Here is a 72,089-nt window from a genome sequence, read left to right as displayed (position 1 = left end):
CATAACATACTGAGATAGACCCAATGGGATATTAGTTTCGTTCCATAAGTTTAACATTAAATGGGTCCTTACATATGTAACAATCAATATTGCTCTTCTTTAGAGGATAATAGGATAAATGAGATTATTTATTTATGCTTCATTAATTAGAAGCTTTATGTAAGTTTAAGTCTATACTCGTTTAGATATTACTCATATTGCAACACACTAGATATGTCTAGATTAATGTGTAGCATCTAATGGAGTATTACAATATCTTTAAAAGAAACGAGAGACTACAATTTAAAGAAGAAGTGAGAATTAAAACCGGTTTATTACTCTAACTTTGAGATATTCAAAGATTATAAAAATGCAGTTTCGGGTATATCTTTATGTCAGCAGACAAAACCTATTTCATGGAGGAGTCATAATGCACTGATATTAACAACCTAAGTTATAACGACATAACATGGTCACTAAATGTTGTTGGAAATTTAATCAGTGGACTCATAAGTTTATTAACTCCATATAATGTTTTGAAGAATTAGTGTGATAAAGTCAGCTACCATAACTCCTTGAACAGTAACAGTTCAAGAGGTGCTGCATTAAGTTTCGATACGCAATTAATTATTCGTTTATGAACGAATTGAGGAAACTAAGTTTTGTATCGAATACATTCATGATATGCTTAAGGATCCTATAACTGAAGGGCTATTACCCATAAGTCTTATTAAGAGAGCTCATAGACGGGTATTAATTAATAGTCGTGCGCAATTGCATATCGTACTATGAATGACTAAGTATTAGTTAATTTTCCTCAAGTTTGATTTTGTATGTCTGTTAGAATATGTTCAACCGGTATAATGGCATATAGACAAATAAAAGTTACAAATCAAACAAAGGGCTTACGCGTATTTTGATCATGATGATTAGGTTTTAAATTAAGGCTATAGTATGATTAATGGGGGTCCTGAGTCGCATAATGATTCAACGGCTGTATTTTTCTGCTATAGTACTTGTTTAAGGCTAAAATGAGTGTTAACTCCTGATCAGGCTTATCTAATACTCATAGTAAATGATTACTCGGCTAAGTGGGAGAATGTAAGATTAAATATATTACGTATTAATATTTAATCTATAGCCATCATAATCATTTACATTATAGAGATCAAAATATATTAGAACCTATTATTTAATTAGTTGGTAATTGTTGATGGACCATATTACCCTTAGTAACTAATTAGGTTTCCTCCTGGGTGCTTATATAAGGAGAGTTATGTGGAGGTTTAGGGGTTACTCAGTTACACAATTCACACACCCCATTAGCCATAACATCATCACAAAACCTCCTCTCCTAACCGATACCCTTTTCGGTTTCTAAGTTCCCATCATCAGTTAGCACCCTAAGGAGGAACCAGATCAAGATGACAAGCATGTCGAACTCCATTACTGGATTCTCCTCTGCACTATCTGCTGTGACAGGTATGATTTATATTGTTTTCCTTCATGCGCAAACAGAACTGAACCAACACATAAATCCCACAAGCATATAAAATATATGGTTTTTTATTTACTATTATTATTGTAGTCTATATCATATGTCAATTTATCATTTTTTTTAAATTTAATTAACTAAATATATGGTTTTTGTTAGTATTATCATTGTAGTGTGTATATATATGTCAATTTATCAGTTTTAGATTTTAATTAACTTAAACTCTTATTTTCTCACACACTACTCTAAGTTAACAAATTATCATTTAATATACTCTACATACATTTTTACCTCTTTTCTATTGACCCAATCATTTGAGATAAGTTTCTTTCGTTTTCATCTTTATAAGTGAAGCAACCAAGAAATTCTTGAATAAAATTTGGTATGGTAACTAGAGTACTAGACTGCAAAATCCGGTTCAACCTAGTACGCGGTTTGCTAGTTCAACCGCAAAGTCAAAAACAAATCAACATGTTCACAAACTGAACCGGTGAAGAATTAGGGGCAGACCTACCCTTTGGCCAAGGTGGGCAGCCGCACCCTTTGAAAAAAAAGATTAGTGTATATTTTAGACAAAAAACCCGACCGTACCATTTGAAAATATGGTTGAACACCTCATCCGCACCCCCAACAAATAATTCTTAGGTCCGCTGAAGAATCCGAGTTTGTATGCTAACAATCTCATTAACAGGTCCGATACAGGTTTAACAACATTGGATACTAGTATTTTTTTTTTTTAAATAGATTACAGAAAAGTAAAATACATTATATATAAAATTTTGCCACTAAAAGACATGTGAACTGACAACTCACTCAATTCACCACTAGCACCCTGCCTAGTTCCCCGACATGGTTTGTTTTGGTTTTAGTTTTCATCATTTGTGTTATTTTCTCATTCTTAGAAATATAACTTTTTTAGGTGGCATATATGTCGTTTTTCAAAAAAAAAAAGGTGAGAATAACTTTTTGAGATAGGTTATACAATAAATAAATAAATTAAAAAGCAACACTCTCAACAATAAAAAGTTATCAAAAAATTATAATTTGTAATTAATATAGCAATTAGAAATAATAATATACTTTATTGCATATTTATGGAAAGATATAGACGTATGATGACGGTTGATAAACTTGAAAGTTATACATTTTTATCTTATTTATCCTTTCACTTTAAGTGGTTTTTTTTTAATATAAAACCCCATGATTTGGTACTTATTTAATTATTTAATGAATTTGCAATGTTTGGTGAGAAATTGTAGGGTTGTAGGAAGGAATTCGGGAAAAGGAGAAATGAAGAATTTGTTGGCAGGAACTCCTTGAGCCCTAGGCCCTTTTTATTCCACCACCTTACTTTTAGCCTTCCTAAGGAGGTTGTTTGGATTGGGAATTTTTGGGAAGTTTGGAACTTTGGGTTTAGATTTTTGTAAAGATTCAATTTTTATTGTTTAATGATGTAGTTTATGTCTTGATCTTAGTTGGTTTGCATTTTTTGATCATATGTGTGGATAATCTTCATGAGTTTTGTGTGTTGGACTTAAAAACGCACGTTTAGGCTATTTGCCATTATCTTTGTGATGTTGGATTGGTTCCTGCTACCTTCTCCATCAGCCTATCACCTCTTCGTCGCTCTCTTCCCGCTACCTTCTCCTCACCGTCGCTCATCTTCTCGTTGTGGGTAATGGGCGATAAAATACGTGCAACAATTCTGTCGCAACCCCCGTCCCCTAACAGTCCCGGGAACGAGCGGCCGCGGCCAGTTTTGGTGGTATATGGTGTTTGTCAATTTTGGCAGCGGAATTTACATCAGGACCGTAGTTAGGAAATATTTTATCAGAGTAAAATACCACGCTTTTAATATATTAAACACATGGGAAAATCTCAAGTTTCAAGTACACACATTTTCATAGGGATAAACCCTATTTTATTTAATAAAAACATCTATTTCTTTTAGGTAACTTTATTGCCACTTTTCCAAGCCTTCAGTGCTGTCCAGCTGGCTTCTATTTGGCTTTCCCATTTTGTTACCTGAAACGCGTTTAAAAACATTTTGTCAGTGGAAAATACTGGTGAGTGAATCCCAGTTTAATCAAGTTTAAGTAAAAAAACCATTGTACAGTATTGAGGGCGGTCGCGCAATGACATTTGTTTCCAAGTCATACTAATTACCACCCACGGTACTGTCAACCCGACTTGTGGAAATGTTACTCCTCGCAAGGCAGTAACAAATTTTGTATACAAAACCCCAGCATACCGACGATAATTGTATCCTTACAAATACTCAATAACTGTTTAATATATAATTAATCGTGTGAGGTTTTGTAAAAACAATTTACAAAAAGGAGATTACTCACATTGCTGTCTTAGATGATCCTTTAGGGTTTCCTGGTGATAATCTATAAATTACACAAATGCACATGCGTTAGTATAATAACTCATTTTAACATTAGAAATACACTCCTCGAGACGACATTCCAATGACTACGTCGGGCAGAACCACGACAGCTGTTACGGAACCCTAGATCAGTCGGGAAGAGTATCTAAGACGTATCCAAGGGTTATGAATCCTTTCTCTAACAATTCGTCTAATTGTTTCTTCAATTCCTGCATTTCTGCGGGTGCCAAACGATAAGGTGCTTTGGCAATCGGTGCTGTCCCTGGTAGTAGATGGATTCTGAATTCGACTTCCCTGTCTGGCGGTAGTCCTATTAATTCTTCTGAAAACTGAGACACTACTGGAATGTCTTTTAGTTCTTTTCCTTTAGTGTTAGTGATTATAGAAATCAAATACACTATAGACCCTTTTCTTATACAACTTGCTGTTTTCATCACAGAGATGAATTTTGTAGACTTAGATGGTTTATCTCCTTTAATTGTGATCTTTTCACCCCTTGGTGAATTTACTTGAATTGACTTTTGATCACATAAAATACTGGCTTTATTGGCTATTAACCAATCCATTCCTAATACAACATCAAATCCTGCCAGATTCATTGGGTAAAGGTTTGCAATGAGTTTTTGATTTAAAAGTTCTATTCTTGCTCCCTGCAAGATTTCAGAAATTCTAATGGTTTCCCCATTGGCTGTCTCTACCAGACATTATTGTGGGAGTTTAGTTAATGATTGATTAAGAAGTTTGCAAAACGAAGTATTAATAAAACTTTGGTTCGCACCAGATTCAAATAATACTTTAGCAAAAACATCATTAACTAAAAACGTACCGGCTATTACGTCTGGAATCATCTTAGCTTCATCGGCCATCAGAACAAATGCTCTAGCATTTTTAGCGTTCTTGTTGTTCGTAGCTGGAGCCAATTTCGGACAGTTTGGCTTGATGTGACCTCTTTCTCCACAGTTGAAGCACATCCCATTATTAGGTTTCCTCCTGCAATCTTCTTCCTTGTGTCCTGGTAACTTACAGAAATTGCAGTAAGTTGAGCATTTTCTCGAATGCTTCTTCTTGCAAGCCTTGTAGTAGGGTGCAGAGGTAGAACCTACATTCCTACGGTTGGAATTTCCATAGCGGAATTCCTGGGTAAGTCTTTGAGCTAGGTTTCTCCTCTGGTCTTCTTCTCGTGTACGCACTAATTCATCAGTCAATGTGTTTGCTAGTTCTACAGCTTCTTCTATAGTTTGAGGTCTAGCTGTCTTGACTACATGCCTTCTCCCCGATTAATCCCCAGATGTAACGGGAGATTAATACTGGTTCAGGTGATGCAAGGGTTGGCACTATTCTAGCATATTCAAAGAATGTAGTAGTATAACCCTTACTATCTACTCCAGTCATCCTAAGGTCGAGAAACTTATCTGCTATCTGTTCTTTTTCATTGGGAGGGCAGAATTTCCTTTCTACCATGTTTTTAAATTCCTCCCATTCCATATTATAAACCGTATAACTTTCCCTAGACTGGAGGATAGTGTTCCACCATTCTAAGGCTGAGTTCTTAAACAGATTGGAAGCAAACATTATTTTATCCTCTTTCGCACACTTGCTTATTTTTAAGACTGCATTAGTCTTTTCTATCCAGCGTAGAGCTGCAATGGGTCCTTAATTGCCCGAGAATTCTATTGCTTTGCAGGACCAGAATTCCTTGTAAGAACAACCATAAGGCATGGTTATTCTTCTTTTGGGAATGGGCACTTGAAGTACTGGTCCATTTTTCACGCTATGCTCAGGTTCAGTTGGTCACTTACTACTATGTTTACTTTTATTATCTGCTTCCTTAACAGTTTGAATAATAAACGGCATTGCATCTATAATTCCTTATGCCACTATGTATTGGATGACACTGTTATCCACTTGGTTTCCATTGTTATTGTTGTTCGGATTCTCATTATTCAGATTATCGTTATTCGGGTTGTTATCATTCTTGTTTTCCTGATTCACTTCGTTGTCCATCTGATTTTAAACATTTACCACATATTAATATCACAAAATAATAATTAATATAGCCCAATCACATGACACGCATTTTGGTCAAAAGCGTCGATCATTGCGACTTACTCTATTTTTATATAATATGCATCTAGTACAGGCCAGAACTGAAAATTAAAAATTACAATACAACTGGAAATTAAAATTACACTACTAATAGTAGGCATCCGTAGTTTTTTTCATACACACATATTTATATTATTATTATTATTATTATCATTATTATTATTATTATTATTATTACTACCTCCTCCACAACCACCTTCACGGATATGGATTCATCCAGAAATCCATATTGCGCTCGTCGTACTTCCAGATGAGACGCTCTCCTACCTGTCTCATTCTCTCACTGCTTTCTAAGATTTCCTCACCAAATTTCCTGAGTTCTTGTACATTTTCTGCACTCATTGGGGGTGCAAGTTCTAGGTCTGGGTTTGGAATTTGAGGCATGGGTTCAGGGTATGGGGGTGTGGGTGCCTGGTATGGGTAAGGATTCTCTAAAATCTCCCTAATGAACACATCGTTATCATAGTAGGGATCTAGAGGGTCCAAACCTGGGTATGCTCCTAGATTTAGCATGGGCATGTCTTCTGGTATGGGGTAACATTGCACATAGTCCCTATTATCATCCCACCATGGGTCATAATCTGGGTCTAAGGGATTGGGTGTTGGTACCCTAGGTATCTCCTCCGGGTTGAAATCATGCATTTCTACTTGATTTTTAGGGTTATTTTCTATTTCCACGAGCTGTAATGGTTTGGGTGCTAACAGTTGTTCCAAGTTAGGGTCAGCTGCTGTGGTTGCTAAGATATGGATGTTGGCTATACCCCTATTGAGCATGTCTTGGGTATGGGCATCCGTTTCTCTTTTGGTTATTGCTAGTGCTCTCTGGTCTTTTAACTTTTTCATACGTTTCCTACGCTCATGTGCTCCCCTACTGAACCATCCTCTCTTTTTCTGAGGGAATGACTCTTCAGATTGAGCCTTAAACACGAATATTCCTTCTTCATTATCAGCAGAGTACCCTGAGAGGGCAGGCTGAGAAGAGGCACCTTCGCTTCTAGGCGAACCAGACAACTGACGATACGCGTCGGATGGTCCTTGGTCGCTCATACTGTAAACTAACAAATAGTCAAATAACACATAACAATAAAATACAATTATGCACGTATTTCCATAATTTATTTCCTAACAGATTGAAATTTAGTGTCAGCAGAACACTTCTGTGGCTGAATCAGTGGCTTAGCTCTAATACCACCTTCTGTCGCAACCCCCGTCCCCAAACAGTCCCGGGAACGGGTGGCCGCGGCCAGTTTTGGTGGTATCTGGTGTTTGTCAATTTTGCAAGCGGAATTTATATCAGTACCGTAGTTAGGAAATATTTTATCAGAGTAAAATACCACGCTTTAATATATTAAACACATGGGAAAATCCCAAGTTTCAAGTACACACATTTTCATAGGGATAAACCCTATTTTATTTAATAAAAACATCTATTTCTTTTATGTAACTTTATTGCCACTTTTCAAAGCCTTCAGTGCTGTCCAGCTGGCTTCTATTTGGCTTTCATATTTTGTTACCTGAAACGAGTTTAAAAACTTTTTGTCAGTGGAAAATACTAGTGAGTGAATCCTAGTTTAATCAAGTTTAAGTAAAAACCATTGTACAGTATTGAGGGCGGTCGCGCAAGTACATTTGTTTCTAAGTCATACTAATTACCACCCACGGTACTGTCAACCCGACTTGTGGAAATGTTACTCCTCGCAAGGCAGTAACAACTTTTGTATACAAAACCCCAACATACCGACGATAATTGTATCCTTACAAATACTCAATAACTGTTTAATATATAATTAATCGTGTGAGGTTTTGTAAAAACAATTTACAAAAAGGAGATTACTCACATTGCTGTCTTAGATTATATCCTTTAGGGTTTCCTGGTGATAATCTATAAATTACACAAATGCACACGCGTTAGTATAATAACCCATTTTAACATTAGTAATACCCTCCCCGAGACGGCATTCCAACGACTACGTCGGGCAGAACCACGACAGCCGTTACGGAACCCTAGATCAATCGAGCAGAGTATCTAATATGTATCCAGAGGTTATGATACTTACAACGGAGCAGAACTTCGTTAATTAGGGGGCTATTATACCCGAGATTATGATTGCTATTCAGAAATTAGAGAGAAGGCTCGAGAGATGAACGAATTCGACTGAAGGCCCGATGCGTGCAATTTATAGGGCTGCATTTGGGGTCTCTCGCACCCCGCGTAAGCTGAGGAAGGGGCTTACGCGGACCGCGACATAGGGTAGTAGGGCTTAGGGTTGTTTGGTCACGGGTGTAGGTTCGCCAGGTGTTGTGCCACGTGGCGGCCTGGGGTCGCGCCAGCCGTTACTCGCTCGCGGCCCGCGTAGGCTGTAGCAAAATGCTACGCGCCCCGCGACAGCCTCATTTTCTTGTTTTTAATCAATTTTAATAAAAAATAAGGTGTTCGGGGTCCGTTTTCGCGTATGGGGTGTATTTTAAGATATATTGGGATATTTTAAAATATATTAGGGTGTCGGAAAAATTTTCAGGAGGGTTGTTATAAATTCAATAAGAATGGCTGAATTTAAGGCGGCACGTAATCCTGTCAACAAAAAGTGGTAGAACTTATACCAAAGATTTCATTGCAATTTATGCAAGAATCACAAAATGAAGGATTAAAACTTACAGTGAAGTCTTGGTGGACTCGGCTCTCCCTATGCTAAATTAATGATCTACGACTACCGTCAAGTCCGTTATGAATAAGAACGGAAACAAAACCCTTAGGGTCTGTTTGGTATGGGGTAATGGAATGTATGAAGGAATGGAATGAACGAGGTAATGGAATGGACGAGGGAATGCAATGGATCATTACCATTCCATGTCTTGTTTGGTTACCATGTGTGAATGGAATGAATTATTATTGTGTATTGTTCGGTAGGCAAGAAAAACGGAGTAATAAAATCAGCGGTGAGTGGTGGTGGTGGTCGGTGGTAGTGATTGTGGGTAGTTATAGGTGGCGGTGGTAGGTGTCGGTGGCGGCGATGGGTGGTGGTGGTGGCGGCGAGTGGCGATGCGGTGGTGACGACGAGTTGTGGTGGCGGCAAGGTGGCCGTTGGTGGTGGGTGGCAGCAGAGGTGGCGGTTACTGGCGGCGGCTGCGGTTGGTGGTGGCGGTGGTGGTGGTGGCGTCAACGATGGTGGTGGGCGGCGGCGCCGAGTGGCGTTGGCGGTTGGTCGCAGTTGTGGGTGATAACGGTGGCGAGTGTGTGATAACTGTCAAATTCGCATGCATCCGTACGTTTAATTAATATTGATTTATGCTTAATGACTGTGCTTAATTACAACTGTGGATTTAACTGCTTTCTGATTTCTGTTACATACATATGCATCACATTTTATACTGTCACTCCATTTATTTGACACAAACATTAGTGACAACCTTGATGCACAAAGCACAGTTAGCACACTGAGCGAATAACCCAGAAAACATGCTGACAATGCCAGCACCTAGACAGACAATGTTTTGAGGCCAGTATGAGCCAGAGACAGGATATTACACTAGTAGGGAGTGTGGGGAAGTGAGGACCATAAAACTGCGTCGCTAGGTGATAGTTATAATACCGGGACGTGCCTAAAACACACTTTAAATGCAGAATTCTGCACTTAATAACAAAAAATCAGCATTTAATTATGCTAGTAATGTGCAAAAACTTGACAAAAGGGTTCTTGATACTTTCCAAAGTGTTGGGAATTAAAAGTATCACTAAAACCTATATAAAAGACACATTACGGACTAATTAAGCACTTTAAAGGAACGGTATCGAACCGAACAACCGGACACTACCCGAAACACCAAAATAATGCTAGAAGCATTGTTTTTATTTTTCTGAACTAGTTATGGACCCCGAACACCATAACACACTACATAACATCTAGTAACTAATTAACCTAACTATATACTTGAAATCTAACTATGTAAACTAACTAATACTTACAAACTAACCAAGACCCCCTTACCTATACAATCCGCCCACATGGCCTATTTTGGAGATCTTCTTAAATTGTTTATTTGATCTTGTCTTGTACTCTAGGGAACATCTTATCCATTGGACCATATGTTGTTGGAAGATAATATAAGAAACCACAAGTGCCATCATCTTCCTTTCATTCACATTTCACAAACTCACCATACTCTCCTCTCCTTCCCCTACCTTCGGCCGACTTCACACACACACACACACCATCCATTTTTGTTTCAAGTTCAAGCATTCCAAGGGCCTTACAAGTTGTAACAAGGTGATTAACGAAGCTCGGTGTGCTAGGAAGCTCAAAGACCTCTCTCGTTTTCTTTTATCCACCACTTTTATACTCTTGAACTCCCCTACCCTTGTGCTAGTGGTAAGTCTCTTAGATCTTCATTCTCTTCATGTTTTTTATGGTTAATAGTTAAAATAATGATGAAATCTCAAGAAACACTAAAAACATAAACAAAGTCTTGGACATAAACTAACTAGTGATGAAGTAGTGTTAAGTTGATGAAGAAATCATGTTCTTGTGTTGTTATGATTATTGTTGTTGTTTGCTAGTAAAAATGGTATGGATCATCACATGGACTTGCTAGATCATGCTTAAAAACATCAACTAGCAAGATGTGAAAGTTAGAAATGTTGTGGATGATGGAATCATCCACACATAAACTATGAACTTGAATAAATACATGTTTTCTTGAAAAATAAAGATTAAAATGAGTTATAATCTTGTCGATCTAAAGATCCATGAGTGGTTTTTTCGAAAGAACCAAGTGAGAAGTATGAGTTTTGTTAAAACTTGGATATTACACAAACTTCACATATTTTTAGTGGATAAACAAGTGTAGAAACACTTGTGTAATAAGAAAACTTCACAAAGAAATATTTTTAGAAATCATGACTAGAAGTTGTAAATATTCAAACTCTATAAAAATAAATATTTTAAGGAACCAGTCACATTTTAGAAGATAACAAGACTTACTAAGTATGCTAGTAAGTTACTACATGTTTTTATAAATTTTTCAAGTTCATAAGTTTATGGTTTATGCTTGTTTTTGACAAGATTGGTAATTTGAGATTGTATATTGTTGGTTGATAATTGATTGATTGGTTTTACAAAAGAAAATGATATGCTAGTAAACATGGACGCCTCCATTTACAAAGGAAACTCTGGCGAAATTTTTCTAAAATTTCAACACTTAGAAAATATTTTTCTAACAAGTGTTACAAATATATTTTAACTTGGTTTTCAAAACAAACTTCGCCATGATTTTATTTACAAAAATACCAAGTGCCGGAGGTTGATTTTCGTAAATAAAATTTGATAAATATATATTTAGGAATATATATTTTATACTAAAACGCTTGTGGGATTGTTTGTTTATATTGTGAACTAGTTATATTATTTTTAGGATAAAATAATATAACTTACAAATTACCATGGAAGTTACAACTCCAAAATAATACCAAAAAAATCACAAGGAGTAAATATTTAAGTTACACACATAATATTGTGAAACCGAACACAAAAACGTGACTTATGAAATATTTCGGGATATACTATTACACTATATTTTTAGTAAATCTTATTTTGGAAATGAAAGATGTGAAAATATGATTTCGTAAATATTACCAAGTAAATCATATTTTTTTGACAACGAGCATATATATTATTTTTGGGAGTTAAAAATATATTTTCCTAGTATATTTAGAAGATATATAATTTTTGAGGAAAATATATATTTTATGGGACAATACATGATTGAAAAAAATAAGTTTATATATATTTAAGTGAGACTTGAAATATATGGTTTTGGAAATATATATTGGGAATATATTTACACATTTTTATTTGGAACAATACACCGAAATACGACGCCATTACTTGGCAAGATATACAAATATAAACACGAAAATACATGTATAAGATACCCCCACCCTTGTGAAGGAAATACGAAGTCAAAATACTTGAGAAGTAGGAATACGAAATATTGATTAACGATTATTCCAAACATTAACTATAATTTAAAGTTAAGATAATTATTTTAACTAATAATTAAAACTTGGAATAATGTTGAGAACACAAGAAACGTAACTCAAAAACTTTCATACTAAGCAAATGCACGGCCCGTTCGTCTAATAGACGTTAGTACACTGTAGGTAGTCGTGTTGGCTGAGGAGACTTGGGTTACACATACTGAAGACGCAATACTGTGAGTTCATGTCCCCCTTTTCTTTTAACTGTTTTCAGTTTGATACTTCGGGGGTGAAATACATGTTACGACTATTACAGACATTTTATACATGGTATGATTAGCTTAAGGAGGGTTTTACTACTAGATCATGTGAATGAGTAGGGCGATTAAGGCCATCAATCCTCGTTATAGGACCGAGGGACATGAGTGATCGATCTATTTGGGTGTAGCGAGCCCCACCCATGAGTCCGCAGGATGGACCATGTGGTGACTATGTCTTCCAGCCGAAGCCCGGTAACAAATCTGCTAGGTTTGAGTCTTCCTGCATCACTTCACACATATCAATGGGCTTGCAAACCATTGGTGCTCTCTTTTTCCTTATTGCTACATACCAGGGACTTACATACATACTTACAACTTTTTCAAAGGTTTATACATACACACAAACAAACACATGAACTCGCTCAACTTTTGTTGATGTTTTTCAAACTACATGTATTTCAGGAAATTTTAATGGATCTGGCGGGCGTTGGAAGTTTTTATGCTGCGTTAAGAATAAAGATGTCATCCATGGTCTTTGAGTTTGGACGATGTGTCTTATTCCTGGACGAGACATGTCTTTCAAACCTTAGTATTATTCAATATCTTTTGACGAGTCCTTAATGAACTCAAAAACAATTTGTACGATTTGTAAAACTTGAATTCAGTGTCTACGTTTTAAAACAATGTTGTTATGTTTTGAACTTATTTAATGGATGACAAACCTATGGTTTTATCATATAGTTGATGTTATGATTGAATGTAATGATATTAAGAAAGTCACACCATAATCACGCTTCTGCAAAAGTCAGGGTGTGACAGCTTGGTATCAGAGCTTCGATCGTAGTGAACTAGGATTCTTTCTCGAGTCTAGACTACGATCATTAGGGCTCTCACGAAAATGTTTTCACGACTTGTTTTTCATTGCATACATAAAACGTCCAGATCCAGGGAACAAACATTTTTACAAACAAAAGGCACAAATACACATTTCAAAATTCGTATTTATAATTCAGTCTTAGAGACTGAGGGAGGTTCAGTCTTAGAGGCTGAGGGAGGATTAGCCTTAGAGGCTGGGGATAATCAGTCTTAGAGACTGGGAGTTGGTCTTAGAGACCAGGGAATTAGTCTTAGAGATTGGGAGTTGGTCTTAGAGACCAGGGAATTAGTCTTAGAGACTGGGAAGGTTTGGTCTTAGAGGCCAGGGAGTTAGTCTTAGAGACTAGGGAGTTCAGTCGTAGAGACTGGGGAGGTTTTGTCTGAGAGACGGGATGTGTTAGTCTTAGAGACTTGGGAGGTTTGGTCTGAGAGACGGGATGTGTTAGTTTGAGAGACTGGGTGGTTTAGTCTGAGAGACTGGGAGATTTGTCTGAGAGACTAGGAAAGATAATGTGAATACATGACTATGTGATAAATTACTCTTATTTGCATACGCTGATTTCTAATGATTATTATGGATATACATGCTATGACTACTATGTACCGGCACACACGTCACCTTCCTCAGGGAATGAATTGTCAGATAATGATGACCCTACGACCACCGCCACAGATGATGAGACTATACCTGCACTGGAGATATCTACGACAAACACTGAGAGTGACCCTGACATGCTGACCAAGGACGAGGATGATTTCCAACCGTCCGCGCTGGCAGACTTTGGTGATGAATTATCCTTGCTGATGGTTTCCTTGACGAGAGTCTTCATGTCATTCTTGATTCAGTCCACGACCGCCTTACCATTTGGACACTTCGGTGGAGAGCACCTCTTGACTCCAAACCTCGACAATGCACCTCCTGTGGACATTCCTTCCGAAGGTTGGCTACTCAACGAATAATTGATGATGACATTGGCATATTATTGATGGCCCTTCTGATAACACCTATGATGATGGAAAGTTTGACGAGCACGTTGTTACTAAGTTCACTTTTTGAGACCCCTGTTAACAAGCTATCCTCTGATTCTAGCATACATTCGATTTCAGACTCCTTTGAGCCTGTGACATCCGCAGCCTTACAGACAGCCAGATTACAGCTTTCTACTACTGATGCAGACGACGACGCCACTCGAGGCACCACACCGTCACACGACCCAGAACCTACTTCTGAGACAGCCCTGTTTCTTTTGGGGTCAGCCTGATGTTGTACCTGCTGAACCTGTACCCTTACTTGATCATGGCCCTGTTTCTTTTGACTTACCAGACAATGCATCCCTTATACCCGACCGAGTACCTGCACCTGTTGATCTTCCTATTAGCTGAGACGTTTGTACCTGCACCTTTGCCCGCTGATGTTGCTCTTGTGAAGACCGACGTCCATTGCGCCAACGTGCCTATCGCTTTCTTTCAAGACATACCCACACCCCGGGAAGGTACTCCAGGTCAGCACCCGCGTAACGGCCCCTTTTGCTACAGCAGCATTTTCTACGACCTCACAGGCCGCACCGTCTGATGCATTCATCTCTACATCGCTGGACGAACCGTTTTGATGGTTCCTATAACACACTATACTGATTTTAGACCCTTACCATCCCTCACTTTATGGAGGCCACACACGGGATGAGTACACCTGTCACATAAGCTGCAGTTTGAGGATATAAGTCGCAGAATGTTGGAGCTTGAGCTGACACCACATCCTCCACCCTGTCTGTTGCCAGTATACTTTCATCAAGATTCCTTTTGCGCTCCCACTTGCTGCTATTACACCTTTCCCAGGTTTTGATGCTCGTCTCTTTACTGCCGAGCAGCAGATCAGTTACCTACTTCGACGATGTACGAGCTCGAGGAGGAATTCAAGCAGGTTAACAGTTTACTTTTCTTTCCTTCTCCACCTCAGTCACCAGTATAGTTGGTTTCTAGATTATACGGAATGCATTACATATGGGTAGGATATTAATGATAAGCCGAGATTGTAGAGACTTCTGAAGACCACATCTGACTACATAAATTTTTATACACTAAAATATTTAATGGACGAGGGTAGGGTGACCCTGTGTCCCTTTGATGTGATACGTTTTGAAAGGCAATACTATTGTGGTCAAGGAATAATAAGAACCCAATCATCATTAAACACGCGACAATACATTGTGACCAATGACCAACGAAAGCTTGGTCGCCATGTCTTCGTTAAACACAATGTTGATCTATATGTGTGTGCTATGAATATAATGCTACGTGCTTACTTGCTATGCTCTCGTTAAACATAATTACCAAATTACTTGGTTATACTATGATTATACTATTGCTTGATTGGTTGGTATGATAACCTACTATGTGTATGTGCATATGATCTCTAAACAACTATATGCACTCCCCGAACGAATAAGACCTGACCTAACCAATCTTCTTCTCAGAAGATGTCGATACCAGGGAACCTCAATACCAACAACCCTCTGCCGAAAACAGCAGAGTCAGAACTGCAAGGGCGCATCTCGCAAGCCATCGCACAACTCGAGGCCCTTCGTTCCAAACACGGCGGAGATACCTCAGGAAATAACCCACCCAGCGGCTGCACTTACAAGCAGTTCTTGAACAACAAACCTCTAGAATTTGACGGCACTGGGGGGTGCCTTAGCTTTTGTGCGTTGGGTGGAGAAGACGAATTCTGTCTTACGTTGAGCAAATGTGCCCTAGAACATCAGGTCACGTACGTAGCTGGACTATTTGTAGATGGGGCTCTGTCTTGGTGGAACCTTCAGGTTTAAACAATGGGCGAGACTACTGCATATGCTTTGACGTGGGACGAACTGAAGGAACTAATACACAAGAGATATTGCTCTAGGGCGGAAGTCCAGAAGTTGGAAACTGAATTGTGGAACCTGAAATGGAAGGTCCAAAGATAGTTGAATATGTGCAGAGACTTGGCGAATTATCACAAGTTGCATCACGTTTGGTGGAACCAGAATCTAGGAAGATCGAACGTTTCATCGGGGGACGGGCACCTCAGATTCTAAGCCTGGTAACAACATCTAAGCCTCCAACAATCATCGAAGCAATCGACATGAGTGTGGCGCTCACCGAAGAAGCGATTAGACAAGGAAAATTTTCCACTCCGGAAGAGGAAAATGAGACTCCTGTAGTGTCATCTGGGGATAACAAGAGAAAGCTCGCAAATTTCAAGAAGGTTACTCGGGTGAGTAACGAGAAGAAGGCCAAAATAGGAAAAGACTACATGGGTATCCTACCCAAATGCGACAATTGTCTACGTTATCACGTCGGGCGATGTAAATATGGAAAATGTGATAACTGTGGTAAGAGAGGGCATCCCAAGGAAACTTATAGGCACGGTATTGAACGTGGAAATAAAGACCAAGATGATAGCAAGAATCACAGAGGAAACAACGACAATGACAAAGGCAGGACGAGTGACAAACAAAAGCATGCTCGAAGTTGTCTTAACTGTGGGAGCAAGAAGCATTTCAGAAAATACTGTCCTAAGAAGAATCAGGCACAAGGATAAAAGCTCAGTAGCAGAGCTAGGGGAGCTCGCCAGGGATCCAAGCGTGGATATCGGTACGTCCCATATTACTCAACGTTATGCATCCGTGCTGCTAGATACTGTTGCAAATTTTAGCTTCGCATCTCTAAAGTTAGAGAGTATACTTGGTTTAGTAACAAGTAAGTTAGATAATCCGCACATGAAATTACTAGCTAATGGGAAAGCTAGTGGAAGCCAACGAAGTAACTGGAAACGGCATGATAGAACCCGAAGAGCGTGAGTTTACGCTTGAGCTACTGCCAGTTGAATTGGGGAGCTTCGACAAGGTAATTGGATGGATGGGTTGTCAAGTGATCAAGCGGAGATTGATATCCGCGTCCCGATGCCGAGCGAATAGACAATCTCGACTCGTGAAGCAGAGTACGCCCTTACAAATTACAAACTGCTTGAAGGCACGAAAGTTGTTTGCGAATAGGATGTGTTGTTTTCTTGACTCATGTCGTGGACAAGGGAGTCGAAGAACCAAAACACGAAGATATTCCTATGATAAGGGAATATCCTAAAGTCTTCCTCGAAGATTTGCCAGAAATACCTCCTCAACGACAAGTCGAATTTCGCATCGATTCGATTCCAAGCGCCGCGTCTGTAGTAAATGCACTCTAGAGACTTACACCTTCGGAAATGCAAGAATTGACAGTGTAGTTTCAGTAGTGGATAGAGAAGGAAGATAACAGACCAAAATTTCCGTTTTGGGTAACCCCAGTTCTGCTTGTCAAGAGAAAGGACGATGACTTTCAAATGAACATCAAACTACCAGGAGCCGTACGAGCTAGCCAACAAGAGTCAGCGACTCTTGCTAAGGATTGGCGAACTACTTATTTGACTAACTGCGAGGATCCAACCAGTATTTCCTGACTGATCGATGATCGAGTAGCTGTAAATTCAGGAAGAAAGCATACCGGGGGGAAATTGTGAGACCATAACTTGTTTTAAACGTACACAAGAATGGTGTTTCCTACACTATGCACAGAACGATTCTACACCGAATACGAAACTCTGAGAATCTAGGAAACATGTACTTAGGACCATCGGGAACCAGGTCCAAATTCACAAAGGTCGTTACTTAGAAACCACATCCGTTAACTTAAGCAGACACCATTAACCTGACATATATGCCAGTTCCGTTGACCAAACCGAAAGTACTTAAATTTCTTTTACTTCTAGCGAGTAGACGTTTGCATCTCTACTCCCCTTAATGGTAGTTGCAATCATGTTAATTTTCTTCGCAAAGAGCAAACACATATTTGCTTCGATATCTGGTCATTTCTTCATTTTAGCAGATACTCATTATTCCTTTTCTTGGAAACTTATTTGTCACGCATGCACCATTTGCTACACGTGCGACTTCACTTCGTTTCAAACGCTTCATTTAAGTTCAAATATTAGGACGCTAAATCTAATTACCGATTTGTGAATTCGAATGACCTACATTATTGTGACTGTTGGCTCTTTTGCTATCAAGCCAACACACCCTCTTGAAACTTCCTTCATTTCAAGTTACATTCATGGTTTATCTTTGCAACCATGCCGGGATTCTTTTATTGATACATACGTTTATTGTCGGGTTACGCTAAAACCAAATTCAATTGCTTGAACTTATCCATTTCGTATATTCAGTTTAAGACGTCATATGATGTATTGAGGGCATCATATTCAAATATTTTGCAAAGATTCTTTCGTTTCGAGTCGTGGTAGACTTGGTTGATCTACGACTCCACTAAATCGTATGATTGATTTCGATACCTCGCGGTGATACTTACACAAAAATTGAAGCTTGCGCTTATTTGGTCACTCACTTCATACACGGATTTAATTGATTATTTGATAATTTGCCGTAAATCCGTCTTGTTTATCATGATGAAATCGGTCTCAACACAGTTGTGTGTTGAGGCAAAGGTACATAGATTCATTTCATATCACGGTGTACCTCCTAACGATTCTTTTACGATCGATCGAATGCCTTGCGGTACTTATTGCTTTCTCACTTTCGACCGAAAACAGTGGCTCTTTGATGTTCCATATTCAACTGAAAACTCTATGACATTGTGTAAATCAAATCTTCTGGCTTGTTTCGGTACGTGTTCATTTGATTTTCAACTCGGTGAACATGTTCAGTCACCACTATACTTGAGTTATGTCACTGCAACACCTTGTGGTGTCATTTCAAACTTGTAACTTGTGCTAATCAGGGTCAACCGTTTCACACAAAATTGCACGTACTTTCGTTTTGACTTGCCATTTAAACATTTCTGATGCAACTACGGATCAGGACAATGATACACCAGATTCGCTTGTAATTCATTCGGTGTACTTTCGAAATTTAAGAATGTCAACACACTAAACCTTACCATCCATTTACTCGATAGTTAGCAGACCATTTTACTATTACATTCGAGTTATTGATTTTGAATTCATGTAGCAGATGCTATGGTTTGTGAAAACTCGTTGCATATTGCGATTGATCGTTTGAGAATCTTATTAGTCAAGACTCCTCTTTTGTGGAACCCCTGCTAGCTGAATTATACTAGACCATACGTCAAATACGTCTTGCACCTTTGACATCAAATGTTAAAAGCACACACCTTTTAACCAAAGGATTCGAGTTGTTATATATTCTTGGACTCACCTGATGTGAGTAAGATTTGATTCGGTTTAATGATTATTTACCTCGGTATTATTCTTATACACACACGTGTGATGTCACCATAAGGAGTTAAGGTAGTACAAATTTCGAGGACGAAATTTTCTTAACAGGGGGAGAATGTGACAACTGTCAAATTCGCATGCATCCGTACACTTAATTAATATTGATTTATGTTTAATGACTGTGCTTAATTACAACTGTGGATTTAACTGCTTTCTGATTTCTGTTACATACATACATATGCATCACATTTTATACTGTCACTCCATTTATTTCACACAAACATTAGTGACAACCTTGATGCACAAAGCACAGTTAGCACACTGAGCGAATAACCCAGAAAACATGCTGACAATGTCAGCACCTAGACAGACAATGTTTTGAGGCCAGTATGAGCCAGATACAGGATATTACACTAGTGGGGAGTGTGGGGAAGTGAGGACCATAAAACTGCGTCGCTAGTTGATAGTTATAATACCGGGAAGTGCCTAAAACACACTTTAAATGCAGAATTCTGCACTTAATAACAAAAATTCAGCATTTAATTATGCTAGTAATGTGCAAAAACTTGACAAAAGGGTCCTAGATACTTTCCAAAGTGTTGGGAATTAAAAGTGTCACTAAAAGCTATATAAAAGACACATTGCGGACTAATTAAGCACTTCAACGGAACTGTATCGAACCGAACAACCGGACACTACCCAAAACACCAAAATAATGCTAGAAGCATTGTTTTTATTTTTCTGAACTAGTTATGGACCTCGAACACCATAACACACTACATAACATCTAGTAACTAATTAACCTAACTATATACTTGAAATCTAACTATGTAAACTAACTAATACTTACAAACTAACCAAGAACCCCCTACCTATACAATCGGCCCACATGGCCTATTTTGGAGATCTTCTTAAATTGTTTATTTGATCTTGTCTTGTACTCTAGGGAACATCTTATCCATTGGACCATATGTTGTTGGAAGATAATATAAGAAACCACAAGTGCCATCATCTTCCTTTCATTAACATTTCACAAACTCACCATACTCTCCTCTCCTTCCCCTACCTTCGGCCGACTTCACACACACACACACACCATCCATTTTTGTTTCAAGTTCAAGCATTCCGAGGGCCTCGCAAGTTGTAACAAGGTGATTAACGAAACTCGGTGTGCTCGGAAGCCCAAAGACCTCTCTCGTTTTCTTTTATCCACCACTTTTATACTCTTGAACTCCCCTACCTTTGTGCTAGTGGTAAGTCTCTTAGATCTTCATTCTCTTCATGTTTTTGATGGTTAATAGTTAAAATAATGATGAAATCTCAAGAAACACTAAAAACATAAACATAGTCTTGGACATAAACTAACTAGTGATGAAGTAGTGTTAAGTTGATGAAGAAATCATGTTCTTGTGTTGTTATGATTATTGTTGTTGTTTGCTAGTAAAAATGGTATGGATCATCACATGGACTTGCTAGATCATGCTTAAAAACATGAACTAGCAAGATGTGAAAGTTAGAAATGTTGTGGATGATGGAATCATCCACACATAAACTATGAACTTGAATAAATACATGTTTTCTTGAAAAATAAAGAGCAAAATGAGTTATAATCTTGTCGATCTAAAGATCCATGAGTGGTTTTTCGAAAGAACCAAGTGAGAAGTATGAGTTTTGTTAAAACTTGGATCTTACACAAACTTAACATATTTTTAGTGGATAAACAAGTGTAGAAACACTTGTGTAATAAGAAAACTTCACAAAGAAATATTTTTAGAAATCATGACTAGAAGTTGTAAATATTCAAACTCTTCAAAAATAAAGATTTTAAGGAACCAATCACATTTTGGAAGATAACAAGACTTACTAAGTATGCTAGTAAGTTACTACATGTTTTTATAAATTTTTCAAAGTTCATAAGTTTATGGTTTATGCTTGTTTTTGACAAGATTGGTAATTTGAGATTGTATATTCTTGGTTGATAATTGATTGAATGATTTTACAAAAGAAAATGAAATGCTAGTACGCATGGACGCCTCCATTTACAAAGGAAACTCTAGCGAAATTTTTCTAAAATTTCAACACTTAGAAAATATTTTTCTAACAAGTGTTACAAATATATTTTTAACTTGGTTTTCAAAATAAACTTCGCCATGATTTTATTTACAAAAATACCAAGTGCCGGAGGTTGATTTTCGTAAATAAAATTTGATAAATATATATTTAGGAATATATATTTTATACTAAAACGCTTGTGGGATTGTTTGTTTATATTGTGAACTAGTTATATTATTTTTAGGATAAAATAATATAACTTACAAATTACCATGGAAATTACAACTCCAGAATAATACCAAGAAAATCACAGGGAATAAATATTTAAGTTACACACATAATATTGTGAAACCGAACACAAAAACGTGACTTATGAAATATTTTGGGATATACTATTACACTATATTTTTGGTAAATCTTATTTTGGAAATGAAAGAAGTGAAAATATGATTTCGTAAATATTACCAAGTAAACCATATTTTTTTGACAACGAGAATATATATTATTTTTGGGAGTTAAAAATATATTTTCCTAGTATATTTAGAAGATATATAATTTTTGAGAAAAATATATATTTTCTGGGACAATACATGATTGAACAAAATGAGTTTATATATATTTAAGTGAGACTTGAAATATATGGTTTTGGAAATATATATTGGGAATGTATTAACATATTTTTATTTGGAACAATACACCGAAATACGACGCCATTACTTGGCAAGATATACAAATATAAACACGAATATACATGTATAAGATACCCCCACCATTGGGAAGGAAATACGAAGTTAAAATACTTGAGAAGTAGGAATACGAAATATTGATTAACGATTATTCCAAACATTAACTATAATTTAAAGTTAAAATAATTGTTTTAACTAATAATTATAACTTGGAATAATGTTGAGAACACAAGAAACGTAACTCAAAAACCTTCATACTAAGCAAAGGCACGGCCCGTTCGTCTAATAGACGTTAGTACACTGTAGGTAGTCGTGTTGGCTGAGGAGACTTGGGTTACACATACTGAAGACGCAATACTGTGAGTTCATGTCCCCCTTTTCTATTAATTGTTTTCAGTTTTATACTTCGGGGGTGAAATACATGTTACGACTATTACAGACCAGTGCCGGCTTAAGCATAAGCCAAGTAAAGCTAGGGCTTTAGGCCCCATAATTTTAAGGGCCTCCAGTTTTACGCACCGACTATTATCTGTTTGTATAAGTAAATACGGGTGAAGAGCAAATATGGGTGACGCCAGTTCGACTTGGATAGGAGGCGATGTTTTACCAATTATTCCGCCATTGTGTTTTCGGGCGGGTGGAGGTCGGGTTTCCGCGCATTTGGGGAGAGTTAAGGGGCTGGCGGCGGTCGAGTAGTCGACCTTGGCCACAGCGCCCGGTGTCACGGTGGTTGACACGTCGTTCTTTGCCGTTAAAAAAACTACTTTTGTGTTATATATATATATATATATATATTGTTTCATATATATTATAAACTTTAATACTTCGTTGTGGTTTATACTTTATAGTTATATTATGTGTAAAATAATTCAATTATATTTAAGTTATATTTGATGAAATATATATTTTGGTGTTGAGATACATGCTTATTTCAATTAGATTGTTTTACGTGTATTTTTATTCTCGTATATAAATAAATTTAAATGCTTATGGATAAAAAAAGTATACGAAATAGCATATTTAATTTAAAGTTCACTTGCATTATTTTTGAAATCTTAATAACGGGACAAGGAATAATAAGGATTGACATATTATGTGTTGATATGTTATTTAAACAAGAGGATCGATTAAAAAATTACTCACAAAAGTAACTTATATAAAGGCCTCAAATTTTCATGATCGCTTTAGGCCTCAAGAAACGTTGAGCCGGCCCTGTTACAGACATTTTATACATGGTATGATTAGCTTAAGGAGGGTTTTACTACTAGATCATGTGAATGAGTAGGCGATTAAGGCCATCAATCCTCGTTATAGGACCGAGGGACATGAGTGATAGATCTATTTGGGTGTAGCGAGCCCCACCCCTGAGTCCGCAGGATGGACCATGTGGTGACTATGTCTTCCAGCCGAAGCCCGGTAACAAATCTGCTAGGTTTGAGTCTTCCTGCATCACTTCACACATATCAATGGTCTTGCAAACCATTGGTGATCTCTTTTTCCTTATTGCTACATACCAGGGACTTACATACATACTTACAACATTTTCAAAGGTTTATACATACACACAAACAAACACATGAACTCGCTCAACTTTTGTTGATGTTTTTCAAACTACATGTATTTCAGGAAATTTTAATGGATCTGGTGGGCGTTGGAAGTTTTTATGCTGCGTTAAGAATAAAGATGTCATCCATGGTCTTTGAGTTTGGACGGTGTGTCCTATTCCTGGACGAGACATGTCTTTCAAACCTTGGTATTATTCAATATCTTTTGACGAGTCCTTAATGAACTCAAAAACAATTTGTACGATTTGTAAAACTTGAATTCAGTGTCTACGTTTTAAAACAATGTTGTTATGTTTTGAACTTATTCAATGGATGACAAACCTATGGTTTTATCATATAGTTGATGTTATGATTGAATGCAATGATATTAAGAAAGTCACACCATAATCACGCTTCCACAAAAGTCAGGGTGTGACAGAGTGGGTGGCGGTGGTGGTGGCTGTTGGGGTGAGGTGGTGGCGGGTGGCACCGGTGGTGGGTGGTGGTGGTGGTGGTGGGTTGTGGCGAAGGTGGTGGGTTGTGGTGTTGTTGATGAATAGTGGAAGAGGGGATGGAATGGAAAAAAAAACATGGGGGTTGGAAGGAATGATTTTGAAGGAATAGAATGTCTTTTGGAATGGGTGATTCCATTTCATTGACCAAACAAACACCCTTTTCTTCATTACCTCGTAATCATCCATTCCATTCCACCTCTTATTCCTGCATACCAAACACTACCTTAGGTAGTGTTCGTTTCACAGAATGGAATGGAATGGAATCTTGATGGAATTGGAATGTTGATTTCACTTATTATTTTGTTGGTTTCAACAAGAAAATGAATTGGAATTGAACAACAACATAAGGAAGGAGATCTACATTCCAATTCCATCCAAATTTCATTCCATTTTTCAAAACAAACACACCTAAATTACAAATCATATTTCAATTTCTGTGCGAATTCTCATTCCAATTCCATTACAATCCATGAAAGGAATACTACGCCATCAAATCTTTGTTGGTAACCTCATATCTAGAAGCAGGTAAATGTCTTCCATTCTAAATGTCACAACTAAATGAAACTTTTGAAATACTTTAAATTTAGTAAACAATTTCCTTTTCATTGATCAATCAAATTTAAGAAAAAAAAATATGGATAAAGTGAAAAAATATATATACTTTCCCTGATCTTTTGCAATGTTTCAAACAATGAAATAAGGATAGCAGGTAGACGTGCAACAAACTGCGCCGTCATCTATTTCTGAATAGAAAACCCTAATCTACTAAAAACAAAGTCCAGCCTATCCATTTCTGAATAGAAAACCCTAATCTACTAAAAACAAAGCCCAGCCCCTGAGGGGTCGAAAAGTTGCTATGGACCACACACTGAACTCTAGACAAGAACCGAACTGCTTCCGGCGCCAAGGAGCCGAACGTGTCAAACGCCAGGGGGACAAAGGCATGCTGATTATCCTCACAAGCTTTCACGTGCTTTTCCACCTTCTTTGACTCTGCTTTCAGTACCGCTTGCCCCGCCACAAACCCATTTTTCTGGAACCCGGCTAGTGGGGATACACCTGTGAGATCGACACAAGTATGTTTCCCGCCCTCCCAACCAAAAACTAGCACGTCAGCTGGGCGTAGGGTGGATCTCCCCTCTAAACAATAAATTTTTTTTTATCGGTATTAAAAAAAAACAATGACTTTTGACATGCCTTTTTCAATTTCTGCACACGACAAAAAAACAAGTTTACTTTATATCACCAAACAATAAATCATTTATCAAACATAATAGAAAATTATAGATGAACAAATACACAATGCCGGTGTAATGGAGTAGTCGTTTGACGGAAAGAGAGATCCCAACGATAACTGCATAGACGGGGATGACAACCCACGATACAGGTTATCACACAATTTGTAAAATGTTAGCACCCACGATAGGGATTCCACAACATATTTTATTTACATTCAAAGCGACTACAACCATTTTGTGAAGAAGCAGTTTACTATCATCCTTAGACAGTGTGTAGTGGGGCGGTATGCAGCTCCATAGCGCCGGAAAGCGCCGCTGCACACCGCCACGAAGGGCGCTATGGCCCAAAAAATTTGAGAGGCGCGATTATTATAGCGGCGGTATTGGGGTTGGTTTTCAAACTTTAACCAATCAAATTTAAGCAAGGTTTTTTATAATTAATTAATAAAATTGAAAATTAATAATTAGGTAATGATGGGTAGGGGCTTTATGACTACGGGCTCTAGTGATATAACGCCCCATAAAACCCCCGTGTGACGTGGCACGACACGTGTTGCATAACGCCCCACAAGGGGCTTTATGACTACGGATGGCCTTAGATAAATTTGCAATTATGTCTAAATAGCATTTACTTGATGTTGCTTTTCTTTTTAAACACCTAGATTAATATGTAATGAACTATAATTATAAAAAGAGCACATTTCTTAAATAAAAAAGTTTGAAGTACATGGCGCATACAATTTTTGTAAACATGATTCCAGCAAAAGCAAATAACAAAGCCATTACCCTCACAATTATCAATGAAATTCAAAGAAAGCCCAAAATATACATACCTAGTATGAGGCGGTGGAAAGTGGGAGGACACCATCGATTATGTGATCGTCGATTGGTTGGCCGGAGGTTCTGATTCCTTCAAGATCGGACAACTTGCTACCGTTTTATGAAACGTCGGCAACAGGAAAACTGAAACTCCGGCAACGAGATTGAAAGTCCGATGATTGGGTGATTGTTGTTCCTTCAAGAACTAAAAACAGTAACAACAAAACAACTTATTCAAATGCCCATTTGTATAAAACAAAAACTTCACTTCAAAATCATAACATATTAGGATAGACGGGGCGGTCCCGTTATGGGACAATTTAACGCGTGATGGCCGGAGAGCACACCGCCGCCACACAATTCATAACGCGTGGAATTTTAAACGCGTTAAACCCAGCACGCGTGAAACTTTTGAGTTTTATAGGGTATGACTTGTACATTGTGCATTAATACTTGTATATTGGAATACCCATCACTAGTGATTCCACCCCTAGTCCATTTCTATCACTAGTGATGGAAATATGGTTGATGACATGGCATTTCCTGATTGGATAGTGGAAGTGATGGAATCCATCACTAGTGATTCCACCCCTAGTCCCCTTAGTCCTAACAACAATAATAGTAGTAGTACCTTAAACGCCACATGATTCCACGCAAGACCTCTTTACCCGCATGCGTGAGAAAAAAAACGTGTTGCAACCACATATTCCACCACCTTTGATCTAATCTGACGGCTAAAAATAAGGAAATCACAATTCCTTTCATTGCTCTTTACCCTTCGTCGTCCAATCTCTGGGTAAAAGTGAATTATCAATCAACATACTTCAATCTATTGTTTCCTTCCTTTAATCATCACAATTTGAAAAGAAAAGCAACACCATTGTTTTTTATTACTGCTATCAAGTAACATAAACGTGAGGGAAAAAAGATGGAAAAAACCAAACAGGAGAAACTCGAACCCAGCCTCCCCGGATTGTTAAACGGCGCCTCAACCACTGGATGAACACAAATCTTTTTTAACATTTATGTATTAATTAACTTATAAACACTAATTAGGGACGGACACAAGGTTGTAAAATTAATAGATAGTATAATGCTATATACATAAGGGGATATGTAATGAGTTATTTTCAATACACAAAAGCTTTCAATATCAATATTATACTCGATTTCTCTGCTTTAGCACCAAAAGGAATAATCAGGTAAGACTAAAAAGGCAGTGGCGGACCCAGAGATTATTTGCTAGGGGTGCGGATGAGTGGTTCAAGCATATTTTCAGGGGGTGCGGTCAAGTTTTTTGCCTAAAAAATACACTAAATTTGTTTTTTCAAGGGGTGCGCCCGCCCACCCTAGGCTTAATGTAGGTCCGCCCATGTAAAAAGGTCATTCCGGGAGTGGTAGAGACTATGTCTTTTGAGGAAAAAAACTAAGGTTAAAATCCTAGTATTAAATAAATTATTATTATTATTATTAATTTTGTGTAATTTAGAAATAGGGTTCTTGTAACATTTGTTGTTCAAAAAAAGTAAGACTAAAAATACCCTAAAATGTAATCTTTTGGAGAGAAGGGTTCGAGAGCATGGAGAGAGGTTCTACCGCATCATCTGTTTGTGTAACTTTAGTTATCACATTTTCTCTTTTATTTCAATAATCACCTTCAAACTTTTATCCTTAGTCTTTTAGGTTATTGAATTTTAATAATATCAACTTTCATATATTGGTTGAGATTAATCCTAGCTAAGTAAATGTTTAAAGTCAATTCTAACTTTGAACGTATTTTTTTCCAACAATACCACACTAACTGAATGTTAACCCAGTTAGTTTTTTATGACGTGGCATGCCACGCAAGCAAAAAAATAAAGTTTACCACATAAGCATTAAAGCCATAAAAAATTAAAGATTTTTGCCACAAAGGAATGCCAAGCCATAAAAAAATAAAGACTTTGCCACAAAAGCATGTCACGACATCAAAAATTAAAGTTTTTGTCATGTTATAAAAAAGCTAACCGAGTTAACATCCAATTAGTATAAAATCGTTAGAGGAAACTACGGTCAAAATTAGGATTGTCTTTAAATATTTCTTTGGTTTGGATTAATCCCGACCAATAGATAAAAGTTGAAATTATTAAAATTCATTTTTTTCCCTGTATTAGTTTAACCTGCAAAGTAAGAAAATAGTTATAATAATCATATAAAGTTCTACTTAGTTAGCTATATTGAACAATTTTATTTTATACAAATTAAGGATTAATCAGGTTTATAATCATCGTGACAAGTGTAGTTTATCTTCTATTTATCATTGTTATTTTGTTTTCTATTTGTACTTTCATCGTGTACCAAGAATCAACCTATAATAATAGAACTTTTTGCATTATGATCCATTGTAAGTCAATTAAGTTTTTATGTACTTACAATTTCCCAATGAATTATAATCTTGATGAAGTGATAGAACGGGTATGTCATAAGTCCAACAATTGAAATTACAACATCCATAAAGGGCGTTTTTGGGTGTTTTGAGAAGAGGGGGATGATGTGGAAGAGTGAAGGAGGAAGACAGAGTGTTACGTACAATTTGGTAGTCAAGCATATGATCAATATTTATTGAAGGGGAAGAAGAAGAACACATATAATAAGAGGGTAAACCCAATCAATACATCGATGCCTAATTACTACAACTCTCCCGACTATATAGCCAACTAACTAACCAACAACCCCTACACTATACAACAATTCCATTTTGGTCCCTCTACTTATTTTGACACATATCACAGAGTGCGCACGTTTTGATTGTCAGAGGGGCAAAGCCCATGCATGATGAGCAGGGTTAACGTCAAGCCGGTTTTGAAGCCTTGTATTGTGATATTATAATGCCTTTCGATTGATCATTAATGGATCTAATGGTGTTCATATTTTTTCTAGTTATACTTATTAGGGAAAATGTTGGTAATTAACCAATTTATATATGGGTGATTGTAAGTAGAGTCAATCTTCAAGATTCTGTATGGGTTATCCTAGCGGATCGGTTCAGTTTTTTCGGTTTTGTGGATGATAATAACCAAAACATTTGGTCGTCAGAAATAATAAGACCAAAGGTATTTGATTCTTCCGGTTCGGTTTTTACGACTAGGTTTCTTTTTTATCCTTTTTTTCTCACCTGATAATTAAAATTATTATGTTTGGACCGGATATGCTGTATAGGTTAACGGTTAACCCTAAATTTCTTCAACCGTTTGTTTTCATAAAAACAGACCGGCTATTTAGGTTCATATATACATTGATACTCCTCAAGAACCGACAATCTTCACAACCCCAAATGTAGATAGCTATACCAAAAGCTCAGAAGATTCCTTTAAAGTCAAGTAATTAATTTTCACTTGTATGTTGCACAAATCATACCCAACACATATCAAATGCTAAAACCCCCCACCCAAAGAACGTCATCATGGTGGCTTGTGATACATTTGGTGTGCTCCCACCTGTAAGCAACCTAATATCTCGTGTGCTTATTTTTAAGTGCATTTCGGTTTAAATGAAAGTTGGTTTACGTTTTGATGTAAATTTTGCTCGTTAATGAGTCTGGTTAAATATTCAAAGTTCTCATGCTTATTTTTATGTGTGTTTCTAGTTAGTATACATGCCTTTTGATATAAATTTTGTTCAAAAAGAAGTCGGATCAAATATTCAACAATATAAATTCGAGTTACATTAAGTTTTAACACCGTCGTCGTATCACGCGACTGGGTTAAAATACTAGTTTGTTATGAAATATTAACGTTCCTATTAAATGTTTTATCACTTTGACCAGGATACGAATTTGTTATGAAATATTAACGTTAAGTATTAAATGTTTGATCACTTTAGGTAGTTGGTTGGAGGAACTCAATGCCTCTCTCTCCAAAATGAATGAATGAGTATAATTAGGGTGTAAGGGGCACTCCCCTAAGAGGGGAGTCCCCTCTCTTACGCATAACCAATCCTCGTGTGCCACGTCAACTCCCCTCTTAAACTCTCCTCACACCCCAATTTGATGGCACCACTCCCCTATTAGGTGACTTGACTTTTTATTAAAAAAAAAAAAGGAATAATTTGATTGGTTTGAGAAGAGGCTGGCCCACCATCACCCCCTCCCCTTCATCGGTGAATATGCCCCGAGTCCACACCCCGATCACCCCCTCTCCTTCTTCGGCGGCACCCTCACCGATCGGTGAATCCGGTCCCCGCATGGGGTCACCGAGGGTGCCCCAGACACCCTAAGGGGGTTCGGGGCACCTTCGGGGACCGGTTTTGCCGAAACGGAGGGTGCCGCCATTAAGGCGGGGGGTGAAATCGGGGAAGAATTTGGGGGTGGAGGCACCGAAGAGGGAAGGAGAGAGAAGGTGGGCCAGCCTTTATTTCAACCAATGACATTTTTTTTTTTTTGAATAAAAAAACCAGTCCCCTAAGAGGGGTGCACCCCGTACGTTTTTAGACATGAGGGGAGTTATAGAGGGGAAATGACATGGCAACGTATGATTGGGTTAAAAAAAATTTTCACTCACCTAATTAGGGGTGCCCCTTCACCCTAACTCTGTATACATATGATTCCTCTATGCTCTGCAAATTTTGTTCCTCATTGACCAGGGTTTAGCCTGCCGGTCAATGCTCATAACCTTTATCCGTCAGATAATAAAGATTTGTTTTTTTTTTCTCTTTTTTTTTTCTTTTTTTTTCTAGCAGAATCCTAAGCATTAGACCCCACCTAACTCACTCTCTTCAACCCCAGCACCACCACAAAAATCATCCCTCCCTCTATACCACCACCCACCACAACGCAACTGTCACAATCTGTACAAGCATCACTAAACGGCAACCGCCACCACAACTACTTAGCCGCCGTCACGACCTAAACACCGCCTCCCGTCGGCCATAATTTCACTCTCTCTCTCTCTAAAGTCTAAACCCTAACACTCGTCTTTCTCTCTCTCTTTCCGGTGGTCGGAGCTCACACCGCCAGCCTCATGCTAATTTCAGGCGAAGGACAGGGATATAAATTCCGTCGGTGAGGGGCAGTATTGTACAGAAATACCACCATCGCAGTGTCTGTGAACCTTCCTAGACCGCCTCTGTTCTGAGCCCTCCGTAATACCACTCGAATCCGCCATCCTGTACCACCGCCGGGGACTGAACGCTGCCCGTTGTTCCGATCTGTGAGGTAAACGAACAAACCACCCTTTTTTGTTATTTATTTTGACTAAAGGCTTTCGATTTGGGTTTAGGGTGGGTTGTTTCCGGCGACTTTGGAGTTTGGGTTTGGGTTTTACTGGAGAGAGATTATGAAATAAAGTCGTGTAATTTGTGTGTTGTTTCACTGTCGCCGTCTTTTGTTATGAAACAGAGATGAAAACCGGAACAGTAAAGCTAAGACAGCTGGCTTTTTTTCCGGCAGTTGACGTTGAGCGGCTGTCAAGTGGTGACAATGCTTCTTCATATTTTTTGTTTGATTCAATTCCGACATGACGTTTTTCTAAGCTTTAAATTTGAAGATATCCCGCCGCCCCCCGCTCCCGTCCGGGTATACTCACATCTTTTTTACATTCTCTACCTCTTTTTTATGCTTTTATATAATTCTTTATGTTTGGTTTAGGTCACTTTGCGCGATCCTGGTAGCTTTGGTGGAGCATTCTTCTTTTTGCGTAGAATAACTCTTGTGATATGGTGGTGGTTTGAACAAGGGTGAGATGCTGGGTGAATCAACTCCATGTACCACAGAGGACCAACGTGTGTTTTTTTGGTAAAAAAAGAGAATCCCCGCCCTAAACCAACAAACATCCAGCTAGAAATTGGCGTACGAAAGGTCCACAAACCAATTGAATGCCAAATCGAGTAACCAAAAAAGAAAAACCCCAGGACATACACTCCATGCAAGACACATTGGTCATTATGTATTGAGTCTATTGACGAGGAAGTACATCTGCGTTTATTTCTCTTTCTTCTGTGCTGTGACAGCGACAACACCACCGGAATCCCCGTATTTCCCGGCCATAGTACTATTAACATATTTACGTATAATACTATATTATTGTAAATATGCATTGTTATATTGTATGTAGTTCAGATCCACATTTACTGGTGAGGTAGTTAAGGTTTAGTAGTGAAGTTTGTTGGGATTAATTTGTATATATAGTGGACTCTTCCACAGTTGTACATCATCGAATCATTTGCAATACACAGTAATATTTTCAAGTACTTCTGCACCCCTGTCTATAAAGCCGTTGCTTGTTTCACTTGTTCGGCCTTTCTATGTTGATGGAAATCAACTAGTTATGTGGGATTCCTGAAGAGTTAACAACTTCAATTCATTCTCTTGGTAATCGTAAGTCCAATTTGTGGTTTTTCATTTTTTAACTTCTCTGAATTTGTGTTTTCTGGGCCACCAGCCCTTATCCTTATCGTAATTTTCTTATTCTTTGACCTTTCTTACAGTTTGATTTTGTATTTGTCCTAACTGTTATTTTTTTTGTTCAGGATGCGACTAAGTCAAGACCGTTAGAGTGAAGGACCGAGTAAAACAACTACAAGAGGGTGGTGCCAAGTGTGCCTACCGCTTCCATCCCTTGTCCATTTCCACCGGCATGTGGCTCAAGGAAGACACTACCAAGGTACCATGCTCTTCTTCCACTCCCCTGGTGAGATTATGTGTGTCTAGGACTGTTTCTTGTTGAGGCCAAAAAGGTCCTCACCCCTGACGGCTAGGGGCATATCTTTGGTCCGCCCAACGCACCTTATCTCACATGGACTCTCGACCATCTGGGGTGGTCAAAAGGGATGCAACGACTACTCCTTTGTGGTTTTCACCATGTCGCTACTTAGAACTTGTTTAGGCTCTTTCTGTTAGTTTGAAGTTGTTTTATGTTTGGTATTAGTGTTTGTCTGCTTTGCTTTTGGATCCGATCCTATGTGTATACATTGTTTGGGCGATTAATATATATTAAGATAATTAAATAGTTTAAAGTATTCTTGTAGATCTCTTATTTATGGAACTCAGTTGTGGAGTAATTCTGGTATATTATCGGTATTTACCTTTTATTTTAGGAGAAATTTCATTATGTACAAAACTTGCAGTGGTGAAGTGTAAAAAATTGCAACTAATTTTAACCAGAGGACCGAAGACCGGATAGGATGATAGTTGTTTGTGAAGGACGAAGAAAAAGCTGTTGTGGTCAAGTTATACTCCTCCATAGTTTTAGTTTTGGGTTCTTTAAACCCACGACATTTTAAACTTACTTGTAGTTGACACATACCACATCTTCTTTATGTATAATGATATCTTAATTTATAAGCTGATGGGCTCTGAGAATATTTTTACTTTAACAACAGCTAAGTTGTTCTCAAATTAACTGCTTTTCGGTCAATAGATAAACCTAGCCGGAATCGCCATATTTTTAATTGACATACAATGGACCCGACCCGAGTCAACTCATGGGTCGCATGTAGTGATGGGTGATACAGAAAAGATCAAATTTGTGCTTCTGGGTTAAGCTTAGTATCTTGAAAGACATTTCTACTGATTCATTTTTCTATTAACTTAAACTTTTATACGTAAACGCAATAGACACAACTCCCTCCTTGCATTAGACCGACCGGCCCAACAAACTACAAACAATGCCGATTTTGTGGTTTAAAGTTAGCAATAACATTTATTTATGTTATGTAGCAATAATCCACTTCTTTTCTTGTTAATTTCCATTTCTTATTTCTCAACCAAAAATCACATTTTAATGGCTTTGCATACCACGTAAAGTGGAGCACAACATGAAAACCATGAACATACACACAAAAATTAGCTTATTTTCCCAACCCAAAATCACATGAGTAGTAAACAAACAACAGCTGAAAGTTGCTACACGGTTTAACCTGATAAAGGTGATCCCACTTAGATTCTATGTTACGTAGCGGAAGCTTTTCTGATGAAAAAAAAAGAATTAACCAACATGTTATATTATAACGTATTATGACATTACTGTTGCATACTTGCGAAACCAACAAATAGAGAACTTGGTGTTAATTTAAGTATTATTTTTTATTTTAGAGAACTTGTGTTAATTTAGAAACATATTTAGATTATTTTTGTTCATGTTCTTATGTGGTGGTGATAAATGGTACTACTGTTGGGTCATAGGTGATGTTTTGGATTAATATGTACATATTCAAAAAAAGTCTTGTTTTTATGTATGTTCACAATCAAATATGTACATATTCAAATAAGTCTTGTTGTTGTGTATGTTCACAATCAAAATTGGGTATATCGTGTTTCAATAGTGTATATTTATTTTCAACGCAAGATCATGAGCTTAATATAGTTAAAAATAAAACAAAATAAAACTTTTAATACCTTTATATATATAACTTGGAGACTTCAAACACAACATATGCCCTACGAGCATCGAGATCTCATATAAGTTACCGATTGGACATGAGGAGTTTGCCACCTCACCCATTTATGATTGGTTGTTAACCCTAGGGGACATCGGAGAGGTGAGATATGACATTTGGGGAGAGGTCTTGTATCTAAAAGACATTTGAGGGCTTTAGACCGCAAAGATATCTTTGATGACAACCTTTGTGAGCTATCGGGCCTTGATGCAATTCAACTTTGTCTGCTCATCTTTGGGAGGCCAAGTTAGTGGTCAATTTGGTTGTTACGCATATGGCAGATGACATGGAGTGATAGAATACATTTCCATAAGGGGTTCATACATATGTGATATTGTCTACGATTAGTTGCATGATGCGTTGGCCACACATATTGCTCCAGAATCAAGATGCATATGTACCAACTATGAGGCTGCTTGGCATTAAAGATTCACTACAAGGGTTTATCAAGGCATTTTAAGAATTAAGATTGTAAAATTTCGTTAAACAAAAATATCATATATTTATATTTTGATTTTCCTGACAAATTATTTTCTTTTTATTTGGATCTTAAAGATTTTCCAATGCACTTGTACATACCTTAGTGTTTAGTTTTAGCTTTTATAACTATTTTATTGGTACTAATTAGTTTCGTGATTGTTATATCCCAGCTTTACTTTTAGACACTACCAATATCAAGACCAACCCTACAGGCTACGACACCACAGGTCACGAAAGCCAAAGCACAAGACGTGAGACGAGCTCCACATACGCGAGACGTTGCTCAATGTACATCTTAATAAACTTTGCAACCAAAACTAGATGTCTCATTTGTTATTACATTATAGCGTCCATATCAAGCAACCATTCCCTATCTCTGCATTGCTTTGGTTATTTTTACATAACCAGCCTATATATCCCAATTTTGACGCAAATGTGGATGAGACACCGCCTCCAAACCCAACGACGCCATCCTGGTAGCTTCAAATGCGACAACTTTAAACCAAGATCGTGAACCAATTAATTTTTTTTATACATGCAACAATGTTCTACAAGTATCATGAATTATACTTTAAAATTGTATTGTCAAGTGGGTTCTTGCAAAGTTGGTTTTAACTGCCTTATCAACTGTCTCAACTAGTTAGGCAAGCCTATGTTTCTTACAATCTTAACATTTTATCACTGTTTGGTAATTTCAGTGAATCAAAGATAGAGATAGTACCTCCTTTTGTTAACAAGGATGAAAATTTTTAAACATCCCGGAAAGGCGGAAACATTAAAAAAAATATCAACTGGAAGTCCAAAGTCACCCATAAAAGCACCCTGTCAACATTTTGAGTATTATTTAGTATTTACAACAAAAAAATCACATACACATTTACACTGATTGTATGATTAATTAGTATTTACAACAAAAAATCACATACACATTTACACTGATTGTCTAAGTCAAACAAAATTTATCTCTACAGCCACAATATACGCCAACAGATGTCATATATCACTTTATCTACACGTATCCTTATAAATGTCTTTAAAATAAACATGTTTTTTTTATTATTTTTTTTTTCATCTTGAAGAATACGTCACAACATACAAAAGTCTAAGGTCGATTGTCCGAACATCCTCCACGTATTCATGTCAATGTATATGCGGTGAGGCCGGCATGAGACGGGATGTAGTTGAGATACATAGATGTAAATCACAATCTAGAGTTTTACGAAGGTAGCACAAAATGCACTTCACACCATTAAAGTATAGTTCTCTAGGGTCATGAATGTATAAAAAAATTTGCTAAACTAAATAATTTTGTCTACCACTGAACAAAAAAATACATAGATTCATTATGGGGTTAATGACTCAAAATTTGCTTCTATTGAAGAATGGTTCCAACTCACGGAAGTTAAACTAGCTCGGTTAAAAGACAACTAAGCTAAGGCTAAGAATCAAATGAAACAGTTGGCCGATACTAAAAGAACATAGGCCAATGAGGTAGTGGTGGAGTGGTTAGGGAAAGACTTGGTATTTCTTGTGACCCAGGTTCGACTCTCACTCTCTCCATTATTTTCTGCGGCATCCAGCCATCCAGGTGAAGGGCGAATATGGGTGGCGTCGGTTCGTATTGGATGGGAGGTGAGGTTTTACCGATTATTTCACTGTCGTGTCTTCGGGCGGGTGGAGATCGGGTTTCCGCGCATCTGGGAGAGCCAAGGGGCTGGCGGCGGTCGAGTAGTCGACCTTGGCCACAGCGTCCGGTGGCACGGTAGTTGGCACGTCGTTCCTTGCCGTTCAAAAAGAAAAGAACAGAGAGATATTTCAAAGCAGGTGACTAGGTATATGTGAAGTTACAAGATTAGCAACAAGAGCAAAGTTTTCATGAGTTAGGTCATCAGGTAAACTACTCCAATCAACAAAGTCTTGTGTAAAGAAGCTCTGTTGACTGGTCTCTGTCTGAGCAGATGGTTCTGCAGGTTGTGGTGCAGGTTGCACTTGGACCTGAGGTGCTGGGCTTGAACATATTGAATTTGAGGAACAGTGGTTTGGACATACTGGACAGGAACAATGTTTACAGGGTGTGCAAAGTGAGCAGTGCTTTGCATGTGAGGTGCAAGGGTATATTGGGAATAATGGATAGTGTTTTCGCTGTTTTGAGGTCTTGGACTTGGGTGTGTAATTATAGGACCACTGGTTTGGCTCCTACATTCTCTAGCAAAGTGACCAAGCCTATTACACTTATAACACTTTATCATTTATCCAACCCAACTTTTAAATTCTCATGCAGCCCTAGAAACTTCCTACTAGTTCTCTTGTAAAACTTGTTTGTTCTGACACTTAACAAGGCAAGTTGATGTAAAATGTCCATTTCTTTTAGATCTGTGGGGTCAAAATGTTGAAGGTCATTTAATTCAAATGACAAGTTGTCAGAAATTTGGTTTTCCCCATTAGCTGTAAAAGTATAGTTGGGTGAGTAAGAATCAGAGTTGAATGCTCCACCAGCAGTTATATCAATATAATGATCATAACTCTGATCCTTACTACCACCAGAAGTTTCTTCCTGACCAAAAAGTGTTGTGCTACCAAAAGCATAGTCATCAGCCACTTTTCCTGTCTCTTGTAGCTTCTTTTTCTAGTTAAGCTCTCTCTCATAAGTGAGGAGCCTACCATGAAGCTGAGTCAAACTCGTTTCCTTAAAACCAACAGAATTTCTGGTTACGAAGGCTATAGTATCCAATTTTTCTGGTAGTGATCTAAGAAATCTACTCTTCAGAGTTGAATTAGCATACTCAACGTTTACTAGTTTTAACTCACTAATCAGACAATAAACCCATCAAACTGTTGGGTTAATGACTCTCCTTTGACATAACAAAACATTTCATATTGTTGATTCAAAACCTCTATAACAATGTTGCTAAATGATTTGGCATCTAACTCAATTTTCTGAAAATCCTGCTCAGAGTAATTTTCAGGTTTCTTAGGTACTTGGACCTTGGGATCTTCTGCACTCGGCACCATCGAAACATGTGGTCCGAAGATAACCGATTTCCAGCAACTGGTGTTTTGCTGTGCAAGTACATGACCCATCCGACGTTGCCAAATATTATACTCTGATTTGACAAGCGTCAGTGGTTTATATAAGGTACCAGTGTTATGCGGATCTTGTGTGTTTTAAGATATTTTGATTATTTTACAAAGATTTTGTTTAAACTACTTTGAACGTGAATAAACTTTTACTCTGTTTTTCAATTCATACGAACAAACGATATCAGTGAAATGAGCTGATCTTTTATATCAAATTGATTGTTAAATCGAATTTGATTGACCAATGCTCTGATACCAATTGTCAGGATCTGAGTTTGAATTGTTTGTGAATGTTTAAGATGAACAATGAAAGATGATAACAATAATGGAAATAATGTAGCGGAATGATAATAAACTTTAAATAACAAATAATGGAAGAATTGCTTTCATCGTGATGCTTTGATAGAAAGATTGTAAAATACAATAGTTCACGTATGCATGAATTACAAACTCCCCCTGAGCCTAAGATCACTCTGATTTGCTCGTACAAATGTCAAGGAGAAGTGATGATAGAACAGTACATGCACTGTTCTATTTATAGTACAATCAAACCGCTGAGGAAACTAATGTTGTCGTCACCTAGACAATGATATCTAACAACTTCTAACAACCTCTAACATCTACTATAACTAAAACATTGTTACATTGAAAACTCTGATATATAGCATCTGTTGATTCAACATCTGATGAGCCTTATCCTCTGTTGAGCCTCAACAGACCTTTCCTCATCAGACTTTGTCTTCTTCAAACATAGGGTGATCAGACCTTTGCTATCAGCTGGCTTTAGTCTTCATCAGTGGTTTACTTTGGCAGACTTTGTGAATCGGCAGACTTTGTTCTTCAACAGACTTTAGCTTTGGCAGAACTTTAGTTGTAGAAGATGTTGATGCCTTTGCCATTAGGAGGAGTATGTCTTCCAAGCATTGTTATTATGGATCAGATGATTGCAGATTATTTTGGCTTCTATCATCTGTTTTTTTGGTGGGGTCCATGTGATCCAACAATTTTTTATTTATAATTTCCTCGGTTAAACAAAATTATATAAAAGTTCAATTAGAAACGCATTTGAAAATCCCAACAAATAATATTTAACAAACTAATGGAGTAACGGGTATACCTATTACCCGGTAAAATATTCGACGAGTATTAGATCGAGTATATTCTTTTTCTGGAAGTTAATTTGGAGGAGGAGGAGGAGGAAGAGGGTTACTGACCCAAGAGGTCGAAGATGGGTGATCGAAGAGGTGGTCCAACCGCAACGAAGCGGTATATGTTGTCGGATCTAACCCCATCCGAAACCGCCATCACGATCATCGTCTTCTTCGATTGTATTGGAACCGTGATGACCAGGCATATATCGGTAATGGCGATGGCTTTTTCTCTCTAGGTATTTATGTGTGTGTTTATGAAGAGACGCGTGGACAACAACGTTTTATATTCTTTTATTTACATCTTGACATAAATTTAACTCAAAACTAAGTTACGAATACTATACTAATGTACACAAAATGCAAGTGTGTGAATAGTACCTTTCGCTTATTTTATAGTTATTTATTATTATAATTATAATTTGTTATTGGTTTATTATTGTAATATTATATTATATACTATTAATTTGTAACTTGCTAGTGCATTGATGTTTGTACTTTGTGCTTTGAGAGCATTTTGTGGCTCTTTAGATATACTATATGCTTCTTTTGTTGTGCATTTGGTAGGGTTTTATAAACATCATTTCCAAACTATAAATAAGCAACACTTTCTTGCTTCATATAATTGTAATATATGCACTGCGTTACATTGAGTTCAATCAGATACGTCGAAACGCGTGTTTTCATATGGTTAACGCATCACATAACATTTGAACTAATCCATTTGATGTTTGCGATGTACTCGTGCCGCAACGCGCGCGGGTCTTATTGCTGGTTATATATATATATATATATATATATATATATATATATATATATATATATATATATAGGTAAAGTGTACTGTACAAATGCCCTTATCGTACATTGCGTACGCGATGCCCACAGCCCTACACGTGTCCCTAAGTCATTTTTCTTAGATAAGAATATATTAGACATTCCGTTCAATCATCAGAGGACAAATTAGACAATTCCTTCAACAAGCAAGCAGATCATGAGTTCGTTACACAGCTATCTCTGTAATTATGATTCGTATCAGTTCGATTTTTAGGGTTTTATTGATTGTTTGATTGATTCATATCAGATCAGAGCGTTACGTTTGAAGAAACCTAAGCACATGCGATTTCATGAACAATAACATGCATATTAAAATAATAACATGCGATTAGACGTTATGCACATTAAATAATAATATACACATGCGATTTCATAACATATAACATACACATTAAAAAAATAACGTGCGATTAGGTTTAACGTAACATGCGAATTCCCAATATGTAACATGCGAAATATGCACATTTAAAATAACATGAAAAATACAAAAAAAAAATAAATTCCAAAATGACATGCGAATTTGATAATATCATGCGAAATCCAAACTAATGAATTCCAACAAGTCATGCGAAATCCAAAAGAAAATATAACTCCAAAATTAGTCACATGCGAATTTAATGATAATATATGCGAATTCCAAAACAACTGAATTCCAACATATTCCAACATGAATTCCAAAGTTAGTCACATGCGAATTTAATAATAACTAGGTGGAACGCCCACCGCGTTGCGGCCGGGGGCTTACAATTTAAGGCAAAGTGGAAGAACACTTGCTACAATGCCACTTTTGAGTAGTCTGTTATGTGGAAAACAGAATCTTTAGATAATTACTGTAGGTTTTTCCATTCCAGTGATCTCCTTTAGCTTTGAGACATTAGTGCGAGATCTGATAGCATAACAATGTACATCAGTGAACCAACGAAATCAAGACAATCAAACATAATCAGTAACCATTTTGTAAACAAACCTATCAAAGGTTTCAGTGTCACTTGTTTTGAGAAGTCAGGTTCAAATTATTCTATGTAGATTCTAACCGTTTCTCCGACTGATCCTGTCCCATGTAACCTTCTAAAATTATATTTTTATCTAAATAAGAGAAGCTAACAATGCATAAACATAAAGATGGTGCATACTTGTAAACGGAATATGCTTACGGAATATGCTTCTTGACCCGTCATCACAAACAAAGCAAACACCTTGCTTTGTAGCTACACTTCTATCTACCTAATAGACTTAAAAAGTCTTTTAGAAAATTTTCAACTGATCTACCTAATAGACTTAAAAAGTCTCAGAAATTTTTCAACTAATACATTATGCTCTTTTTACATAAAAGCAAGCAAGTCTTTTGACTGAAGGGTTATCCTGGTCAACTTCTGAGAGCTGGAAAACCAACATTTAAGAATTTAGAACCCCTTGCATTCATCCGAAATTGGCCTTTTTAAAACATCCCCAATGCCTTCTATGCCAAGTTTGACAGAAATGTGTAAAACTTCAGGTGCATCAGCAAGGGTGAGCAAAGAAGCTGTCGCTTGGATCTCAACATTGCTATACGCAGAAACACTAACCTCCCAATCTCAAAGCTAGTGGTTGAATCTCATATGCAGGTATGCCTTCTACACGTTCAACACCAAGCTCCCAATCTCAAACTCTGCAGAAACACTAAACACATACAAATTATAACGCTTATTGAGTAAAACAAACGAAACCGATAGATTCAACAACAAAAACTTATAAATCACGCAGCCCAAAAAAAGAATCAGATCCACTATGTACGCGTCAATCATACTTTCATCAACTTTAACAGCGATTCACGTCTATTTGAGTGCAAAGTATTTGTTCAACAAATCGATATGAAGCAGTCAACAGAATGAAGCGAAAACATTAATGTTAGGGTAATTAATTGAATACGAATATATAAATTGTTTACTAACTATTAATGTTCAAAAAGTTGTTAGGCTTTTGTACTTCAAATCATAAGTAGTTTGCTGACTATAAATGTTCAAAAAGTTTGCTCCAAAAGCATGAATCTAACTTTGACATCCATATACAAACTGTAGTTTTAATGAAAGTAATTAATAAATTGTCATTATTTATCTATTAAGATTTAAGACAAATAAACAACTTTAGGTGAGCAGTCGCCAGTCATTGAATTGCTTATTGAAATTGTTTATCCGATTATTAAATCCATAAACATATAGCAGCCAACATGTAGTTACTAAAGTTTTCAACACATCTAATCCATGGAATTAGAAGAACTTTCAGATTCAGTCAACAATATAAGCATAAAAAATCCAACTAATCAGACATCTAAATTCGTAAATTGAGCTTTCAAATAGCAATACTAACATAATCTAGTCTCAACGCCAAATAATAACAACAACCATTCAATCAAAGTGATTCGTATAAGTCTAATGCCTGAAATATGGGAGTGAAGACAGCAAAGACGACGTACAGATCTTTAATCTATATCAAATCAAACACAATGAAAACCTAAGTCAAATTAGGTGATATAGGAAATATAAAAACAAATAGAGTGTGCGTCATCTTTCGTCACCGGCAATTTCCCCATTATACATTTCTTTAAGAGATTTAGGCATCAGATTGGACAAAAAAAAAGGAATCAAAGCAAACACATTTTTTAGGGTTTGTGGTGACAAACCTTGGAGCAATCGGTGACGGCTTCCAGCGCACTACAGTTGAAACATGGGTACCGTCGCAACCATCGATCTCATCCACCACTTTCATTGAGTGATGACATCCGTCATAGCCAGCGGAGGGAGATGTAGAGGCAGGAAAACGTGGATCTGGGAGAAGATGCTCTCTCAAACCTTGACTTTCTCTCTCTAAATTCTGAATGCAATGTTGGGGAGAGAGAGTGGGACACGTCGTGGATAAAAGGGAAGATGAAGAGTTTTTTTTTTGAAACACTCCCCAAACACCATGTACAACTGATGATGCCCAAAAATCTTGCTTCTTTATAATGGTTTAATATGCGAATTTCAAAACAAGTGAATTCCAACATGAATTCTTTCTCATGCGAATTTGTCATATTATCATGAATTCATTATCATGCAAATTTGTTATATTATCATGAATTCATATTATCATATGCATTCCAACATGAATTCATATTGTCATATTATCATTATAATAAAGGAATTCCTATTATCATATCATATGGGATATCAGCATTATTATCCAACATGCGAATTCAACTGTAACAGCTAATACTCAATATATCCCTAATCAGCAGTTCTCATCACCGTTGTTTGAAATTGCAACTGAAGAATCAAGCGGAGGTTGGGGAAGAAGAATGTAAGGTTTTTGATTTTGGTGTAGGATATATTAATTTGATTAATTTAATCATATCAATTAATTAGACCCGCGTTTAAATGATGGATGATCCTACGGCTGGGGTAATCGCGTACAATATGTAGGATTAGGGCTATTGTACAATAACCGGCCTATATATATATATATATATATATATATATATATATATATATATATATATATATATATATATATATATAATTAGTTTCTTAAAACCTATAAATCTTATGCAATTTTCCTTCATATTCTTTCAAATTTATATTTATTTTCAACCTCATTCAGAAAGTTGACATTAATCCGACATGTGTATGAGTTGTTCACATGTTTATAGAACATTAACTTTTTCACATGTAAACCCACCCTTCATATTTGTTTTTCGCTTTCTTATGGTGGGTTAAGTGATTATGGTAGATTAATTAGTAGCTAATAGTAATGGATACATCCATTCATTTACAAAGCAAATCTGTTTACATTATATTTTTCTAATAGCACATGAATTCAAACATTTAAATACAATCGCTTTATAAAAAGTATACTATTTATTTATTTATAGTATTAAAAAAGTAAGCTCATTCATCCAAAAGATTCTGGCATTTTCGATTTTCTTGCCAAATACGCGTATGTGATTAAACTTTAATTTACGACAATGACATGAAAATAGACAATACAACAATATCTAACATGTAGAATTAGGTTTATATTTTCTTTTATATTCTATAAGTAGATAAATTTGATATTTATTCAAGTCAAGTCATCCCTATGTTATACATGTAATGTCATAGAACTATAATACGTACTTAGGTTAATATAGAAAACCTTTCAATGTCATAGAACTATAATACGTACTTAGCTTAATATAGAAAGCCTTTCAATATGAGTTTAGTTATTTTTCATCGAATTATGCATCAAGACGAAACAAATGAGGGGTCATTCGAGTACCAAAGAAATGGATGAGAGCGATTTTGGAATCGGTACCAAAAATACCGATAAGGTGTCATTTGGGATTTTGGGTACTAATAACAACACCACCCCGAGTGTTGTGGTACAACATATTTTAGGTAAAGAAGGTAGGTGATTCACCAATCATTCCGTTCAAAATCCATACCCATTTTCATATAGTTGATCGTCTCATGCCAAGTATTTTTTTATAATTATATAATAAATTGATTATGGGATGGAAAAGATGGATTGCCCCATTTTGGGATAAAAAAATATGATGAGAGAGTTGTAGTACGGGTGAGATGAAAAGATATAGGTTTTAAATGACCATTTGGTCTAAATATTTATATTGAATTTCGTTCGTGAAAAAAAAAAATCAATTAGCGTGAATTAAATTTTAAATACCATATCAATAGCAATTATAAAGAATTCTACTTTCTAAAGCCGATTTTCAAAAGACGTTTGGATTTTGTTAGGCTATGGGGTATGGGGATGGTAGTTTGGATCATGTATTGTTACATAGGACCATGTAACCATCGCTACACCGTCCCACTGTGCAAACCATGGTGGTTCGCATGGTTAAATCCATGGCAAACATTACCCTCTTTCAATTAGTTTGGGGATTTTGATTAGTGGGGGAGAATAGTGGATAATATTGGAGGTCATGGTCCACACCATATAGGGTAGTGAATGAGGGTGAGGTGACTTAGCGCTGTCGTGAAGGGTGGTGATGGTCATTTGGGTCATGATCACACCAAATAGCCGGTAATTGTATAATCATTTTAACAATAGACTATGTTTATGGCAAGCTAGAATTCTTTCCATTCGTGGTCGATTACTTATTCAACTTTCATACTTTGTTGGCATTTCAAACATTATTTATGGTATTAGAAGTTACTTCTATTACTAGCATCATTTTTTAGTTGTTGTTATTGTAGCTTTAAGATAATTCTTTAACCACAATATTTCAGGTCTAGTTAAACCATTTGACTGAAATTACAGACTAACAACTTGATGTTGATGAAGTTTGAACAATCGAATGTATGTCACATGTTTTAAGAGGTCCATGGAGTAAATGATCACACACTTATCACATGTTTTGAGAGGTCCATGAAGTTTGAATAAATCATATGTTTGATAGGTGCCCTGAAGCTTGAATATTCACATGTTTGAGAGAAGTTTAATAACCATGTATCTTTCGCATGAGTTAATCATCATGATTGTTAAAGAAACCTTAAAAGATGAGAAGTACATGGAGAAAAGCAAGAACGAAAGATAGATAGATAGATGCCCATGAACTATGCATGTTTCAAAAGCACAAATTATATCTCTAAATTTATAAACCTAAGTATGAAAACTAATTTCATATAAATCATCTCTAAATTTATAAACCTAAGTATGAAAACTAATTTCATTTAAATCATATGAGTAATCAATGTTTTAAATACGGTATGAACCAGCCGGTTATACCGGTTTAACCGGATACCGGACACGACCCGAATATTGTATGTCTTATGTACAGGTGGTAAATCTGGTTCTACTGGTTTGAATCGTTGAACCAGTGTGCATTATCTTAAAATTTGATTTTTTTTCATTATAATAAAATATGATATTAGGGTAATACCGGCCTTTCATATTTCTAGTAACTAACCTAATGCCTTCCATTCTAATATTTTATCGTTGTTGAAACTGTTACCTGCATAGTCCAATGTAATATTGTTTATAAGTAATAAAAATGCGAGTAAATTACAAGTTTTGTCCTTTATATTTGCACCATTTTGCAGGCGGTGTTCTTTGGTGCAAAAGTTTACGGGCGGTGTCCTTAACCTTCCAAAATCTTGCAAGTTATATCCTTTAGCCCTAACTCAGTTAGATTTTTTAGTTAATATGGTCATGTGCCTTGCACATGAGGGCATTCTTGTCATTTAACATTCCCAGAGCTATTTTGTAAAGAATTATTAATGAAGGACTAATTGTATAAAACTGAAAAATAAAAATAAAAATTAATATAAATTCTTTCTAACTCTCTCTCCCTCTCATATGAACCCACCATCACCACCACCTAATCTCTCTCAATCCACCACCACCACCCCACATTATAATCCATTTCCCACACCCACCCCACATTATAAAACGTTTGTTTCTCCGAACAACGGTTATCTAGGTTATCACCGGTTTAGAGGTGAAATTGAATCTAGTGACAATGAATGTGAATCGATTGTCCCACATTTAAACCCAGTTTCATCTCCGATTAACGAGCTTAGAATGTTAAGACTAAACAGTTCATTTCCGTCATTTTCACCTACCGGAGATTTAATCGCGTTCAATCCTGATTTTGATTCAAAAGTCGGTTTAGATTTCGTGAAATCCGACGGTTCAAAGCGGTGGAGTTTGTTAAAAGGACGAACAACATTCTACAATTCATGGAGTCCAACGGAGAAGAACGTTATATTCACATCAATCGGGCCGATATTTGACCCTGTTAAAGTTGCGATGCAAATCGCTAGGGTTCCGTTTAATCTAGAACAACTTGAAGATGATGTAATCGATGTAAAAGCTGAGATTAAGATACTTACAAGAGAAGAAACCGGCAACGATGTGTTTTCGTCATGTTCAACTGACGGAAAACGGTTAGTGTTCAGATCTGGATGGCCAGGACACAAAAACCTCTACATATTAGACGTAGTTGACGGAGAGTTTAAATCAGAAGGCGGAATCTGGCAGTTAACCGACGGAGAATGGATCGATACGATGTCGTGCTGGTCGCCGGACGGTAAGCTAATTACGTTTTCATCTAACTGGCATAATCCGGCGAATGTTGATGCGTTTAGCATCTACGTAAGGTGCTCCAACGGAAGTGACGTACGGCGGATATATGTTGCCGGAGATGAAGGATCTGAGGAGGTGGATAGGTGGGTGGTGAGAGGTGGTGGTGGTGGGTTGAGAGAGATTAGGTGGTGGTGATGGTGGGTTCAGATGAGAGAGAGAGAGAGAGAGAGAGAGAGAGAGAGAGAGAGAGAGAGAGAGAGAGATAAGAGAGAGTGAGAAAGAATTTATGTTAAATTTTATTTTTCACTTTTATACAACTAGTCCTTTATTAATATTTCTTTACAAAATAGCCCTAGGTAGGTTAAATGACAAGAATGCTCTCATGTGCAAGGCACATGACCATATTTAACCAAAAAATCTGACTGAGTTAGGGCTAAAGGATATAACTTGCAAGATTTTGGAAGGTTAAGGACACCGCTCGCAAACTTTTGTGCCAAAGGACACCGCCTGCAAAATGGTGCAAACATAAAGGACAAAACTTGTAATTTACTCTAAAAATGCTCTTAAAATGTATAGTATTTTACAAGAAAATAGGTGTTTTTAGATAAAACCAAGATTAGTTATATAGAGTGTGGATCCTACGGAAAGCATGTTTTTCCTAGAAAGTCTAGGAAGCGATCTGGGCCATCCAATAGGTGTGTTTAATGGTTGAGATCATCTTGGTGGCATTTTGGTAATATGTGTTTATTAAAAATAAGATTATTTAATTAATCAGGGGTAGATATGTCATTTAGCTTGTTTTAAATATGGAAATAATTGTCATTCCATATCCACCCCCACATTTCTTGCGATTCTCTCTCTCTCTCTCTCTCTCTCTCTCTCTCTCTCTCTCTCTCTCTCTCTTCATAAAGAAACGCATCAAGAAAACACATCGTATTAATCTGCTTGCTGTTAAAACACAGCGTCAAGAAATCCTCCAGCATTACCAGCATGGATGGTAAAACACAACGTATGAATCTGCTTGCTGTTAAAACACAACTGTATGAATCTGAATGCTAAAACACAACTGTATGAATCTGAATGCTAAAACACAACTGTATGAATCTGAATGCTAAAACACAACTGTATGAATCTGCTTGCTGTTAAAACACAATGTTAAGAACATTCTGGTGGTTTCCAGACATAATTAAAAATCAATAAAGACCAGATAATAGTAACCAGAAAAAGAAGTGTATTTTCCATATCCGCAATCAAGAATTGTGTTTGAAGCCATAACTATCTCTCACGTAAAAAATGATTTACGAATAAAGTTGATCAAGAGTGTGAAAGGAACGAATGAGAATTTGATTGATATTTACGTCTGGTAATAATTCGCAAATCATGGAGAATGAGTTACCATAAAATCGTGCATAGTTAGTTAATGAAATATAAATTCCAAAATTAAAATAAAATGTCGAATTACACAATTGCCCTTTTAGTTAAAATCCTTCAATGCCACATGTCACGTTCTGATTGCTTCCTAGACTTTCTAGGAAAATAAGGCTTTCTACCCAACTCCTACTCAGTTATATAAATCTTAGGGGCTGTTTGGTAGCCTTTGAATGGTCATTAAGAGTCTACCCCTTAATGGAACCATTAAGAATTTTACCAATGAGAAGGTAGAAGAATGTGACATGTGATGATTAACCATTCAGAGGTTACCTCTTAACCATTCAGACTTGAGGTTACCTCTTATTCACTAAGAGGTTTTAAACCATTAAGAGGTAGAATCTGAATGGTCATTAAGAGGCTACCAAACAGCCCCTTAATTGAGATTGGATTATTTTTTTAGATGAATTTGTATTTATTGGAATTATAGGGTTAACTAGTAACCTGACGATTGGACCATTTCAGAGCCCAACCCAATATGAGTAGAAAACCGGTTTTTAAAATACTGAATAGTATACCCATGACTTTTTATGTGACTTATTCGTATTTTTACCAAGCCTTATATTCAAGCCAAGAATTATACATATTATTTGAAAGTGACCATGAACAGTGGTTTGAATTTTTTTTAATATTGTTTTTCTAATTTTTTAATATTATATTGTTTTTCTAATTTTTTAATATTATATTGTTTTTCATTAAGATTTTAAAATACTTTTTTTTATAAAATGAATGCACACCGGTATCAATATTGTTTGGTTTAGTTCGTTATTGTTATTTTTTTCTAGGTTTTCATTATTATACCGTCTTCTTATTAACTTAAGTCTTCATTATTATATTGTTTTCTTATCAATACATTATTAGTGTATCGAAAACATAAACAATAAAAATAAATAGGGTATTGATACAAATGTTGTTCAATCGGTTTCGATTCGGTATGTTACGATAGGAGCACGATATCTCTTATAGAACTAAAAATCACAATGTTGAAATAAAATAAACATAAAATGCAAACGAACTAAACCGATATCAACTAAACAACATCAGCTCTGGCATCGATATATGTTTTTATTGTTTTCGATAGATGTAATGTTTTCCCTTTCGACTATTATAGCGAGTGCCGGTAACATAACGAACCAAATTGATACCGACTGAATTCCCACCGTGAAGCCATGGGAATCTCACTAGTTTATTATCAAAATATACTAATTTGATTAAAAATTGTAAAGTTATACAACCTAATATCATGACGTTAACCACAACTACTAGAAAAACATATAATTCCTTGTAGGGCTGCAAACGAACCGAACGAACACAAACAAAACCTTGTTCGTGTTCTTTGTTAAGAAATATATGTGTTTGCGAGCCATTCACAAACACTTATCGAACAAGATTTTATGTTCGTGTTCGTTTGTTAAGGAAATGAACTTGTTCATGTTCGTTTGTTAATTTTAGGCAACGAACATTGACGAACACAAATGAGCATAAACTAATGTTCATGAATTTTTAATATTGTTTTTCTAATTTTTTAATATTATATTGTTTTTCATTAAGATTTTAAAATACTTTTTTTATAAAATGAATGCACACCTGTATCAGAATTGTTTGGTTTAGTTCGATATTGTTTTTTTTCTAGGTTTTCATTATTATACCATCTTCTTATTAACTTAAGTCTTCATTATTATATTGTTTTCTTATCGATACATTATTAGTGTATCGAAAACATAAACAATAAAAATAAATAGGGTATTGATACAAATGTTGTTCAATCAGTTTCGATTCGGTATGTTACGATAGCAGCACAATATCTCTTTTAGAACTAAAAATCATAATGTTGAAATAAAATAAACATAAAATGCAAACGAACAGAACCGATATCAACTAAACAACATCAGCTCCGACATCGATATATGTTTTTATTGTTTTCGATGGATGTAATGTTTTCCCTTTCAACTATTATAGCGAGTGCCGGTAACATAACGAACCAAATTGATACCGACTGAATTCCCGTCGCGAAGCCAGAGGAATCTCACTTGTTTATTATCAAAATATACTAATTTGATTAAAAAAATGTAAAGTTATACAACCTAATATCATGACGTTAACCACAACTACTAGAAAAACATATAATTCCTTGTAGGGCTGCAAACGAACCGAACGAACACAAACAAAACCTTGTTCGTGTTCGTTTGTTAAGAAATATATGTGTTTGCGAACCATTCACGAACACTTATCGAACAAGATTTTATGTTCGTGTTCGTTTGTTAAGGAGATGAACTTGTTCGTGTTCGTTTGTTAATTTTAGGCAACGAACATTGATGAACACAAATGAGCACAAACTAATATTCATGAACACAAATAGAAACAAACGTACATAAAAAATCGTTCATGAACAGAACATATAATACACCGACACTTATTAGATATTTAATTTGTCGGAATTTTGAAGTATTTAATTAAATATAAAAACTAAAAAAACTAATGAAGTATCGAACACAAACGAACCCGTTATCGAACGTTCACGAACATAAACAAACGAACACGAACTCTGTTCATGTTTGTTCATTTAACTAAATGAACGAAATTTCTTGTTCGTGTTCGTTTGTTTAGTAAACGAAGGTACACAAACGAACTTCCCGCCAAACGGTTCACGAACTGTTCGCCGAACGTTTGGTTCATTTGCAGCCCTGCTTCCTTGTAAGGCTCCACAGTATGGGGGTCCGTCCCCCTTCGTCCCGGTGCGGCGCCCATCCTCCGCCCATTTCTTCCCCCCTCCATCCCCTACTACGGCATCCTCTCCGGCTCCATCAGGACGTTCAAGCCGGTCCACTAGAGAACAAAACCTCCTCACACACACATATATACATACAACATAAACATATATTTTAGGATCATCCCCCCATTTCCTTACTCCATCCTCTTTGCCTCATCCTTACACCCATGCTACGTGACGTTTACGTGACGAATCATCCTCTAAGAAAGAACCATCACCATACCGTGTAGCCTAATATTACATCATGTAGTATTGTAGTCTATAACGTCAAGTCTAATAATATTACGCTCCATAACATCACACCATGTAATATTACGGTCCATAGCATCACGCCAAGTAATTACAATCCGCAACATCACATCACATCATGTAATATCACATCTCATAACATCACGCCAAGTAAATTACACCACATTGATTTCTAGGTTGGTATATAATTATTAAAAAACATATATAAAACCCATTTCAAAAAACTGTTAAAATGGTCTATGAGCTTTGGTCACTTTTGACACTTTAGTCTAAAATTTAAACCTTTTGCTCACTTTTGTCACTATTTTGCCCTTTATTAAAATGGATGAAAATGACAAAAAATGGATTATAATTGAAAAATCTGACCATATTTTGATTTTGGATGAAAATGACAATAAAATTGAAACAACAAGGACTCGGATTCAAAATGTTTAAGTTTTGAACTAAAGTGACAAAAGTGAACAAAACTCATGAACTATTTTGACAGTTTACTCTATGATCTAATACTAAATGCCATGATTAGATAAATGTTACACTTCAGAAACAAAAGATTGTGAGTTCAAATCCTGCAAAATGTAAATATGGTGTATTTATCCTATAAAATCTAGGAGTTATGTTTTAAACGAGACATCTTTGTGATAAGTAATGTACTCCGCAACCAAAAGATTGTACGTTTAAGGGGCTGTTTGGCAACTTCTGAATGGTTAAGTACTGAACCAGTAAGAGGTCTGCACTATTAAGTGTTGAATCAGTAAGAGGTCTGAACCATTAAAAGCCAGTATAATACTTAACCCTTCAGAGGCAAATGTTTGACCAATTCAGATTAGATGTCTTAATCATTTAGACTTTGTATAATACTTAATCATTCAGAGGCAAATGTCTGAACTATTCAGACATCTACTCATTAAACAAAACCATTAAGTACTGAACCAGTAAGAAGTCTGATTCATTAAAAGCCTCATTAAAGAGATAAACAAACAACCACTAAATCCTAGAATACTGGTATGACATATTTATACTAGAAAATCTAGAAATGGTTGGGTGACAATGATGACCGATACGTCTAAAATTAGACAAGAAAAAGGGATTTCTTTTTACGTGGGGAAAAAGGTTTTTTATCAAGATTACATTACAACACACAAGAAAAGCAAGCATCAGCAGTATAACATTTGGGTCGGTCTAAATTCCAATAAACCCCCAAATCCAAAATCAAATCAAATCAAACCCTTCTCCCAAATCCAAATTGACCCCTAAATCCCATCTGGGTCATCACCGTTTCAACTATACCCACTGATCTACACAAGTTTCTTCATTCTTCAACATTAATCAGAGATGGAGGGTGGTGGGTTTTTGTCTGAAGCAGAGAAGCAAACAATGGTGTCCACTTTTCTTGAAATTACTTCTGCTCACACCTCTGAATCCGCTACACAGTTCTTGCAGGTTTTGATTCTTCCTTTTTGTTCAATTTGTTGAATTGGGTGGTTTGATTGATCGGTTGATGTGTGATTTAACTATGTTTGTGTTTGCGTAAATGTTGATGTTGGTTTTGGAAGTTAATTTGTGTTGTTGTTTGGTAATTGAAAGTGAATGTGTGATCGGATGAACTGCATTTTGTGGGTGTTGAATTTAAGAACCAAAATCGGGGCTTTTTCTGATGGTTGATCAGATGCAAAGCATCAATCTTGTTGTTGATTTATTTTGTAGGTTTTTTTTTTTTTTTTTTTTCAGTTTTTTTGGCATATGAATTGTGGCTATAGTTGTAGAGGATTTATATAGGTTTAATTTTTGGCTTGTTTTAAAATGTTATAATTGTCTTATGAAAAAAACTTATTATGTATCTTGTGTGATTGCTTTGTTGTTTGGTTCTCGTGTGATCGATTTGTTGTTCGGGTCTATCACTCTTATTTGATTGTTGTGCAAAAGTAAAGAAATTTGTAACTCGACTTGAAAATATTGCTTTGATATCGGTTGTGAAAGATTGATACATTTTGGCTTTTTAAGTTTTATATAGAAGATTGATTACTATTTCATGCTGCATAAGTACTAAAAATGGTATTTTGTTGGTGTAAATTTGTAACATTTTCTTATATATATGTTTTCACTTGAATAGTTCAAGGTTTGCCTTTAAATTGATCAAATAAAAAAAATCATTTTTCTTCATTTTTAACGATTTTAAATTGTTGGATCTCGATGTGATTATACTACGAGTCTAAGTTCTGACCGTGGCGGAGCTCAAGTACTATGACGATCGTGGATGATATGCTATTGCAATCTTTATTTAATTAAAAATCATAAAATTATTGTTTTGAACTCAATATAGAAGGTAATTTCACGTGTTAATTAAGTTTCTTTGTATGACAAAGACTCCTCATAAATGATATGAACATTTTTCGAAGTTTATATACGGCATTCGAGACCTCGGATAAGAATTATATTACATTTTCACTATGGTGATTGTATGGGTATGCGTATAATATTATCGCCTATAACGTTACGTTTTTTTGGCATTCATGATGGTGTTCCTTGTATTCAGGCGACAGGCTGGAAGCTCGAAGAAGCTATTCAATTGTATTATGTACAAATGGAATCCGGTGGTGCTTCCTCATCTCCGTACATTCCGCCACAAGATAACGAAGCGTTACCGTCGGATCAAAATTTAGGGTAAGCAAACATAAAATTTCTAATAAAATATTACATGTTGGGTTGGGTAGTTTCTTAACTTGGGTCATATTCTCACTTCAGAGTGGCGGAAAATGAAGCGGGAATCGAAAATGTTGTAGACAATGATGGAAGCGAGGTTCGTGCACCTCTACCAGTTAAAAGAGACGTTCTATACGACACATCAATACTTCACAGGTGCCCTACTTTGCTCGTTTTCACTTTCGGATTATGTTTTGTTGTATAACTTTTTTTGTCGTTATGCGGTTCCATGACAACTTGAGTTATTTGCGGGACTCGCAAAATACTATTACCAAAAGATATCTTATGTCGGTTTGAATCTGGCTTCCACTGGTTTCCTATCATAACCTCTTGGAGGCCACCTGCTCAATGCAAGTTGCGATTAACGTAATTCGCCTCTAGCAGGGTATCGGCGGGTTCCGTGATTTTACCGATAATGGGTTCTCATAGTTACCAAAAAAAAATTGTTGATTTGCTAATCATCACAAGTTCCATTTAAAGAAAAACGGACGTCGAAAATGGTGTATATTAATAACATGAGATTTTGGTATCAAAACCTTCTTAAAACTTAAAAAATTGATATTAATGCAAATTAATTACGAAATCACACATGGAGCTTAATAGACGCATGCGTTAATAATGTCTGAAGAGCTTGTTTATTATGTTATTTCGTTTAATTTTTATTTTATTACATCTTTAGAGGATCAAGATTGGGCGTGTCTCCACATGAACCTCGTGCAACGGTTCCCTTTCGTAATTTTGACGAGGAATTAAAACGGCCCGGAGTCTGGGGAGCCGTTCCAGGTTCCACATCAGCCGCACAACCTTCTCGAGAGAATCTTGCTTCAATGTACCGTCCTCCTTTTGCTTTGATGTTCCAAGGACCATTTGAAAAGGTAATATTTGCTTAATCGGCATTTTATTGATTCCTCTAATTTTTGTTTCTCTTTTTATTTTTTGTCACAGAATTAATTAGCTTTTTGATAAAGTTACCTATTCACCCCCTCTATTTTTTTAACCTATTCTAATCGGCATTTTTTTCGGTTCATAAACCGTCTACTATTCACACGAGAATGTTCATTTTTTTGTGAAAAAAATATCATTTTTCTTGCTGCATTGTCAGGCAAAAGAAGCTGCTAACAGGCACGACAGATGGCTCATAGTGAACGTGCAATCTACAAGGGAATTCAGCTCACATACGGTATATATTTTGCGTACCGTTCAACAACATACGTAACACATTACATAGTCCTAGTTTGTCACTTAATATTTTTTGTAAATAATTATTATTCAGCTTAACCGTGATACTTGGGCTAATGAGGCTGTTGCTCAAACAATCAGCTCTAATTTCATTTTCTGGCAGGTTCGTATCTTCCTAACTCATTTCTCGTATCAAACGGGCTAACGGGTCAAAGTTGTAATCTTTTCATGATTAATACGTGTGCCAAATGGAAAAATATCATTACATGAATTCGAAAACTGTGTTACGTATAGGTATTTGATGACGTTGAAGAGGGCAGCAAGATAATTACATACTACAAGTTGGATTCGGTTCCCGTTACTCTTGTAATCGACCCTATCACGGGTCAAAAAATGCGCTTATGGCGTGGAATGATCCAACCAGAAAGTTTATTGGAGGTACATCATTTTATTTATCATTACTTAATAATTTTATATTTAGTAGTTATACATTACCGGTTACCGTTTTTGCAATTACAGGATTTATTACAATTTTTGGATGCTAGCCCGAAGGATCATCATCTCAGCTTGTCGCAAAAACGTCCAAAAGAGAGTTCTCACTCTTCGCCTCCCAAAATCCAGGGTCCAATAATTACATTTGATTTTATTTCTATACGTTAACTTTTGAGTAAAATGCCATTTTTCGTCCCTGAGGTTTGGCCAGTTTTGCGACTTTCATCCAAAGGTTTGTTTTTCCGCATCTAGATCCAAAAGGTTTGAAATCTTGCCATTTTCATCCGGCTCGTTAACTCTATCCATTTTTCTTCGTTAAGTCAGGGGTAGTCTTTTTTCTTTAGCAAGGGTATTTTGAATACTTGTACATTATGCTAAATGCTTGTACATAAAGTGAAAAAGACCGAATTGCCCTTTAAGTTAACGAGCCGGATGAAAATGACAAGATTTCAAACTTTTTGGATCTAGATGCGAAAAAACAAACATTTGGATGAAAGTCACAAAACTGGCCAAACCTTAGGGACGAAAATGGCAATCTACTCTTAAATTTTTTTATAATTTTTAGTAATTAATTTATGAGGTTTTGTGGCTGCAGATGAAACAAATGAAGAAGATGATGAAATGAAACTGGCATGTGCGTTATCGATGGAAGGTAGCGGTGATGGGGTTTTAAAAGACTCGGGTGCCGATAAAGAGGTCCCGCAGAAAGAAAAACATGATTATCCACCATTGCCTGAAGAGCCCAAAAGTGGCGGAAGCTCAGTTTGTCGGGTCGGGGTCCGCCTTCCAGACGGACGAAGGGTTCAAAGGAATTTCTTTCGCTCTGATCCAATTCAGGTAAAATAGAACTTTAGTTGAGGTAGCGAAAATGGGCAGCCGGGTAACACTTATTTTCGTTATCATAACGGTGGGACCAGGTAAAGCGCAGCTTACGCTCGACGGTTAAAATGTTAAAACGGTGTTTTTCTGTTTTGTACGATTGCTTTTTTTTTCTATCAATGATTTAAGCTTTTAATGAGATTACAAACAAAAATATTCTTACAACAGTAGTTTAATTAGGGCTGCAAATGAACTGAACGTTTAGCGAACAATTTGTGAACCGTTCGGCGGGAAGTTCGTTTGTGTTCATTCGTTCGTTTAATAAATGAACGAACATGAACAATGGTTGTGTTCGTTCGTGTATGCTCGTGAACGTTCCTGTTTGTTTGGATTTATAGTTCATTGGGGCTTTAACTTCTATATTTTATATTTAAATACTTCAAAATTCCCACTAACAATAAATTTAGTAAGTATTAACGTATTGTATTTTGTTTAAATTATTTAATAAATGTTAGGTGAGTATACTATGGGCGGATCTACATAATATTTTTAATGAAAGATATCGATTTTATTCAAAACTTAATACATGTTTCTTTGTGTTGTGTTCGTTTGTGCTCATTTGTGTTTCTGAACGTTCGTTTGTGCTCATTTATGTTCATTCGGTTCGTTTGCAGCCTGTTTAATCTTTCTACAAATACATTCTTAAAAGTGTACACTTTGGGTGACTTCTGACCCGTTTATTTTTTTTTTTAGCTCAAATTTTATTTTGACTGTGTGTTTTTCAGTTGCTGTGGTCATTCTGTGCTGCAAACTGTGGTAATGAGAAGCCATTCCGGTTGACTCATGCGATTCCGGGGGCTGTGAAAGACTTGGATTACGACAGCAAGTTAACGTTTGAAGAATCCGGTGTGGCGAATTCGATGATTTCGGTTACTTGGTTGTGAAGGGTTGGACTGCTGCAACAATGTGTGTGTTGGTACCTGCAAATGTTGTTTTTTTCTGCTTTTGGATCGTTTTTTTTTTTCTAGTATGTGTATAATACACCTGTTGGGTTACTAATTATGACTCAAAGATGAAAATGGTCTAAATTATGAACCTTTTGTAGATCTCTTGCCTTCTTTATGGTTTTGGGTGTGTTTATTTGTTTGCTTAGCAAAGACGGTTATGGTTCGGTTATGCTCTTTTTCATAACCAAACCGTAACGGTCTGATGTTCTTTGGTATCTAAATTGATACAGTCATCTGACCTTGGGAGACATCCATTTGATCATATGGTTTCACTTGCTCATTTGACCTTTTCTTTTAATATACTAGGTTAGTTATAACTAACATATTTTGTAAATATAGTTTTTAAGTGAAACTAAACAAAATGATGAATAAAAAAACAAAATTGTAAGTAGAATTATTACTTATAAACTAAACATGTCAAACTAATTCTCAACTCTCTAAATATTCTTTTTACTACACAATTTGAACAATGTAAATATATAATGCATCGCTATGGATCTTTTTTATAGCCGAAATTACATATTTGTATAAATATAATAATGAAAAGTTACGATTGTAATCCACATATCTTCAAATAATTCTTTGAATAAAGTATTTGATGTTTAATTAGTAAGTTTACCATTTTATCTAAGAACGGTAATTTTCAATCTATCTTAATTTATTTGAAACTTTAGATAGTGTCACAGATAGCTGACGATCTCTAACACTGGTTTTCTTAATAATACACGAAATAATGCTTCACCATCAATTATATTATTCTAAAGCTTTTTAGCAAAGGGGTTGGCTAAATGCACCCCCTTTTTTACTAGTCATGCCCTCTTCCTAAAAATACAGTTGAATATTGTTTTTGAAGACACTTTATCTAACTAGTATTTTATTATATTTCTATAAAACGTCACTACAAATTAATAAAAAAAGATATTTTTTAAACAATAAAAAAATTTTAGAACTTTTCTTGAAAATACAGTTGATTTTATATTTTTTATTTCTTTCATATTTTAGTTCTCTCATCTTTTTATTTCTATTATTATCATTATTATATTAAAATGTATTATAATATAATTAAAAACTTTTATTTATTAAAAGTAATAAAATGCAAAAAGAAAATAAAACGTTAACTAGTAGTACATTAGGTAATAAAATGCTTTGATCAAAGCATGTAATATCAATCAATAATCAATAATCGACATAAGTTGAAATTTAATTATTGTGAGGGTATGTTATTGACTAATCAAAATCATTATCTACAAATTAAAGTGGTGATTCTCAAATATATTTATCTTCTTTTAACTCGAAAACTATATTAAGTTGGTTGGCTTCAAACCTTCATTTAAATTTTTGTGTATTATTGCTTATACAAACTAAATTCAAACTCCAAAAAAAAAAAATCCCACTTCAAAACTAAAATGACTCGCATTAGTTTAAAACATAAGAAAACGATTTTTTTTCAAATAACAAAAAAAAAATCTTTTTAAATAAATAATGTTTTAAAAGTAAATGCTAGTAATAATAATAATAATTAAAGATAACAAAATGACAAAAAAAGGGTTTAAATTGTCTTAATGTGAAAGTTAAAGGAGAGGGTACGTTCAGTAAAAAAGGAGGTACACTTAGCAGCACCCTTTAAAAAATTAAGATTTTTGTAGACACATATGAAACCTTAAATAAAAGTTTGATTTCCAAAGTCAAAATATTAACATTCATAGTTGAAAACCTGTGTACAACAAAATTGAAGATTGTTGTAGACATAAAAAATCACAACCTCAAATGATATTTTGACTTTCCAAAGCTGATACCAACTTTTATAGCTAAATAAAATCATTTTACAGTCAACAATTTAAAGTAAGTTATTTTTATAATACCAAAGAATGTCAATCATAGTTTCATCAGAATCAAGTCAAATATTCTTATATTAATCGAAGGTCTAATCTAAAACATAGATATGCATATGGAGAATAGAAACTCACGAGCAACAAATAAATAGATTATTTGCATGAAAAATTGAAGATTTAAAAGATAAAGTCATAAAAAGATATAGTAGGTAAAGAATACAAAATATTTTGATCTTTATTGATTTTCAAGAGTAGGAGTTCTGCGGAAAGTGTGTTTTTCCTAGAAAGTCTAGGAAGCGATCTGGGTCCTCCGATTGGTGTTTTTAATGGCTTAGATCAAATGGATGGCATTTTCGTAATATCTAAGTTATATAATTAGAGACTTTTAATATAGTGAGGGTATTTTGGTAATTGGAAGTGTTTTAAATCAATCAAGAAACTGCCATATGAATAACCAATCCCTAAAATCATGGGATTTCCCATCTTCCTCTCTCTCTCTCTCCCTAACCGAACCAAAGAAGAACACTATCTACAAAAGATATTCAAACTGGCTGCCCTAATATTAATCGAAAGACTGTTAATTCTGGGAAACATTTGAGAGCACATTTACAGCTAGATGAAGGAGACGTAAGTTATTTTCATACACCACTCTTTTTCGTATTAAATTAGTTTACACATTAAAAAAACATGTATTTGATTTTGGCTTATCTACATTTTTGAGTGTAGGTATGTGGTACATGTGTTTTCCAAGGATCATGTGACAGGGCCTTGCTGTTAAAACACAGCGTCAAGAAATCTGCTTGCTGTTAAAACACAGTGTCAAGGAAATCTGCTTGCTGTTAAAACACAATGTCAAGAAATCTGCTTGCTGTTAAAACACAGTGTCAAGAATCCTCCAGCAATCTGCTTGCTGTTAAAACACAGTGTCAAGAATCCTCCAGCAATTTGCTTGCTGTTAAAACACAGCGTCAAGAAATCTGCTTGCTGTTAAAACACAGCGTCAAGAAATCTGCTTGCTATTAAAACACATTGTCAAGAAATCTGCTTGCTGTTAAAACACAGTGTCAAGAATCCTCCAGCAATCTGCTTGCTGTTAAAACACAGTGTCAAGAATCCTCCAGCAATCTGTTTGCTGTTAAAACACAGCGTCAAGAAATCTGCTTGCTGTTAAAACACAACGTCAAGAAATCTGCTTGCTGTTAAAACACAGCGTCAAGTAACACAGCGTCTTGTACGATTTAAATTGAAACTGTCAATTTGATTTAAATGGAATATTTAGTTTCCATAATTATCAGGTTAGTTAGTTATCCTAATAAAATAATCCATAATTAAAATAATATTCAAATTACACAATTGTCCTTTTAGTTAAAATCCTTCAATGCCACATGTCGCGTTCTTATTGCTTCCTAGACTTTCTAGGAAAAACACACTTTCCGCAGGAACCCTACTCTGATTTTCAATATGATGTTTAATGTGTAAATTTTGAATTCAAACATTGACAAAATTTGCAAACTAAGGTGGTGATCTCCTAAACTAGTACAAACTGTATCAATAAATTTGGAACCAACTATAGTGATCTCCTTGATTAGTGAAAGTTATTAAATTAAACAAATAAACCTAATTTTTAGTGAGAATGGTTAGTAAAGTGACCCGTGACAAAAAAAAATAGCTAAAAAAGTGACAAGTGGCAACAATCAAAGGAGGAAGCTGAAAACCAACCAAGTATATTTTATTTTTATTTATTCGTATAGAGATTTGACTCTACTTTCATACGTATAGCCGATCAATGTTGTAAATATCGGGATTAGTTGGTAATCTATGATTCACCTATTAAATATCACCTAGTCGGACCAAAAATTAGTAATGACCAACCGGTCATTGGCGGTCAAAATCGTTTATTAAGTACCAGGTTAGAGCCTGCGTTACACGCGGTTTAACAAATAAACTCTCTGAATTGCTTTTAGAACTTGTAAGAATGACCATATTTGTGTATATTAATTGCTTTTGGAACTTGTAAGGATGAGCATACATGTGTACATAACAGAATATGCACATTATAGTTCTAAAAAGGAAGTTTTAAAGTAGCTTATAAACTTAGATGTTACTCATTTAAACCAATGCAAATATAAAGTAGTGACACTTCAGTAGAGCACACAAGGCTAGTATTAGTAGTGGTAATAGTAATATTAATGGACAGAGACAATGAAACCAAGAGATACCTTTATTGAGAAAGAACCCACCAAGATTTTTTTTTTTTATTGAGAGATACCTCCATTCACTCCAACTCTCCAAGTTATACTTGAATGCCTCGATTTCTTCGATATCCATTCAAACGATCTTTCCTTTATATCTTTGACGAATTTGTACTCGTTATTTAAATATTTTCTTGTTCCTTGCATTCCAGATGCTCCGTAGTGTTTGCGAGAATACGGCATGGATTATCTTTTTTCGGTTAGCCGATACCTACATATTATCTATACTCTGCATTATTTCTTTGACCGAATCCAACTGTTGGTTGTTGGCTGCATTGTCCATCAGAGAACCTGCCTCCAAATCCCTTTTGCTATCTGACATCTTGCTAATATATGTTCTGAATCCTCCACAGATACTGCAGTTTACATCTTGTAACGGTACACCCCTGTTCATTAATGCTGCTGCCGATGGTATCTTTCCTTCCCATGCACGCCATATAAACAAATTTATCTTGGGAGTTACTATTTTGTTCCACCAGATATCATTCTATATGAACAAATTTATCTTGGGGATTTAAAAGACTCGGGTGCCATTAAAGAGGTCCCAAAGGAAGAAGAGCATATTTATCCGCCGTTGCCTGACGAACCCAAAGGTGACAGGAGCTTGCTTTGTAGGGTTAGGATCTGCCTTCCATACCGTATGGTTAGGACCATACGGTTCAAAAGAATTTCTTTCGCCCTGATCCAATTTAGGAGGTAAAATAACACTTTAGTTGAGGTAGCATAAATAGGCCATCGGCTAACACTCTTTTTGTGACCGTAAGAACCCGTTAGAGAAAACTCACGGCCCCACCAGTACCTGTTGACCAATGGGACAAGGTAAAGCACAACTTACACTACACTGGATAGGCTAAATGGTTATTTTTTTTTGTTTTGTCCAATTACTTGTCTTCTATCAATAATTTGTGTGCAACGCAATTACAAACAAATTATTATTATTATTACATTCGTAGTTTTATATTTAGTAGGTTGCATGCATTAGATTCTAAGTAACTCGTTTCTCTTTTTAGCAAAATTTTGATTTAATTGTGTTTCAGTTGCTGTGGTCCTTTTGTGCTGCAAACTGCGGTGATGAGACATTACAGGGGATGTGAGAGAGTTGGATTACGACAGCAAGTTAACGTTTGAGGAGTCTAGTGTAGCGAATTCCATGATTTCAGTTACCTGGTAGTTAAGCTCAATAGCGATTTGCTTGCTGCTACAATTTATGTTTGGTATCTGCAAATGCTGTCTTTCTCCTTTGGCATCCTTTTTCTAGTATGGATACGCATGTTGCACGACTATTTATGGCCCAAAGATGAAAATGGTCTAAATTATGCAACTTTAGCGCCTTCTTTATGGTTTTGGATATGTTTAATTATATGAAGAAGGTTATGGTTCGGTTATGTTTTTTTTTTATAAGTGAACCATGACGTTTTGACGTCTTTTGTACCTCGATTGATACGTAGTCATCTGACAATGGGATACATCAATTTGATCATAGTTTCACTTGCAGACTTGCTCATTTGACCTTTTTGTCTGGATATATTTGATTTGACTTTCATAATAGGGTGATCATATAACCGAATTAACCGAACTGCCGGAACCATACATAACCGAATTAACCAAACTGAACAATCAATTGATGGTTAAGATTGGTGTCTAAAACCGACCCATGGACACCCCTGTTTCAAATATTGGTCATGAATGGTAAGCAAACTAGTGGTGTAAGCTAGAATAATAAAACAGTGGTTGGTTATTTATCAAAAGGCCAAGTGTTGATACATCATATATACATGCACAAGTCAAAATTTCAATGTAATGTACAACCGAAACAATGATATAAACGAAAGGGATTAAGGATCACCATCATTAGACTCCAACTGCTTACGGCTTACTAGGACACCTTCATCCCAGATCTCAACATACCTGCAAATCATTAAATAACATGACAACGTGATACATCAAATTTTTGTTGTATATCTTATAACTTATTTACTTCATTTCTTTCAAATATATAGTTAAAATTTAATACAATTCTCAATTAGGAGTGAAAATGCACGGCATAAATATAACGAAGTGGATGAATGTAACCAACCTTGATCCGCTAACATCAATGCAGAGAAAATGCCCGTCTCGCCATCCATTTTTAAAACGGCCAAAAAAGATATCACCGTTTTTCGAATAAAACCGCCCTTCTCCGTTTGCCTTTCCCTTCCAAAAATTCACAAACCACCTATCTCCTGTGTGAAAGTAAAACCATCCCTACATAATAATAATAAATACTAACCACTCAAATTTTCTGAAAACAAAATCCTAAATCACATAATATAATAATAATAATAATAATAACAATAATAATAATAATAATAATAATAATAATAATAATAATAATAATAATATTCTTACCTTTCCATGCATAACATCATCTCTCCATGACCCACGGAAAACATCCCCATTGCTGAAGCATAAGGTACCCATTCCCGATCTTTTACCATAACGCCATAACCCATCATACATACTTCCATCACTCATTGACAAACGACCCTATGAAACATACTTCTTAAAGTTAAGCATCTCCCTACAAAATGAAACGAAAAAATCGCTTTTATATATGGGGGCTAAAGTAAGCACCTTTCCTTCAGGAAGACCGCCCTGGCACCGCCCCACGTATATTCCTCCACGGTAGTTTATTTCCACCACGGGATTCCATTTTTTTTGTGTCTCGCGTTCAGATTCCTACATTAGGATAAACATTTAAACTTTTATACTGTTCAAGGTTTTCAAAACATCAAAGTGATCATCTATATCATCTATCACAGATTGCATATACTACAATTCGTAGCATACTGTAATGCTGTTTAAAGGTTGCCAAAAGTCAGCTAACTGCATAAAAAGGCATCCAACTTTGGTCCGACTTCTGCTTTGAGTAACCAACTTATTTCAAGCAAGAAGCATCAAAGTTTTAATCTTTTTAAAGGCAATTAACTAAGATAACGGTTTGCAAAACCCACCCAAGTAAAAACTAATATGGTCATTGGTCAAAAGTTACCCACATGTCAACTACCACGTCACCATTTTGACAATTACCAGACCAGATTACCTTAAATCCAAAACTGTGAAAATTGGGTTACCTTGATAGCTAAATTAAAACTTTGGAAACGTTGATAGTTTTTTTTTTCTGGCCTAATATAAGTTGGTTGCCAAAAGCTAGGGGTGTAAACGAGCCGGGCTGAGCCCAAGCCCGACTAGGCTCGAGCTTGGCTCATCATGATTTTATGAAGCTCGAGCTCGGCTCGGTTCAAGTCTACTTATTTGAGCTCAGGCTCGGCTCGTGGGTAAAACCCAAAGCTCGAGCTCGGATCAACTCAGCTCGAGCTATTTTGAGAACAATCTCAAACGAACTAAAATTTTGGCTCGAGCTCGCTTCAATATCTCGTAAACGAGCCAAAGCTCGGCTCACCAATGTTATTAGTTTAAATCATCACTATCCTTATAATATATATAAAAAAACTAAAATTTTGTTTGGGCCTCGTTTAGGCTCGCGAGCCTCAACGAGCTTTGTATTTTATGCTCGGGCTCGGGATCAATAACTAAATAAGTTATATTTCAGGCTCGTTAAGGCTTGGCTCGTGTGAGCTTTTAACCGAGCCGATCCAGAGTAGTTCTCGAGCCTCTGGACTTGTTTACGCCTTTTGGCAAATACCATTTTACTAAGTTGACTAAAATTAACGGAAACGCATTCAACATAAAAATACACAAGATGAGATGTTCCATTTTTTCGTAAAAAGTAATTTCTACATAAAAAGAGCGTACTCACCAGCATGGAAGCTGCACGAGCAGAAAGTGATCCATTCTTTCTAGAAACATCTGGATACACTCCATTTTTGCTGCTAAAATCTGACGGTGCTTGCAAGTTGGCATCAGCTGGGTCATCCAATGTCACACTAACAGAAAACTGATTCTCGTTCTTTTTACTAAGTTCACTATTTCCCTCTGGGTGCATGACCCGCGGGCCATTGAACCCATCTTTCGGATCGCCTGATGGCTTTACACCAACTGGGAGTTTATATGTATTTAGGTTAATCATTAGACTATCATTTGTCTCATTGGCTGCTTCCTCAGTAGAAAGATACCCCGGCCTTCTGTTAATCAGAAGCTCCCTCTGAAGAGTTTGTGACCCTAGAAAATGTAAGTTATGCTTGTTATGAGCATGTGTTTGACCTAGATGTACCGATTTCAATTGGTTTTTTAAAAATAAGCTGATTAGGTTGTCTTTTATTTCTTTTCTAGTCAAACGGACCAAATCAAAATTTACCTAAAGTGGGACCCGTGTCAAACGGTTCAAACAGCGCCCTAATTAAGATCAGTTAGTGTATTACTGTATTATAATCAGAGAATTAACTAATTACATATTTTCATAATGTTTGTTGTTTCAACTCATACTAAACATGACCAGTAATCAGCTATAGTTAATAACAAATACCGTCGGCTGATTCACTGTAGAAGGTGGCTTGTGAAAATTCAGTATCATTCTGTTCTGTAACATCATTATCCCTAAAAGTGGAAAAAAAGTGAAGTTTACAATCATTGGAGATAAAAAATGCAAGTTTTTTTAATAACATGGAGCAACGAATACGAACCTTGTTAGAGTTTTTGCATCAGTAACACTGTTCAATATTGACTGAAGTTCTGAAGACCAATTGTGAAAACCATCAACAGAACCATTCATGGAACCTACATTTGGCTTTTCATATTTTTCCTGAGAAGAAAATGTGCTATCGAACGAACTATTTTCTTGAGTGGTATCCAGCTGTGATTGTGGCTTCAAAATATTGAAAACGAAAGGAAAACGTTGGACCAGTCTAGAAAATATGCCATCATTTTTAGAAGACTCGCGCTTTATACAACTGAAAAGAAAATTAGACCCGTGAGTAAAGACACGAATGAGACATTTAAGCAATGTTATAATTGATAGTTACCCGATAGTAAACACGGTTGTTGAAATTGAGCCAGGACTCATATCTGGTTCATGAACTATTGAAGTTACAATTTCACCCTCCCATTCTGAAACTTGGCGAAATGTACCCAGAATGCCATGCATGTCCTTGCTGTCAATGACAACTGGACTTGTGAGTATGAATACAACAGTTCCAGTTAAGTCCTGAAATTCATAAAGTGAAATTGAGGAATTAATGTATTTAAAGCTAACATAAAAAAAAATCATATCACAATAATGAACAATTAATGTATTTAAAGCCAACAAACCTTTACGCCTGACCCAAGAAAAGGGCAATCATATATGGCTTGAACAATCGATGCTTCAATGTCACGACCGACCCCATATCCAATTTTTGCCTCCTTATAGTTTCCTAAAATCTGTAAATAACGTATTCTTTATTGTTTGACAACAAACACACTATCACACACAAGAAATATACCTATTTAGAGAGTTCAGAGATTTCTTATGGTGCAAATAAAGTTGGTTAAACGAAACAGAAATTGGACCATAATTGACTTTTTTATGTAATTAACCTGGATGTTACAAAAAGGCGTTAAATTTTACAAGTTTTTGTTTATCAGTCGAAAACAGTACCTTTTTGAGGTCTTTGACTCCGAGTTCTTTCATACTCCCATGTGGTATATCCAGAAATTTTCTGTTGGACTCCTGAGAGTGATAGAAACAAAGAGTTAGAACAGAAAGGCATGATGCGTCTTTAAAGACGAAGTATGCTGACCACTTACAGAAGTCAAAATGGAGACTGCGTTTAATGACATCAACACAGCATTATTTGCAATCTGCAATGCCTCATCTAAAGTTACTAAATCTTTTTCTAGAAGTGCATCGGCGTCAACCACTGCATTGCAGAAGAAAAAAAGTTAGCATGTATTTAAATATGTGCCGAATAAGCAACAATGAAAGAATGGCATCTAAATATCTAATATACAATACTCACTGATACAGAAATCTGTAAGCCCATCAAGTTTACAGAGTAAATCTTTCACCTGCAGATAAAGCATGCATTAGGTGAAGTCGTAAGTTGTAACATGATGATAACACAGAGGGCAATATATGCTAATGCTATACACATTCCTGATCATTTCATCGAGTTATTTTTGTGTCTTTCTAAACATTTCACTAAGTAAACATAAAAATTGAACCTCATTTTGGCGTCTTTGTCCTTCAAATCTAAAAGGCTTCAGAATGATGGTTACATTAAAGCCATTTGCAAGCTTTACTGCTTCAAATATATCATGCACCGTGGTAAGATCTGAACCATAGGATGCCCCAGCCACCTAGAGGAAAGAAAGAAATGAGACACACAGATACAAGAACATGAGCACTAAAAAAAAGAAACTTGTCTTTAAATTCACTATATTCTTTAGCAAACATGTATCTAAGTCTGGGCTTATTCGAAAACAGTTTCATGTAGGTAAGAGTTAAGGAATGTACAAACAAGTATAACCGCGTTTGAACAGGACTCCATGAACATCCGCTCTTCCACGCCTGTTTTGCTCATATCTGAGAAATACAACATCAAACGTAACTAAGTAATAAAATCCAGATAGGTATTAATTTCACTACAGGACAAAAAGAGTAGAATTTCCATATGAAAATAGAAGCTGCCAATGATCAAACAAGTTCAATAAAAACATAACAATCTCTCACTATAACTCTATAAGTATCATCTTCTTTGTCTCCTTCGTATTCACTTTTTAAACCAATGATCAAAACAATTTATGCATCTGAATCAAAACAATTTAAACAAAGAGGAAGTGGGACAATCCGATATATGTCAAACCTGACCAGCAGACAAATAAGTTGTCGCTTTATCTCACAATAACCGTATATTACTTTTACTTGGTAAATAAACAAGAGCTCACCATCCCCAAGTAACCGTTGTTGTAACTGCACCTTAGATGTTTCTTCCACTATAATATTCCTGCCAAAAGAAAGAAATAGCTATACATAATAAGCATTTATAAGACCTTAAAAGTCTATTTAAACTTGGTTTTAATTTCCCCTCTTCATTATTGAGATATCCAACATCATCATTAGATAAAATACCCATGTTACTATCAACAAAAAGAAAGCAAGATTGAGTGATTGTCTATGATAAAAGTTAGCTAAATGATACTCTACAAAAGCAATAGCAGGCAACAAAACAAACAGTTACAGGTAAAAACAGTTATGCTAGTGCCACCAGAAACTTCAATTTTTAGAACTTCTATAAATGATATTTTCATTTCCAACATTTCAGGTTACTTCAAACCAACCTCAAATATTTTTTTAGGTTTTTTATAATAACTTACAGCTCTATACATTTAAAAACGGCTAAAACGACCAAAACAGCATGACTTCATCATTACACATGAGTCACTTCTTCAATTCATCATATACAAACAATCACATACAAGCGTATGAAAGCATAATTCCAAAATCCACATCTAGTACATCCATTCACACCTCATAACTTTGCCAATGCAAATAAAACTAGCACAGCAAATCAGAAGATACAGCAACAATACAATCACAAGTAAGCGTATAATCCAATAACAAAGATACAGCAAATCAATGTACCAGAACCAAAATATTTTTTAGATTTAAAATGTTCACTTACAACCAGCTGAAACGACCAAAACAACATGATTTCATCATTATACATGAGTCATTTCCTCCTTAATACACCAATTACAATCACAAATCACCGTATGAATTCTGAAATCCACATCTAGTACATACATCTGCACCTAATAATATCAACAAATGCAAATAAAACTAGTAAGGCAAATAAGCAATACACATAACACATCAGTTCAATAACCTAACAAGCTGCAAATCGACGTACCAGAACAGTAAGCATATGAACGCATAGTTCTAAAACCCACATCTAAGTACATACATTTGCATCAATGCATCATCAGATTCATAACCTAAAATGCAACAAATGGACTTACCAGAACCGTAATCGTCGCGAAAGCGACAACGACTGCAAACAGAAGTCGAGAACAGCGTCGTTCCGGCTTCCAATCCCAATCACTTCCACAATTCCGGTTTCATCCGATGTAATCCTCTCTCTGTTCAATATCGATGAAGAAGAAGAATGTTTACCGGAATTCGATTCGATTAAACGCAGTCGTTTTGAATTGTTACGGAGTTTGAATCTTCTCGTAGAGATCTGGCGGATGAAATTGGAATTGTCATCGAATGAACGATAATTAGGGTTAAGTGAAGGTGAAGGTGAATATAATGTTCGTGAGATGTTAATGGCGGTTAACGGAAGCTCCATAACGATAATTAGGGCTAATTGGCTCACGAGGAGGTGTCGGTGGTCAAGACGACGGTTTCAGCGGCGGAGCATAACCGAAACAGTTCCGATTTGGGTTTAGTGAAAGCTAGTGATAGCAATTTATTACTGTATCACAAGATAAAAGAAGTTAAGCGGGATTGGGTTTATATCTAAAGAGTTAAATCTCATTTTAGTCCCTATAGTTTGGTCTATTTTACTAGTTTAGTCTAAAGGTTTCATTTTTTGTTTGTGGGTTCCTAAAGGTTTTATCGTTGCCATTTTAATCCACTTGGTTAACTTCATCCATTTTTTCTATTAATGAGAAGGGCAATTCAGTCATTTTATATGTAATTCTGGTAACTAGAATGGGAATTCGGCCACATTATATGACCGAATTGTCCTTCTCGTTAACATAAAAAATGGATGAACTTAGCCCAGTGGACTAAAATGACAACGATGAAACCTTTTTGGACCTACAAGTGAAAAATGAAACATTTGGACTAAACTTGTAAAACGGCCCAAACCACAGGGACTAAAATGACATTTAACTCATATCTAAATCATGTTTAACTCGTTTATTTATGATGCGATATTATGAATAAACTCATTTTAATTAAATGTATTATGAATAAACCAATGTTTTAAAAACCGGTTTTTAAATCAAACCGGATTAGACTAAAAAAATGGTTCAACCGGTTGAACCAGGTTGTACCGAGCGGTTCAACCGGTTGACTACCTAACTCTATAATTACGTAAATTACAATATCAACTCAAAAGTTAATCCAAAAATACATGATTACATATTAAAAGATGATCTAAAAGTAAATACATAATAAAAAATTATCCAAAAGACAATCGAAAATCATTCAATTTTCCAACAACCTCTTTTAAATGAAAGTGTACGATATGTTTAAGCCATTTCAGTGTTGAATACATCAAGTTCACGATCGCATAAAAGATGAAATTCACTATTATCGCCATCCTCATCAACCAAATGATAACTATTTTCGTTTCATACAATATTAAATAAGAACTTTTAGTTACGAATAATCATAATATATAAAAATTACGTAAGATAAGTAACATATATAATAAAAATAAGTAACAACCCAAACTAAAATAACCCTGGGCCGGTACCGGTATTACGTTTCAAACCGGTATACCAGATTTTACCGCCGGTACAAACCTTATGCCGTTTCACTTATTTACCGGGGTGTTTCGTACCGGATTTACATCTGGAAACGGTAATACTGGTATAATCGGCCGGTATTTACCGGTTTTTAAAACATTGTAATAACACTAGGGACAACTATCATTTGACCAACAATTTAACATTTGAGTTTTGAAAAACAACCAAAAACTTTTTAACTCTTATCATCGCTGAGTCCTCGCCTCTCTTGTTGCTAGAACCCTAGCTAGAAGCATTCCATCGTAGGCTGCAGCCTCTCGACTCTTGAGCTTGTTTATAAAACCCTAGCCAGGTACTTTGTAATCGCAACTAGCTTCGATATGCTTATGTGTATGGATATGCTTCGGTTTTTTATTTGTTTTTGCTTATGTATATGAATTCTATATACCGATTTGCTTTCATATATGGATATGATTTGTTTTTTATTTGCTTATGTCTTTGGTTTGCTTGTGCTTATTTATATAGATTTTGATGTCGATGTGCTTCATTGTGTATATGTTTATGAGAAAATGAAGCTATATATGGATATATTTTTTTATTTGTTTATGTATTTGATATGTCATCATTTACACTTAGCTTTTTTGCATATTCACCCACCATATATGATATCTTTGTAAACATTTTCACACGATTTGATACTTGATACATTCCTTAGTGAAATTGTAGTGGCATTTGGCCTCGTAGTGACATACAAGTGAAAAACGA

The 72,089-nt window shown here is 36.0% G+C and overlaps 3 protein-coding genes and 1 long non-coding RNA gene across 5 annotated transcripts; 3 read left to right on the top strand and 1 right to left on the bottom strand.

Annotated features, from left to right (window-relative positions):
- The first annotated feature begins 30,877 nt into the window (after positions 1 to 30,877).
- Positions 30,878 to 33,191, top strand: LOC110894601. Of its 2 annotated transcripts, none has more exons than XR_004874758.1 (4): positions 30,878 to 31,392; positions 31,576 to 31,752; positions 31,825 to 32,547; positions 32,706 to 33,191. It is a non-coding gene; the product is annotated as an uncharacterized LOC110894601 (long non-coding RNA). The 2 variants fall into 2 exon arrangements; XR_002566551.2 differs by having other exon boundaries at positions 31,825 to 32,553.
- Positions 33,192 to 46,468: 13,277 nt separating this feature from the next.
- On the top strand, positions 46,469 to 47,392 carry LOC110892692. Its single transcript, XM_022139843.1, has one exon. It carries the CDS (start codon positions 46,469 to 46,471, stop codon positions 47,390 to 47,392), a length of 924 nt encoding a protein of 307 aa, XP_021995535.1.
- Positions 47,393 to 52,693: 5,301 nt separating this feature from the next.
- Positions 52,694 to 57,942, top strand: LOC110894602 (plant UBX domain-containing protein 7). The gene is made up of 10 exons (XM_022141819.2): positions 52,694 to 53,084; positions 54,178 to 54,305; positions 54,387 to 54,500; positions 55,024 to 55,219; positions 55,447 to 55,524; positions 55,618 to 55,686; positions 55,818 to 55,961; positions 56,043 to 56,145; positions 56,611 to 56,852; positions 57,620 to 57,942. The coding sequence occupies exons 1-10, from the start codon at positions 52,977 to 52,979 to the stop codon at positions 57,776 to 57,778; spliced, it is 1,341 nt and encodes a 446-aa protein (XP_021997511.1). The 5' UTR covers positions 52,694 to 52,976; the 3' UTR covers positions 57,779 to 57,942.
- Positions 57,943 to 63,639: 5,697 nt separating this feature from the next.
- On the bottom strand, positions 63,640 to 70,320 carry LOC110894603 (protein ACCUMULATION AND REPLICATION OF CHLOROPLASTS 3). Its single transcript, XM_022141820.2, has 16 exons — positions 69,864 to 70,320; positions 68,790 to 68,848; positions 68,363 to 68,427; positions 68,067 to 68,201; positions 67,862 to 67,910; positions 67,650 to 67,762; positions 67,501 to 67,572; positions 67,173 to 67,283; positions 66,887 to 67,068; positions 66,548 to 66,814; positions 66,391 to 66,461; positions 65,725 to 66,086; positions 64,539 to 64,643; positions 64,314 to 64,451; positions 64,003 to 64,169; positions 63,640 to 63,833 (listed from the first exon to the last, which is right to left on the bottom strand). The coding sequence occupies exons 1-16, from the start codon at positions 70,193 to 70,195 to the stop codon at positions 63,761 to 63,763; spliced, it is 2,301 nt and encodes a 766-aa protein (XP_021997512.1). The 5' UTR covers positions 70,196 to 70,320; the 3' UTR covers positions 63,640 to 63,760.
- Between the last annotated feature and the right edge of the window lie 1,769 nt (positions 70,321 to 72,089).

Source organism: Helianthus annuus, chromosome 12, assembly GCF_002127325.2.
Source record: "Helianthus annuus cultivar XRQ/B chromosome 12, HanXRQr2.0-SUNRISE, whole genome shotgun sequence".
Lineage (NCBI taxonomy): Eukaryota > Viridiplantae > Streptophyta > Magnoliopsida > Asterales > Asteraceae > Helianthus > Helianthus annuus.
This window is presented reverse-complemented; position numbering and strand designations above follow the sequence as displayed.

Excerpts from the sequence above, each read along its gene's own strand:
- LOC110892692 (XM_022139843.1), top strand. The coding sequence starts at position 46,469 with ATGAACCCACCATCACCACCACCTAATCTCTCTCAATCCACCACCACC.
- LOC110894602 (XM_022141819.2), top strand. The coding sequence starts at position 52,977 with ATGGAGGGTGGTGGGTTTTTGTCTGAAGCAGAGAAGCAAACAATGGTG. Across the intron at positions 55,962-56,042 it reads AACCAGAAAGTTTATTGGAG|GATTTATTACAATTTTTGGA; the intron begins GTACATCATTTT and ends TTGCAATTACAG. Across the intron at positions 56,146-56,610 it reads TTCGCCTCCCAAAATCCAGG|ATGAAACAAATGAAGAAGAT; the intron begins GTCCAATAATTA and ends TTGTGGCTGCAG.
- LOC110894603 (XM_022141820.2), bottom strand. The coding sequence starts at position 70,195 with ATGGAGCTTCCGTTAACCGCCATTAACATCTCACGAACATTATATTCA. Across the intron at positions 67,069-67,172 it reads TTCTTGGGTCAGGCGTAAAG|GACTTAACTGGAACTGTTGT; the intron begins GTTTGTTGGCTT and ends TATGAATTTCAG. Across the intron at positions 66,815-66,886 it reads ACAACCGTGTTTACTATCGG|TTGTATAAAGCGCGAGTCTT; the intron begins GTAACTATCAAT and ends TTTTCTTTTCAG.